This window comes from Antennarius striatus, chromosome 23 (genome assembly GCF_040054535.1).
Source record: "Antennarius striatus isolate MH-2024 chromosome 23, ASM4005453v1, whole genome shotgun sequence".
Classification (NCBI taxonomy): Eukaryota; Metazoa; Chordata; class Actinopteri; order Lophiiformes; family Antennariidae; genus Antennarius; species Antennarius striatus.
Window position 1 is genome coordinate 4,793,004 of NC_090798.1, and position 72,089 is coordinate 4,865,092.

Here is a 72,089-nt window from a genome sequence, read left to right on the forward strand (position 1 = left end):
TTATTGATGTGAAGAGGAACAGGGTGAAGATGTATGCTGCCTCCTGTCTTAATATGTTTGAATCTTTTATGATATTCAGTAAATAATGGTTTTGAATTTCCTCTGTTAGTTCAGTGTCGCTTCATACAGTGTGTGTGCTCTCTCTGAGTAAACACAGACTGCGGATGACAGGAATATGTGGCAGGAAATAGCATCATCTGTCTGACTGCAAAAAATTTAATTGTCTTACAACTGTAATGTCATTTTCACATGGAAGAAATGGGGGTTTTTTTTGGTAACTATTAGCTGAGCTCTTCATTTCAGTCCCAAAGCGGGGCTGATGTCTGACTGGAGGAAAAGCTGGAGATGCATAGCTGCTGAAGCAGATGTGACATCTCTTGTTATTCTGCTTGTGCATGCCTTATCTTCAAAGCTGTCAGTTCCTATTGGTGTCAAATAACCCACACTATAATACAATGATCCAAAAAACAGTCAATCAGAATGGGCATTTTGGATGAATGAATGTGGCTTATTCCAGGCCGATTGGCTCATAAACTGTATAATTGTTTTTAATGAGCAACACAATGCAAAGAAATTCACACAGCTATAAATCAAGGGTGCACAACACAATGCAATAGTTCTGCAATGGAGAACCATGTCGAAGCAGCCTGAATTAGTTTACGCTGAATGAAACAACATCAGTGGCAGGAATTTAGATTAGGTCCCGATAAAATATGTGATTTAATGAAATACTTGTTATCATAACTCTAAACCCTTACAGTACCACTACATACAGAGAAAAAAAAATCATTAAAAATTGGTGTGAAAGTCAAGTCACTCAATACTTTATGAGTCTTGACTTACTCAGCCCACTAGAGCAGGGGTGCCAACATTTTCTCGGTTTCTAAGCCATTTGTTATTACCTTATTCTGACTGCTGACACTGGATGGAATCAGCCAGGGTTGCATATACTGGACAGGAGCTGCTAGTAGCCATAGTGGTACAGTGTTTGGACTTGTCATGTGGGAAAAGGTTCACATAAATAGGTGGAGATGAATAATGCAGTCAAGGAGGTAGCCCACCTCCTCATGTTTCGGATACTTTTCGATCAGCTGAATGTCAGCTTGTAGGGTCCAAATCTCCACTCCAGAACAGTTCAAATGAAACAGCACAGTAATTTTTAATGCAATTTTTAGTGAATCATCCTTAATATCTGCCTAAAATAGGTACTATATAAATATGGTGAAAAGAAAAGCAAGGTCTGACAGACACTTGCCACGCTGTTCTTTGTAGCGCACACTGTCACGTTGTGCACACACCTTCTGTTGCGTCTTTAGCTCTGATGCGAGGATTTGGTAGTTCCCCAAATCATAGCGCTGCAGCTTTGAGGACAGATGTTGTTGTTTTTCGTTTGAAAGCATTAACAGAATGAATTATGTTGATGATGGTTTCGTCTTTTATTTGCAGCTCTAAATTAAGCTCATCCAACATGTTGGTCAGATTGATAAAAAAAATCCAGCATAAGCAGCTACTAAGATTGTCGTTTAGATGGTTGTACTCTGGAATGTCAGCTATAAGCAAAATGACTACTGTCTGGATAATGATATATGATCAAGTCACACTATTTTTGTGATCAACCGATCGCTATTAATATTATTAGGCACCCCTGCACTAAAGCAGCTGTTGCTGCTGCTAGTAGTTTCTGGTAATGTTTGCTCGATCATAAGCATAATTTGATTTGGACCAAAAAATTAGCTCAACTTGTGTTGTGTGATCATTGACATTTTTTATTTACACATATAGCTTGTTTTAGTTATTATCATTATTATTAACATTTTATTTTATTCCACTGTACCCTCTCAAATATTTAACAGGCTTTCAAATCATCCAATCTCAGTTTCCATAAAGAGCCAATCATTTGCTTGTCAGAAATAGTCAACATTATCTCTTGCCCAGTAGAATGTGTGACTTTCCTGGGAGATGATCATTCTGCATCTATTACGATTTTTTTTTCTATCTATTAGCTCTTTTTTTTCGTCATTAAATCCTCTAGACAAGTCGTAACTAAACTGAAATGGTCCATGGAAGGAATCAGAGATGCCTATAACCAAATGTGAGTAAGAGAGGGTGCAAGAGGGAAGCCAAAGAATGATGAAAAACACTGCGTCTAATGCAACAAAGAACAAAAACTACATTCAATAATGACAAAAGATATTTCTAAAATGTGTTTAAATGTGTGTTTGCTGCTTGTTAAGAAGCTGATCATCCGCAGGAGGTGACTGAAGTGTGACAGTTGTTTCTGCCTGTGGGAGGCAATTAGTTTCACCATGAGAAAAAAAGGTCAGCATTCATATTACATGAGAAATTAATCAGCAACACTGATATGATGTGTGTGAGCACGGAGAATGTTGCCTCATATCACCTTGTAACGTGTGACCTCCACTGCTGCTGTAGATCAATCACAGTAAAACTCTCATATAGTCCTTAAATTTGAATTAATTGGTAGAAATAGAGAGATGCAAAGGAGATTATCTGTTCTGATGACTCCGACATTCAGGTTTCAGTAATTTCTTACGTCTGTATAGAAGTATTGGCTGGGTTTCGGGTCAGCATTATACTGAATTGTATGAATCATCATTGAAGAAAGAACAATTCACAACGAACCTGAAGTTGTCTGACACCAAGTCTTACTTGTTCACCGCAGGACCCACTTCTCTTTGCTGCAACTCTGTGGGAGACCCTAGACAAATTATCATCACACAAGTCCTGCTCCAGCTAAACTAGCGCTAAAACACCTACAAGTATTGTAGTCCATCACAGAGATCACTGTATGTCATATCGATCAAAACAGAGACAGTTGTTCATCACAGTGATGTCATTAGTTTGCAGTGACATCTCATTGGTCAGAGCAAAATAAGCTGGAGTTTTAAATAAAATGGAGTCAGTCGGGTATTGGATGTCAAATTTAGGAAAAAAAAATATTGATGAAGGTCATTCAAGGGTACAAATGTCAGGGTCTAAATGTGAGCAATGGAACACAGATAAATAGAAATTGAAGTCATAAGCGTAAAAGTCAAGAGTGTACAAGCAGAGAAATGGCGATAGAGGGGAAGAGATGGTTAGTTTTGCATATGGAGGGGGGGGGGGGGTAACTGTCTGCTCTAATTTTGTGGTGAAATTACGTGTTGATGACACTTTGTAGGTCCTATATCCACTAAATCCACTAGAGACAAGACTATACAGATGAAAAAGAGTTTGAACTTAGATTAAATCTGTTTATCTGACACACTGTTGTGTTATTAGTACTGTAGAACATATTTACTAAGTTTGAACCATCAATAAATAATAATGGAATTAATAATAATGTATTTTAATTATTTATGTACTGCTGGGTTAATCTCTGTGCGTCTCTGGAGTTAAGGGTTAGACCCACATATTTTGTTCAAAACAAAATATGTGGGTCTGAACTTTTCAACTCATGTGCAGAGGGAGGAAATACCAGAAAAGAAAGACAGAGAAGAAAGACAAAAATGTGGGAAAAATGAGAGAATAAAATGTTGAGTGATGGAGAATGAAAGAGCTTGGGGTCGAATAGCTGAGGTTAGTCAGAGGCATACAACTTTTTTTTATTCCCATGCGTTTGTCCATCTGTCCATCCATCCGTCTGTCCATCTGTCTATCTGTCATCTAAGGTAAAGATCAAATATTTAATCCCAATCTCATTACATTTACTGGTAAGGTTCAAAGTTCAATGCAAGGTTCATACAAAGAGCAAGAAGAGTCGAAAACAGGCTCAGGTTCGGGTACACGGGTCATGGATTCACCCTCATTAAATATACTGTAAAGACATTGTATGTGAAAGATCATGTCGTCCTTCTCCTAATAAAACAAGCATTTGAGGGTCAACTGTTCACTTGCTCTGTTTTGCAGTTTGTGGAAACAGATCTAACTTGTTTTTACACTGAACTCCCACTCTCTCTCTCTCCCCAATCTCCATCAGCACCATCATTAACACACGGTCCATATACAGTCAGATCATCATCACACTGAAACGTTTAAATTCAGGGGATTGATTTGAGGTTATTGCATAGCTTTTTATTTAACATGATAAAAATACAAACAGAATCGGTGGTGTCAACATTCATACAACTATTAGAAACTTTGACATGTTAATCTGACTTTGGGTTGGATTGTTTTAACCCGGAGGAACATTAAGCCGAGAACTGATGATTGATCAGAACCTTTACAGCGACACTCAATGAAAGGGTAGGATGATTTTCTCCAGTCAGAAAATGTAAATTCACATCTACTTACGCATGGTTAATATTGGCTGCTGTAGTGAACTCAAGAAGATTATGACATCACATTGATGCCAAGTATTGAGTTCAAGGAAAGAATTAATTGGCCTCAAATCCATACAGGTTGATGGATTAAGGTAAAGTGACCACAACAGCAATGTTTTATCTCAATAATATTACAGACCAGGCCAATCCTGTCAGACCAAGTTGTTAAGAGATTAATTAATGCTTTCATTTCAGGTAGATGAAAATTCTGCAGTGCACCATTCACTCCAGAAAATTCCACTGGCAAGCTGCAACTTTTCCAGAACTCTGCTGCTGGCTAAAAGAATTTTTTCTAGCATTTCATACTGCAATAAACACGCTTTATATTGCTTTGACATTTCTGTTAGAACAAAAACCAATCCTATTTCCTGTTTTATTACTTTATGATTGCCAAACATGTTTCATCCACATCTATTTGCTGATTTGTTTCCCCAAACATTGCAATGTAGGATATTTATTGCTTAATATTCCCACCATTATCAACATAAAAGGGCAGAAACATTCATCATGAAGAAAGAACAGAACTTTTTATGATATAATTTTGTATTGCAGTGTGGTTCTCAGCAGTAACTGGATGAGTTTTGGAACCCACACATTTGTTCCAACTACACTGAGAACTACTTTGGAACAAATTTGAATAAAGAGTCAAAACATTTTTAACTACCCACTTCTTCCTACATAATCCATCATTATATAAAACACAACATCTACGTTCAATTACATCACAATGTCTCCAGTTTATTTTTAAAATCCAATGTGGCAGCTCAGGCTCATGAACAAAGCTTTCACAGTAGGGCGCTTCGCTGTGAATGCTGAACATTTTTCTATTCGTCTAATCCAAAACACCCACTTCTAATCTGATCTGTGTCCTTTGCCAACATCCTGTTTCAACTAGAAATTTGTCAAAGCAGTATGGACACATTTGGTCCTCAGTGACCCTGGTGAAAGTTTAATTCTTTTAACAGTGAATGTTAACCAGAAGCCAACTTATAAAAACATAAGAAACATTTTTTGGTATTCTTAAAATTCTTCAAAATTGTTTTATCCCTGCAGCGTAAGGAAACATACAGAATGTTGAAAAGGTTTACTAGAAAACCTTCAGGTAATCGTAGCTGCTGACCTCCTGAAGCGGATTCATACAAATGGATCCCCAGTGAATGTTTATAACATCTTAATGTAATAATATGGGCCAGCCCCTCAGGGAGGCATTCTAAACAACTGCTCTAGATTAGTAATGAAATTAAAAGAGACACTCAGTGACTGGTTTCATGTGGGGATGGTCTACATAAATTATAAAGCACATGTGACAAAAGAAAGGTATCACGGTGGTGCAGTGGGCAGCCCGTTGCCTTGCAGATTATCATCTCATCTGCAAAGAAATTAATTCAAATTTAAAAAAAAACTTTATCAGTCCCAAAGGGGCAATTGAAATGGATGGATTTGACTAAAGAATCAATCTAATGTTTGTGCCATTAAAATCATTTATATTGTAAGGCAAATAGGATTTCTGTAACCTTAGAGACAAACTGAAGAAATTCATGTGAGATTAGAATAAACGTACCATATGACCCTCTGGCTCTCCTGCTAGCATGATAAGTAGTTATGTACCTAATTAGGTGCCAGCAGTAGAACTTTAAGGTAATTGCTGGCACAGCTTGAGGCTGTCCTTGACCAACTGGAGCAGACTGACATCATATGTATATAATTGAATGTGCTCAAGGCAACATGACATAAATAAGCAAGTAAGCGCCCAAAGTACCAACCCATGATGCTGTTACACAGTATGTGAGCACTAATTATAGAGGGCAGCTTCACTATTGTTTTGATTAATAACGTTTTTTATTAATACTTTTTTTCGGTTGTAGTTTTATACTTGCGGTAAATGCCGTCTGTCATCTGGACACCTTGCTGTTGAGTGTGAAGGAGCTGGGATGAAGATCTGCACATACAAACTAATACAAAGTTCTGGGTGAGAAAAGATATGTTTTTACTTACATTTTAATTATTGGAGTTAACATTTAAAAATAAGAACAAGGAGGAGGAACAGCCGTCTTCCATAGAAAGTAAAAGGACATTGGCCCAACTCCAAAAAAAGCACATAATTTGGAGAATATTGAACAACAAATGACTAATGTGGGCTTTGGTTAACTTATTTGTGATGGCCCAGCTGGCATTACATTTTAATTATTTACAGTTCCCAGTTCCCAGAATTCTTGAATCCTCCTCATTAGCTTATGTGTCTCCACCATCATCTCCATATGGTGGCAACAGTCAAGTTAACGCCAGCATGAGTCCTAAACTGAACGTAAGTTCTGTTGGCAACACAGAGGTAGCTTCAATGAAAAAAAACTTCATGTTACACAAAAATATATTTAAAAAAAAATCTGTCCTGTTCTCCAAGATGTCAGATCTTGTTTTTTGTTTATTTTGCATAAGGCATGTAAAGAAATGCAAGTACAGAGAATGCAGCTCTCCCTCACTCTCTGTCTTTCTCCACCTCTCCATGAAATCAGTCAATCTGTTAAAAAAAAAAAAATTCCATTAAGTTCATCCAAACAAAAAATTGAATGGTTTCTAGTCAGTGCTCTAAATGAACGGATGTTGCTAATACATACTATCAACAACAAAAATAGATACAACAGATATCACACTTTTTTCATCATATCATGTTTTTAATGGGACCACAAAAAAAACTGGTTGGTACTGGAGTGGAAATTTATTATGGACAGCCAATCGCGAGTTTAGGACAGTATGATATACCATCATTTTTTCAAATGAGCTGGAAACCATGAAAGGATGGAAGACTCAGAATTAAAATTCTGGTGCCACACTTGTCTTGAGTTTAAGTTGTGGTTTTGAAAAAAGGTTGCGGTCACTTCATGTTCAAGGTGAGTTGCTGCCTAAAGTGGAGGAGTTGAAGTAGTTTGTATCTTGAATCTTAATCATGGATGAAGGAAGAGCGACTTGGGGCAGCATCTATTGGGATGTGGACTTGTCTAGTGAAAAGGGAGCTAAACTACAAGACAAAGCTCTCAATCTAGGTATACCCTTAGATGTCCTTACAAGTAGGCATTCCGGACATATCTCACAACCTAGAATACACCCAACGGATTATATCTCTCAGCTAGTTTGGGAGCTGAGAGGAGGAGGCTGGAGAGAGGGGGTTTGGGGCTGAACCCACTGCCCCTGTGACCCACATCCAAATAAGCAAAAGAAAATAAATGGATGGTTGGATGAAGGTGTGTTGAAAAATGTATCTTGCTTGTCATTTGTGAAACGACTCTCAATCTTTAAATGATAATAAATAAATGGCTGCTGAGAGAAACCCCTCCCTCCAGCGGGGCTGCATGCAGTGTGACCTGCAAACACAAACAAGCGTCCATCCATTCTTTTTCTTCAATCAGGATATTTCAGACATTCCCCATAACAGTTTCCAGTTCATCGTGAAGCTACAGCTGCACTCTGTTGACTTTATATATCTGCTTGTTAGAACTGAATGTGTGATTTTACAGTTGCACTTTATAACAGTGTGGTTCTTGTAGAAAAAAAAAAAAGCTGTGTCGAAATGCGAAACTAAATGAGATATCACTTGAGAGTAAGGTTTGCTAATTGATAATTATTCAAGTGGTTTTCTTTTCAGGATCAAGATCAGGAACATCTGAAGATAACTCCGACTTGTCTGTGAGCTCGACAGATTTAAAGATCAGATTGAATCTAATCTCTGCCAATGACGTGTACTGCATCTGAAAAACATTTAACCAGAAACACTCCATTGATTTAATGAACAATGCAAATAGATTATGCAGGTAAAATTATAAACACCCTGAAAGAGGTAATAAGCTTTTCTTCAACACACAGTGGAGGCTAAGTGTTTGAGAGTGCATTCATTTAGAAAGCAGATGATGAATATTTCATTTAGTCTGTTGCATTTATGAGCGTGTATTTCTGTCGTCTGTGTGACAGTGGAAGTGTGTGTTTTCAGAAAGAGTGTGTGTGGTTGCAGCATGACACATTATTTATGATTTCTTGGTTGCCCCTCCACTGACTGAACTGACTAATGAGTTTCACACTGAGCAGAACCTGAAGGGACAGACGTTAGGCCTGAAGTCTGACGGAATCACACCAGCAGAATAACACTAGCCTTAGGAAAGACGTCTGATTTCATCTATTGGGCTCACAGAAAATTCGTTAACGTGGGATAACAAATAATAATCATCCAGACCGAACTGAGATCAGATTGTAGCCGAAGCTGTGCCGATTCAGCCACTCATCATTGGTGAAATGCAAATTTTCTACTATAACTATCAGACTAATAATGCCAATGTCATTCTCAGGGCAGGATTTCATGGTCTAGGAGTCACATTATGGGGGTCAGTCCATTAGGGGATCGTCACATTTAGGTACATTGACATATCACAGAAACGAGCTGCACTGGCAGAGGTTTGTGCTCTGAGTGCTTTCTGGTCTGCAGTGTATTTTAACAGATGGTAGAGCAGACAGCACACCACAAGTGATATTGAGGTCATGGAGTATGATTGGACATAATGTATTTGCAGCAGCATGCAGCAGAGGTGGCTTCCATGTCTGACACACACTTGTGGTGATGAATAACAGGAAACAGATGGTTGACAGCTGACGGTTCAAACATGAAAAGCAGCATCCGATCCTCGATTTCACACCCCTGCTGGAGGGGAGTGAGGTGAACCATTTATCATAGATTTATATGAGGGAATCAATCTTACTGAAAACATTTGGAGCCAGCTTTAAATTTTGAAGAAGTCGGTTTCCCTCAGTATTAGAAAGCTGCAGTTACATAACGTTAGAAAGATTTTACAAAATTGATTCATTTCTGCATAACAAAAGCATTTTTACATGTGTTGTGGTTTTGTACCTCCAGATTAAAATAATTGTTTAAAAAAATTTGTTGTTATCTTATGATTTCACTGCACTGCTGGTCTTATGCTGTAAATGATTATTGTCTTGTTTTGCAACACAGTAAGTGGTGATAAAGGACTGATCCTTGGTGGTGTGTTTAACTACTTAAAAATAAAAACACAGATATTATTAACTCGCCTAACATCAGAGAAAAAGTTACCTGCTCCCAGATTATTACAAAGGTAATTTATGAATGGATACACATTGAAACTGAGAAAGAAAATGTATTGTGGCTCAATTAAAGATTTGGTGCAGACTGTATTTATAAGGTACCACTCCATATCGGCAGGTCTCTGTAATGTTGCCGTACTATTTTGACATTTTTAAATTGTGCTATGACTGCTGAAAGGACTGAATGTACCCTCTGTAAACCAAAACATGCCTGAGAGGCAGATCTGGGCATCCTGAGGACTCAAAGTTCCCTTTTAAATGCCCACTTTAAATAAATATAACCTCTTTTTTCATTCATGCTAAAAGCAGTCTGCAGTTTATGACATTAATCCATCCATATCGCAGTTGTCCATCCAGACATAATGTTATGTCGTCAAAAGATATTCTTACTGCATGAAGTAGTGCCAACAGATAAACAGATACAGGATTTCATATTTGGCATGACAATTAGCTGAGTGTCTTGTGATGTGTTCATGTGTTTGAGTCAATTTATTCTTTTGACTCATTTGTTTGTCCGTATGAATTCCAAGGATCGACTCTGGGTTTGGACTCAGCTGTGGAAACAATATCAGTGTTGCTTTGTGTCAAAACCCTTGTTGCTATTGTTGTGCATGCTTTGTTTTACACCCCTGTCAAACCATAGCCAATTATTTGCTTTTGTGTTCATGCCTTTGCATCATGAATTTTTGTGGGGAGCTGTGTGAGAATTGATGGGAAATAACAGTTTAAAGAGAAAGAAGATTCCACAAAGTGGAAAAACTGTTTGACAGTTAATACATTTCTAGCAATAATGGGCAATTTCGTCTTCCCGGAAGTGAAAAGACTTTTTCAAAGAGAAGATATTATAATGAGAAAACTAGGGGGAGACAAAGTGGATGTACTTAAGATAATTCCTAATTATTGCAGGTGATGTGTGATCATTAGTCTGTCAGATGATCCGAGGCACTTAGTGTCTTCACTGATATTGTAAGTGAGGGGCATCTGCCCTGAACAGCTTAATGGATGAGATGTGATTTCTAAGAGGTGAGGATGTTTTCTGCAAAGTAAAGCCAGATTTGGAATGGGAATCTTCTCTACTTATTGCTTATACTCTGTGTTCGGAGCCTCATTCTGCATTTGGCAGTGCAGCATGTTTGTTACTGTCAGTGAGCACCAGCATGAAGGATTACAGATGGGTTCACAGATTGTTTCGTTGGCAGACTCGTACTGTTTGAGTCATCACAAGACAATCCCATGTCAATAAGAGGAGCCTGATTGGACTGTTAGCTTCCCTTACCAGCATCCATGTTTACGCAGCAGCGAGAGGTGCTGATGCTCTCTTGTCAGTTTAGCTGAAACAAACAGGTTTTTTTTTTTAAATCTCATGAAATTCTGATGAGAATTTCGTGAGTGTGTGTGTGTGTGTGTGTGTGTGTGTGGGGGGGGGGGAGTCAACTCCCTCTGGTTTTTACATCTCTACCTCTGCTGAATGAACTTTATTCTTGGAGGTGTAGAGGCTAAGCCAAGCTTTAGGCCACTGAAGCATTTCACTACACTTGAATAAAGTGCATCAGCACGTCCTTGTAATCATAAGTCCATCACGCCACTTTATGCTTGATTACTCTGTTTTATTTCCATTAAGTTCCTCAGTTGTTTCAGCCAGCAGTTAACATCAGGCAGGTTGTGACAGTTTTCTTACAGGCACTAATTTTCAAAATGACCCCAATTATCTGCAAGCTCAATGTTTGCGAATAAACACATTGTGTGTTTCCTGCTCAGTAGTTCACAGAGATGATAAAAGGATGACATGCTGCGGATGACGAACCTACAGGAAAGAAGAAAGAACCACATGATGTCTGACATCAGAGCAAACTGTTCAGTTAGGACTGATGTTTGCTGAATTATTTTGACATGATGTGAAATCTTAATCTATGGAGTGTTAATGTTACGTTTTACAAACCGATAGCATCAGGTTAAATCCTCTTGTCATGTTCATGTGATCGGCCCTCATCCATCGTCCTAAAACCTTATTAGGCCACCTTCCACATTGTGGCTGGCACAGAAAATTACATGTTTCATGACTTTTTATTTAAGTTTGTATTACGTTTTGGATTAAAGATGAATGTCAAATTGTTTGGAATTTGAGCTCATGGGGCTTATAAATCACTTTTTCACAATTAAAAACAAATCATGTTTTTTTTGATAAATCGCACACAAAAAATAATCATGAACTTAATCACAAATAATGATTATTTACAGGATAAATAACAATTAATATTGAGATGACGGAGTAAAGATGACGTGAGAAGCTCAGAAGGTCAACAAATAAATTGACAGCGAAGTCTCAAAGCCATGAGTTCTTTTAGTGACCCAAAACTATAAGGCAGCGGATAAGTGCGACCAAAATGAGTTCCAGAAGGTTACCCAAATGCCCTCTCTTATATCAAACTTTTCTTTTTTGTTGCTGCTCAGTCAACGTAGTTTCCTGTTTCATGCCTGAATGGCCCCTCGGGCCATCCCAATGTACCATGGAGATGAAGCTCCTCTGTGGATCGAGGGAGACATTCAGGTTTTGGTCAGAGTCCTTTGGGTGCATGTGAAAACTGCTGTTGGGTGAATCACCTGCTTCATCTTTGAGGCTGTGTGCATAGGTGTGAAAATGAATCTCATCATTCAGCCTTTAATTAAACAGAACAACAAGTCTATACATAGTTTAATTAACCTGCACGTCTCTTCTTACATTACAAAACGAGTAGCTTTGTCAGAAATCTGCAGGCATGGTGGAACTATTTAGTTTAATTAGCTTGAAATGACCTTTACATATCTCAGTAGCATTTTATTTGGCGCACATGCCACACTACTTGTACTACAGCCTCATTTACATCAGAAGCACATCTTCCTGAAAGCGATGATATTTAGATTTTTTTGGGGAAAGATTCCATGTGGTATTTCATGTGACTTTCTCTCTAACAGCAAGTACACTATATCGTACTAAAACTTTACATACAGAAAATGTTACCAGTATATACTCGATTCTTTTTGAGCCTTCAAACATGGAGTTGAAATCTGTAAATTGTACTTGTTTTATTCTATTTTTTTCTTTTAATACTTAATCCAAAAGAAATGCGGGAAATATGCTGATGGTTATTCTGACGAGAAGCTACATGTATGTATATTCTTTTGCCATTTGATCTCGTCTAAACCTCCTTTAATGTCATGCTACCCTCTGGCTGTCAATCACTGCTTTAGATGTGACATACAGGGTTTGGTCCCATGCTTGACTGTGAATATGACATGTATTCTAAAGTTTTGATATGCATATTAAAATTTAGAAAATGGAAACAAAACTGAAGGGGGATTGTGTAGGAAAGGTTGCTCGTTTCATCCTTTTTTCTCTCTGAAATGATGTGGAAATGTGTTGATGGCTATTTTTCCACTGGATGCATAATTATACATATTCTTATGTTACAGAAGGTGGTGCATAATTTTAGTTTATCCCAATGCAAAAATGACCTGCGGATCTGTGTTCTTGATCTGTGTTCCATTGGATTATCCTGCATATTTGGGAAATAGAAATGAAATTAAGTGAAATTACATATTCTGTCCTGGGGCACCCACAAAGAACTTCAAAATCTTCTCTAAGGGTAAACTCTTCCTGGCATAGTTAGTAATGTGATAGCAAAACCAACAGGATTTATTTCACGTGTCAAAATCATTAGCCTTGACTCAGACTTTTGAGCTTGAAGCTAATAGTTTAGTTGCCTGAAAATATATCATGATTATGCACATCCCCATTTGATAACGAAAGTTTCAGATTAACAATCATTAATTCACGATAATATGATTAGTCCTAATCATACTGTATGCCCATAAAAATAAGTGTAAATATCTTGCAGGATTCGTATTTACATTTGTAAAAATATATCAAATGTACGGTACATAAAGGAAATTTTCATTTCTGTTTTATGCAAAACAGAAACAATCATATCTGCATTGGCACTGTGCTGCAGATGGAAAGCAAAATAAAGTTCATCCCTCGGTGCGTTTGCATGATGAATATCAAGTAGTTGGACAGAAAGTCACTGTGGAAAAGATCTCACTTGGAGCTAATTAGATCTCTTAAGAAGCTAATTAGATTTTAAATGGAACAGCTAACATGCAAATCAACTTCACCCCCAACCACATGCAGACATACGTATATAGTACATAAATACATGGGCAGACTTATGCTTACAGTGCATAATTGTAATGTTTCTGTCTGTAAGCACAAACAAAAATCACACCATCAGACCCACAATTATAAGTACCAGAATGCTTTCAAGAGAAGCCACATCAACTATGATAACAATTATCACGCTAATGCTCAACTTTCAAAAAACTTTGTTGGAATTAACTACATATTATCACAGGATAATGTCATAGTGGCAGCAGGAAATGCCATAACTTAAAAAAATGATAATAAGGGAAGAATAGATTATTCTTATTATTATTTAGAAAAAAACTTATCATGACACCCAGACATAAATAATTACTCCAGAGGCAGGTTTGTGCTTGAGAATAGTACATCCATTGTTGGACAAAAAGTAAAGGCCAACATTTTGTGTTTGGATACAGTCACTCACACAGTCAATACGTACACAAAATAATACAAGATACATCATTACAGCCATATAACAAAGACATTTACATTCATTTTTAATAAAGGTCGAGCAGCAGTGGTGTCACCTCATCATAAACCCATCACAATACTTCAAAACACCAACAATCTTTGAATACTTTCTTGAAATATCTTCAGATACTTTCTTCAATAGAAAACAAGCTGAAAACACACACAAGAAGAGTTAAAAGACGATGCTCATATAAATCTGATGCAGTCTTATTTTGCCCCCTTTCTGTGTGTACAAGTTGTCTCAACATCATTACAAGTCATGAGCTTGCGTCAGAAAGTTCCTTCAGGTTTAGAATTGCAAATTCCTAAAATGCAAAAAAGATTTTTTTGAATGTTCATTGTAGTTTTCTTCGTTGCTCAAATCAATAACTAGTTAGCCTTGTAAATCACGACTTGACATTCCACCTCTTTGCCAATTTACTGTAACTTGGTCTCGTTCCAAACAGCTCACTACAGTTGATGATTGTTGCAGACAGTTTTAGTTGAAAACTTATTTCAGGTGTCCAGGGTTCATACAAATGGTGTACTGTAAGCTACTTCTTTGAAGAAAGGTGCTTGTGATTTTTGACAGTAATTGAGTTACTATAATTGAGACATTAAGTGAATAATGAAATAAAGGTGCAGAAATATTCAGTTTGATTCATGTATTGTTGTGATAATTGTTCAGTTCACCCTCACTATTCAGCTTAAATATCTCAACGGTTATTGCTGAGAAAATAAATGTAAAATTACTATTTCCCCAATTCAAATTCAATGTTGTCTCAGTTGTATTGGTTAAAAGTACTCTATGTCAGCTTACTGCAATAATCAGATAGAAAATAAGTTGTTTTTTCTCCAAATCTATGCCAAAACTCTCATTTTACTGATTGATTCAGTCTATAATGATTAAACCTTTAATGTAGAAGCTTGTTTAGTTTGTTACTAAACATTGTTACTATGTTGCAAACATTATGCAAATCCAGACACCAGCTTCTGGTCACATTCCTGAGGAATCTTCCTTTCGTCCATTCTCTTGGACATGAAGAATGAGTTTATATGTTACAACCACCTTCTTCTAATTGCAATAGTAATATCTGTTGTATTTGAACGTTTTTGTAACTGATTTGGATATCACATGAAATGGTTACTAAATTGTAAACTAAAAAATTCTGAAACCTGGACCGCTTAAATACGCCTCAACTCCATTGGAAGGTGTAGATGATGAAGAATCAATGCATCATGGAGCTGGAAAGCTCTGGGATTCAGTGCAAACCCAACAACGTCAAGCTGATTCCGGACCTCCATTTGACCTGCCTCCAGTCAGAATAAATCACATTTGAAGTCAGCTGTAAAAACTTCCAGCTCTGACTTTGAGTCAAAATGCCGTTAAGAAAAGGAAATGGATGTTTGTAACTTTACGTGACCAAACCAAAATAACAGACATTAATTTTAATAATGACCCTTTCTCCCGAGCAGATGAAAACGTTTCTAACTTTTTGAGGCATGGGTTCACAGGAAATGCATAGAGGAGATAGAGCAACAGTTCAAATGAGGACCATAATAAACAGCTGCTAAGTTTCAGTGGGATGGAAGAAAGGGAGATTTAAATAGGAAGAGCTAGAGAACAGAGATCCTGAGGCCAAAAAATGAGAAGGAGAAGTGTTTCATCACCTGATACATGGCGTGAGTCTGTGTTTGACGACTTTTTAAATCTTAATTTGAGTGAATATTTGCTATAACATCCATTCAAGTAATGCAGCGGTGTGTTTGGAGATTGTTATTCAGCCCCATTGTGATTGTCCTAAATTATAATATTGTCAGTCTCTTTCTAAAGGTTGCAATTGGAGTGAGATAATTAAAGCTGAACACATAAATAAACAACCTCCTTGCAAACGTTTAATTATGGACCTGGGTAAGTCGTAAAATAATCTAACAAGAACTGATGGGGATGTCAACATAATGTGTTTCCTGGTGCATTGCACCAGATGATATTTCAGTCCAACAGACAACAGCCTACATGAACGCATTATTGGACATCAGCAGCAGCACAATTGCAGGTAGTCTTGGAGACCAAGTGTCTCAATCCTACGACAGCACTAGAAGTCTGACTGTTTTAAGCTAATGAGGCAATGACCCGACTTTTGATTTTTCTTACTACATCAGTTCATTTTTAACTGCTCAATTTATTGCTTCATTAATTTTTATGATCCTGTGATCGGCCCCTTCTCTCTGTCTGTCTGTCTGTCTGTCTGTCTGTCTGTCTGTCTGTCTGTCTGTCTGTCTGTTTTACTTAAAAGGGAACCTCAGAATTTCTGCTGCAGGTTCCAGGTCCCAGGAATTCTGGATCCTGGAAAACCACTACATTGAGGGTGTTGTCAGCTCAGTTTTTTATTAGGAAAAGAAGAATAGTTCTGGTTCTGCTGTAAAACTGTCAGCTTATTCTTGTCAACTACAACCTGTCTGACAATGAAAATCAGGAGTGTCATTTAAGTCGTCACGAGTCCCTACACGTACATCTGTTTAAAGTTATGGTGGACATAATTCACATCTGCAGGCTTTAAAAAAATAATGTGGAGCTGCCTAGGAGTCTTGGTTCAACTCTTCACAAGCATTAATGTGAGACACTACTAAATTCAATATTTATTTAGCCATTACAAATTAAAGTCTACATATAAAATACCATTAAACAACACTAATAAACTGATTGCTTACATAAAAAGCAAATGAGAAATGGTTTATTCCACCCAACAAACACTGCCGTCTCGGAATTTGCAGGAATAATTAAAGGTGAGGTCGCGAACCAAATACCCCATTTGCCACGTTAAACATTTGCATCTAGAAAGTAATGGCAATCAACATTTATCAGTCAGTCCAAATTATGCTAACTAAAGCTGAAATACTGTCTGTGAGAAGAGTAGTGTAGCTGAAAAATCAATTAAAAACTGGAGTAAATCCTACAAAATGCTTTAGAAAATGTGGCAGTGGCAATGTGGGGAAGATAATTATAACAAAATAAACATTTAAGAAAAATAAGACAATTTCAGATTTAATTTTTTTTTCTCTCACTTGCCTCTCACGTCTTCTGTGCATCTTTTCAAATGTGATTAGAATCTTCGTGGCGTATTGTTTTCATAACATATTACCTGGTGCTGAATAACATCTGTAATGTGATATTAATTGACGCATAACTCAAAATGTGTTCAGTCAGCCGAATGTAAAAAATTCTTGAGTGAATCACGTTATTTTTAGGACTCAGGAGTTGCCAAAATGATTAAAAAAGAAAAGGGATAAATAAAACATGACCGTGATCGTTCAAAATCTATTTCTTGCTGGGACATGCTGTCTTCTGCCTCATTACCCCACATTTCACTGTTTCCCCTCCTCTCACTGAAAGCATTCTCTCATCTCTCATTCTCTGCTCCTGATCCTCCATCTACTTAAAATATTCAAACAAACAAGCAACACCCATTTAATCTGAACGATGTATGTTGACCTCTTTCTCTCCTCTCATCTTTAGTGTTTTCACCTCCTGTCTTGTGTCTCCGACATCAGTCTCTTTGCAAATTAATCCACATTTCTTTTTTATTACAAATTAGTGTCTTGAGATCTCACAAAGCTTACATCATTCACTGTCATCCTTCACTAGTCCATCTGAGCTGTATTCAGTAAACACATGGACAATCAGCTCTTTCTTTTTGCTGTGAAGGAAAAAAAAAATTGCAAGTTCCCCCTGCACAACTTGTTGAAGCATCATTTTCACCATGTTTTAAGCCACTCTGGGATAAATGTACAAGCTAAATGCTTTACATTTACATTACATGGCAATAAACATAAAGTAAAGCCCTATTGTTGTTTTTGTTTCAACGCTTGTCTTAACATCCAAGGTTATTATAGTAAATGCTTAATCAATGTCAAGGAAACAAATCTTTTTGAAGAATTTCTCGTCAATCAAACCACTTCTTTTTATTTGGCCACACTCCTGGTTTCCTTTCTGGCACAATCTTTGTCACGTTTGTCACATACAAAGCTGAATTTTCCTTGAACAAATCCCACCATAAAAGCGTTGAGGTCTTTCATCGTGACAAGGTCATATCCCCGTCAGCTGTCAAGTAGACCTTGATTCAATCCAGCTCTTCTGACTTTTTTCTCCTAATCCCTGCTGGTAAATGAGTCCACTTCAATTTCAGGCTGCCAAAAACCCTTTAATCCCCCCCATCGCCTTCCTCTCACTCTGTCATTTCTATTTTTGCTCTCATCTTTATCTCCCATCTGTTTTTGTCTCCATTTTGAGTCCCATTTCCTCCTCGTGTCTATCATCTTCTGAGAAACTAAAATTTCCCGACAATAACTTTATTTTCCCTCTTGTCTCTTTGTCTTATCGCCTCCACCCTTTGTTCCCCTCCATCACCCGTTTCATTTCTGCCTCCATCAGGTCTTCACACGTCTGTGGCATTCAAGTGGGTGGATACCACATCCTGAGTTTCGAGCACTATCTTCTTCGCCCTCCCTCCTCCACCTTCCCCTCCAACAGGGTGAATGCTGTCCATCCGGCTGCTCCGTCCTCTTTCCCCACCCTTGCCGCATTTGAAAACAGCAAGGAAGGCGGCGCGGTAGTTGCGGTTCATCCAGCCATACAACAGCGGGTTTGCAAAGGTGGAGCACATGGCCACCACGTGAAACACGGTGTAGAGTAGTCGGTAGTCGCGCATGTCCAGGACCGTACTGTCGATGTCCGTAGCCAGCTGGAAGGCATGGAAGGGCAGCCAGCTGACGGCAAACACTACCACCATGGTCACCAGCATCTTGGTGGTTTTGCGGCGCCGGCGGTGGCGCTCAGAGCTGGCGCTGCTGCCACAGGCAACACTCTCTGCTGGGCTGACGTGGCCACGCAGTTTGGACCAAATGCGAGCGTAAGCGAAGGAGATGATGGACAGAGGCAGGAAGTACTGCAGGATCAACATGGAGATGCTGTAGATGGTGCCATCTGTGTTTTTGCCAGGCCACTTCTCTGTACACACCTGAGAGACCATAAGACAAAGGGCTTCCCGTTAGCTTTGAGGATTAGTCTGGACGTATGTTATGTTGGTTTAAGCTTAAGTTAATATTAGTCTGAATGGACATTTTTACTCCAGTTCCTCCTACAATTGGAGGTTTTTAGAGGCGGATGGGACTACTGCATTGGTAGCAGAGTGAGGCAGCGGGGGCTGCCCATTCGGGGTGCACCTGGTTGGAGCTTCCCGTCACTCTGCCTCCCACTATATTTAATTTGCTCGCTTATAGGCCCCTGTGTAGAGTGAAAAAAGATCATTTCCCCAAGGGGATCATTAAAGTGAATGTCTTCTTCTTTCTTCTTCTTCCTCTGGCTCATGTGCTCAACCAATCAACATACTAGATACTCCTCATTTCTCCTGTCCTTCAAGAGTAGATGCTTGAAGAGAGGAGACGGAGAAGCTCTAAAATCTGTTCTCATCTATGTTTTTTAATGAGAAAATGAAATATTAAAGGAGTCATATTGAATTATCTTTGCACAGCTTCGTCCAGCTGTATGAAGAATTCCACTGCCTCTCAGTTAATTTTTTGTTTTACGGGCCATAAATTAAGTTTATTGTTTTTCAGTAGCTGTTCTCACCTCAAAAAAAGAAAAAGCTACATGAAAGCTCTTTGGTGAAGAAAACGGATTAATAAGATTGACTTTAGATTACATTGATTGTGTTTATTCATCTGTCTGACTTTGGTATGATTTACGTTGTACTGAACTAATGTGGATCAACAGAGATAAAAAAAAAAGCAAAACAAAAAACAAGCAAATAGCTCCAGATTGATGAGACATAAATGATAAGACCATGTGGGAAATAAAAAAATACTTCAGCATCGATTGGATGGATAAAAAAAGAAAGAAAATGTGACAAGAAAAGAAATATACCATTTAGAACAGAAAATAAGGATGAAATATGTTGATATATCCAATATTGAATGAAAGAAGAAGTGGAGTATGAGTGGAGGTACTGAGTGTCTGCGATGAAAGCGGAGAGAGGAGGATTGGTTGGATGGACAGATGAAAGAGATGAGGAGGAGAGTGAGAGATGTGAGAGGCAGCGAGACAGGGGAGGGATGAAGCAGGAGGATGTGTGTGCATCCATGTGTGTGTGCGTGTGTAAGTGTGTGTGTGTACCTGTATACTGTGTCCAGGCTCCAGAGCGAAGGAGCCATACTCTCTGAATATAGCCAGAGGGCTGGCGAGCACGGCACTCAACACCCAGGTCAATGCTATCACCCCAAAACACACATCCTTACGCATCCTGGTCTCTAGGTGGTACACAATACACCTGAAACACACCACAACACACAAATCACTGGTACATACCTCTGCATGGCTGGATAACATATTTCTGAAAGATCAAGAGAATGCAGTAAAGGACATTTGAAAAAACTGTAAATGGACGCAGGTGCCAAATGAGTAAATTTATCTCTCACACATGTAACAAGAGAAATGATGGTGCCTTTAGAAATGTGAGAACTCTCTGTTCTCATTCAGTAAAACAAATCCCAAATTGGCTTTGCCAAATATTTTTGTTCACTGCAACAGTCAATAGTTTTATAAAAATATAACAACACTCATCAATACAAAGCACTCAGAGACTATACTTTGCCCACAAACCAGTGTCACTAAAAGCTTAATGAAGAGGAAAACGTTTACAGGCTAAATCCATGTTCTGTCAGGAGAATGGTGATGGTGATGCTTTACTACATCACACATTCGGAATTTGAATTACTTATTGAACACGAACTTTCCATTACATTGCTGTGTGTCCCATCTGAAAACCTTAGATACCATACTGTGACACAATATATACTCATCCTTTCTCTATATCTGGATTATGAACTGGATCTGAATCTAAATTTTCATGGTAGTACAATCTCGCAAATTTCCTATTTCAGTTGTAAGATGCAAAAACTTGTTTAAGCAAATTCTTTATTACGTCTTTTCCAGAATTATCTCACCCATAGCTGATTTTTCTGCTTGAAGTCTTTAAGTTAAACTGTTGGGTTTCATATTTTAATTTTCAGTAACAAATCAAGAAAACAAATAAACTTGTTTGACATGATGCAATTAAATAAATACAATAAACTTGTTTTTATTGCATTTGTGTACATGTTTTGCTGTTGTAAAAAAATGCGGAGGTGCGGGAGGTACTGATGAGTGAGATTCAAAGTCAACACGTCCGCAACTAGAACTCAATCTCAATTGTGATAATTTTGTGTGGCCACAGTGTGCACATTTGATTTTGCTCACAGTGGTCCGCAGTGCGCTCAGAAAGCCTGCGTGTTTACCCAGACACATGAAACATTTGAAGTGGCATTTCTCACAGGTATCACAATGCAGCCTAAATTAGCTTGATTTTTTTTTGTCTTGCCTTTTACCAAAGCTCATCAACACAACCGTCAAATGTTCTGAGCTTGAAAAGTTTGTTGAAATGATTTATCACCGCCTGAGCGTTTTGTACCAGATTTCCATCTTCAGTACCTGGACAGATGGAGGCAGACAATTAAACAATGAAAGCTGTAGGAACAAATATTTTTTTACAAGAGACATTCTTTAAATTGATGCTGACTTCATTGAAGAGGCATCCAGAGAACAAGAGACGACTTCCTTCCTTAGGACATGAAGTCAGCAGGGTCGTTCAAGTTGGCATAAATACGTAAATGTGTGATTTTTAACCTGACACCCTCAACCTCCGCTTCACACCTACACTCTGACTGGAGGAAAAAGCCAAATAAAGTGAAACTGCACCGCAGTGAGGTTTTTTCGCTTTGCATGACAATCATCTCTGCAATCTGTTTTCCACATTGAAACTGTATTTAGAAAAAGAAGAGCGATGTGTTGCATATGTATGAGTTGTCATTTGGAGGACAAATTGAGACAGCAGGCACCAGGTTCACGTCCCGCTCTTATAAATTCCTTGCACCAGTGTCGGCACGTCTCATAGTTCCACTGACAAAGTGTTCACAATAACTATGTTACTTTTATTGTTACTTAGATTGTCGATACTCTTAAAAACGTATTCGTAAGTAAGCAGCTAATTCTTCACAGCAAACACATGTGATTTTTGTTTCCAATGTTTTAAACTTGGGCAATTTGAACATGTTAGACTTTGACTGCGGGCCATAGTCAAAAAACACAACTTCACAGAAAAATACATTATTAGACATACAGTAAACCACATGATGGACTGTATGTCACATAAGCACATACAGCTTTCTTTCAGTTTGCATAAAACTACAGCAAATCGCAATCTGCGCATCGGTCATATTGTCTCAAGAGTACCTGTAATTTGAGTTAATACATAAAAATTGTAAAGAAAAAAAGCAAAACAAAACAAAAAAACCTTAATTAAAACATCAATGTTTTTTTTTTCCTGTAAAAAAGAGCAACTAAAATACATGAAATTAAGCAGTGAATTTTAAAGGAGGTGTCATGGAATATTCTTATGAGTTGGTTTCAGTCTATGAATAAGTATGTAAAGTAGCTAGGTTTAAAAGATATTAAAAATCTTTTATTACGGGGTCATGTGAGCTACTGGACGCTGTTTGTTACGATGTCATGATTCACCAAAATGAACCAAAGTGCATTTATCAAGTATGTTTGTTTTACAAATCGAGGCTATCCTCTACTTTGGTTGAAGGTTAATGATAAATACCCATAAATAAAAAACTGAACCAACTTGAGTCACCTGTCCTGTTTTAAGCCCAACCCACCTGTGCCGATCCAAGGCGATGACGTTGAGCGTTACCGTGGAGACGTGCACAGCGAGCCCCTGGGCGTAGGGTAGCAGAAAGCAGAGGGTGCTGCCGAACTTCCACTCTCCCTGCAGGGTGTAGACGAGGGTGAAGGGAAGGCACAGCGTGTTCACCAGGAGATCAGCTGGAGATGAATGAGACAAGAAGTTATTGATCAGGAGATTAATGTGGTTCAACAGATTTAGTGCTAATGCAGAGAAAAATGGGTAATCAACAGTTTAATATCTGTGGTTTTCCTAGCTAATGTTAGTAACAGGCATAAACTCGATGCTCTCAAAACAACAATGACATCATGTTATAACACAGGTTAGGTCAACATGTTTAAAGTTATGTCTTAGCTGTATTTAAAGTCTAAGGCACAGCAAGAACAAATTTACATTCTTTGCAGCATGCAAATCCCTGCAGCTCTCTGTGGAATCAAAGATAATTTCACAGTTGTTGGGCCGTGAATGTCCCAGCTGTTTGGTGGATGGAGGTGATGCTGCGTCTGCTCTGAGCAGAAGGAAACAAACTAAGGCAGGAGGTAAAGAAAAGCCCAATCTGACAGACATCTTATGTCTTTATTGTGCTATTTGTTTGCGTGTTACTGCAAACTGTAAACTTTAAGCTGTTGCTTTAAGTGGTAATGGCCCTTTCATTGGGTTTTAGCACTGCCTGCTATGGTACTTTATGCTGTTTACAGTACATGGAGCTGTCAGCTTCATTAAGATTGAAATATCCTCTGCTGCTCCTCTGTTTTATGATTGGGTCATATTTGTATCAGTAAAAAGTTGAGTCATCATCAGTCTTTACTGAAGTCTACAGGCTCCATCAGCACAAAACCTATGATGGTGGTAAAATATATGTGATTAGGTTCACTCACCTCTGTTATCGCATTAGATCATGTGAGGTAATTCATAAAGGAAAGTCATTTTCATTTGTAAACAAAAGAAATAAAATGTGTCAGAGTCTGAGGACAAATAATCTTAACCAATGTGGAATTTTAGAAATTCGAAAATAACAACAGATACAGTTTAATTACGTGGCTAATGTTAGTGCAAGGATTAAAGAAAAAAAAAAAACTGGCAAAGGAACCTCATCCGTAACTAAATTAAATTTCCTAAAAAAAAAATAAAAAAAACAAGACAGAAGACTAATCTTAAAATTCTCCCACTCGGTAGAGAGACGTGTATAAATTCTGTTATAATATATTGGATGTTTTCCAATATATGATCTGGAAACAAAAAATGATTAATTGCTTATTTTCTGGCGGCTGTCCTGACTGTGATACTTCAGAATAAAATGTTTGTATATAAGGGATCAGGAATGAGAGCTGATGTAGCAGCTGATTGTGCTGTGTCATCTGAGGACAAAGAATCAAAACCACCGGTGAGATTCAAATCATCCTCCAATCCCAAAGAGAAGCCATCTGCTCTGAAAGCCACCGACAGACAGCAGGTCACGTGGTCAGCAGGCCTGCATGCATGTCACTATGTGTGAGTGTTGACGTCTGCTGAGCATTAGTCAACATCTGCAGCAAAATGCCAGCATCATAATTTATGTAGATCTCGGTCTTTGGGGATAAAAATCCCGATTTTGCTGCATTTGCTCAGATTTAATTATTACCTGAACAAGGAGGTCATGGTTTATCATTGGTTTGTACATGGAATCAGTCACAATGTCACAATTGGATTTTGATGGATTATATATGAGGTTACTATTATTATTCTGACTGCATCACCTGCTGCTACTGGTTGACATGGTGGCCCAATGGTATGACTATATTCATGATATTCTCCATTAGACTTCTAGAGACGCATCTGTCAGGTACAAGAGGTGCTGACCCCGTCTACCTGTGAACCGTCCCAGTCACGTCAGTTTGGGATGTTCAGCGGGAGATAAGGGCATCGTGCCAAATCACGTTAGACACAAATTAAACCAGTGCAGGTTTCTGTGTTTCCTCAGGGTAGAGAAAAAAGGACAAAACTTGCAGTGGCAGGGGGAAAAAGGAAGGATGAGGAAGACAACGGTCAGAAATACATTAAGACCATCCATTCATTAATTTTCTTGACTGCTTCATCTGCGGAAGCAGAACCCAAACCTGGACCCACCTTGTTGTGCGGCGACAGCTATACCCACTGCACCAGAAAATCCTAATTTTCTAACAAATGACGCACATATAAAATACATTTTCCGATCAACCCTAGCTGTTACTTCAATGAAATGTTTAAGAAGTGGTTAGTAGAATCTAATTTCTTTGTTTAACATATTATAAACCATTTTCTACATTTTGTGGACATTTAATTTTGTCCTGCTTTACAGCAGTTGTTCAAAATCCCTCTTGGTGTTCTGACATCAGCAGCATTTACATCTTATTATCTGCTCTGTGTGCCAGATGGAGGTATGTTAATGCATCCTGGATTCAACTAAAGGCCTCCTTTGTCCAATCACTTTATCTGACTATGTGGAGGTCATTGAGAAAAGGTCCTTCAAGCTTTTGTCTCCTTTGGATTTGAATAATTCAAGGACTTTGTTCGGATGTGAGCAGGTGAAGAAGTCTGCTGCTCATAAAAAAAAGAAGCAAGATGATGCATTGAATGATGGGGGCGTTTTTGTGATGGCTTTTTTGAGTCAGATAAGTACATAAAAAACCAGCACTTAAAAATTTAAGCATGAACTGGATAGTTCTTTTGACGCATAACCTTGAAGCTGTCTTTTTATCTTCATATGAGTTAATAGCTCTATTTGACCAGTGCCTAACCACCCAACAAGGTTCATGACAAGGTTGTAGGTTTTAATTTAATCCTGCTGAAAAACCACCAATGCTCAGAGAAGCATCACATCATTATAACATCAGGCTATAAACATTAAAATGTTCCTCTTTATATTGCTTTTCTTGCTTTTAAGCATTGCTTAATTTTGGACTTTAGTTGAGGTGTTTGCACCTCAGTCCCGTTTCTCATACTGATTAGTTTTACTGACTATTTGTGTGGCTGCATTTTGACCACCTGCGGGGTTGTCCTTGAAAATATCCAGATGGAAAAGGCAAGAAACATAAAATGACCCCAAAAACTGATGACAAACCTTCAAAATAATCGAGGATACAACCATCTGAGCATGAGACAGTAGCTTTTCAACATAAATAAAGGAACACAAAGCCCAGGACATTATCAGGCAGTGACAAATGAAGCTCCACAGTGACAAATGAATGCATAACACACAATCTAAAGGACATCTGGAAGCAACTGAATTTTGGGATGTGAAAACGCCACCAAGCTAAAGTCAACTGTTATCCGCTCAGACGACACCCCCCTCGGTAGAAAATGACCACTGTAAAATGTCACATGGGCACAAAGCTATCACGCAGAAGGTGAGAAACGATGTTGACCATCAGAAGTCATTGACTTAAAATGTCGTCTCTTTTGTTTCTCCAATGAAGTCACTAAAGTGAATCATTTGTTCGTGAAGGTTATTTTCTGCTCCGCCTCCTCTTCATTCCCAGCAGTTTCGTGCGTTAAATGCCGCCGCGGTGATTTTAACCTTTAATGCTGCCGGGACAGACGGTGCTCTGATTCACTGAGTCACGATTCTCACACTTGATTCATTCATCAGTGTTCCCTCACTGCTTTACACCTCTCTCTCTGTTAATAGAGGTGCGCTGACAGCGCAAATGTTTTATATCACTGTTTGTTCATCTATGGAAAATCTCTCAGATGAATAGAGTAATTTTGTCGAGGTGATGCTGTGACATCTTTCCAAACACCATTATGTCTTTATAGATCATGTCATCTATATTCACTTATATTTATAGTTAGTGCAAAGCCTTCAAAATGATCATGCAGGTGTTGCTCCAGTTTTGCTTCATCAATTCTTAACAATGGATGCTAAGATAGTCTGCATGCAAAAGTTTCAAGCAAGAGTTCCTGCTAAAGTTAGCTCAGATCGACAATATACAGTTTAAAGAAACATTTTAATTTTTAAGTCGGTGACAACGCTGGGCTAAAAATGTAGAGCTGTCTATGTTTCAAACTCACACCTCACGCCCATCACCAGAGAAACAGGGAGTTGCTGAGATACTTCATAGCATAGTGTGCGTGCGTGCGTGCGTGCGTGCGTGTGTGTGTGTGTGTGTGTGTGTAAGTTTGTTAATGATAGCCAGCAGTAACTTACACTTTGCAATTTTCTTCCCAGAAAAATCAACACTTCAGGCAACTGTTAGTTCATAACTCACACACACACACACATGCACGCACGCACGCACGCACACACACACACACACACACACACACACGCACGCACGCACACACACGCACACGCACACACACACACGCTCACACATTCACATTCCACTCTTAGGTAGAGATAATGAAAGACCAGCAGCTTTAACCAGTGGTTCACAAATCAAGGATTTTAAATGTGTGTCTGGGATGTTGACGATCTGGGAAACAAGATAGATTACACTCCCTCTGCTGAAAAACTTCTGAATCATTTGAAACCTGGACGCCACCACACGAAATATTACATTTGACTTACAGCAACCTCTAAGATGCTGAGAAGAAAGTTTTACATGCTTCCCATGCGGCTCAGAGTGCATGGAACAGATTTGTTTTGCAGTTGGCCACAACATTATCAGCACCGACAGGTGGTGTGCTGACGGTGGTGATTATAATGGACATGTTGGCATCAGAACTGCAGCACAGAGCTATGGAATGGTTTTAGGGACACAATCCTGATGTTGTAGGTGTTGAGCCTACCCCAGCAGATGGTGGGCCTGAGGCGGGGCTTGCTCTGGAAGTGTGATTTAGAGTAACCTATCCAACAATATTACATGTTTTCGGTGGTGGGAGGAAGCCAAACAACCTGCAGAGAACCCACACAAAGGGTAAGTAAACTCAACACAGACAAGTCCCGGTTGGATTTAAAGCCACTAACTCAGTCATTAGTCATCTATTCTTCCATTTTGTTGCATGCAATCAACTGAAGTAGTTGTTATGAAAAGTACAGGACTTTTCGCATCATAAGGTGCACTGGAATATAAGGCGCACTCTCAATGAATGGTCTCTCCCAAAACTTTTTCCATATATAAGGCGCACTGGATTATAAAGTGCATCTGATTATAAAGGCACACCTTCAATGAATGGCCTATTTTAAAACTGTTTTCACCAGAATAGGGTGCACCACATTATAAGACCCATAGAATAGAAACTACTGTAGTGGCTGTGGTTGCATTATGCATCCACTAGATTGAGCTACGCTAAAGGGATTGCATTCACAACTCTGAAGCTTTTTTTCAAATTTCAAGAACCAAGTCACTGCTAGCCAAAGGTGCCTGGCATGCTACAATTTATTTGCAAATGCGGTTGACACCTGAAAAGGTAGGTAACTGTGGGGGGAGGGAGCGCAGCTTATACTCATGTATTCTGTCTGGGCCGCTGACCAGATAGGCAACAGCGAGGGGGTTGAGGTTACAGCTGAGAGCTGAGATCTTATCTGAGAACTCATCTTCAATGAATGACCTATTTTAAAACTTTTTCATATATAAATTACACTGGATTATAAGGCGCACTGTCGATTTTTGAGAAAATTAAAGGCTTTTAGATGTGCCTTATAAAGTGGAAAATACTGTATCATAATGATGAGCAAAGGTGGAACAATCTGCAGTTTTTCATGAATGCAGTAGATTATCATTTCAAATAACATCGAAAACCTCTTTTGATTCACCCTTTCTCTCTATCCTACATTAAGGCGTTATTTGGCTCAGAGAATTGGAAACACAATTTCTGTGGCATGTGGACAGTATGTAGAATCTTTAATTATTCATCCATTCATTTATTCATTCATTCAGTTATTCATTTACGTTCGTGTGTATGTATGTATTTATTTATTTGTTTATTTATTGGAATGTTATTCTGTATACTCTAGCCCCCCCCCCCCCACACACACACACACACACAGGGGTTCTGTAAGCACCTTAGCAGTGCTCAGTTGGTGAACTGGCATACTCTTCGATAATACTGATCTTGAACTGACCACCCTCCTGTCTCCAAGTCGAGACCGAGTGGACTGAGCTGGAGATTGTCAACACAACAACTGCATCTCAGATTGTCATATCTTCATGACGAAGATGAGTAAATGTCAGACAGATTCAAGACAGATACTGCTGTATTTGGAGATGAAGAGATTAAATGAAACCCCATCTAACAGCTCAGCCCACAAAAACTAAATTAAAGACTCTGACATCATGTGAACCTGGTGACAGGCTTGTGTGTTAATATGGGCGAACATACCGACAGCCAGGTTGGCAATGAAGAAGTTTGTGACGGTGCGAAGTGTCTTGAAGCGGTAGATGACGTAAATGACCAGAGAATTACCCACAACGCCCAGTACAATGATGGTGCTGTAGGCCAAGATCAACACCACCTGCAAACAGAATTACAGATGGTTTTTACAGCAGCAGCTCCACACACAGAGGATTAACGTGACAATTCCGTTGGTTAAGAAATGGGTCTGGATTAAAAGAGGAATGGAGGAGACTTTGAGGCATGTATTCCAGATTATTTTTAATTTTTTTTCTGATCACTGAATCTGATAATTTTGTGATATAGGGTATATTTTGACATCTAATTTTTTTAAGTATCCAATAGACTAGTAATTTATTGTGGATTTTAATTATTATCATAATTTTACAAAGTAGAGTGAGATAGTCATATAGTTATTCCATTTTATATAGGTAGATACAAATTATGTTCACCAAATGTTCTATTTGATTGTTGATTTTCATCTTAACTATAAAAAAAATAATCAACTTCATTAAATAGTTGTAGGTGCCACTGGACCTAGCTTTGGGAAATCTACTGATTTTAGTTCTTAGTTTTGTGACAGATTTAATGTCATTTTCACTAAATTCACTGCAGCAGTTATTAGACATAGGTCTTCAACAGGTTTTGCATCAAAGTAGTGGACATTATTATCATGCATGTATTACACATACCTGTTAGATATGTGATTTTGTGGAAGCATTTGCACAGAGCTAAGTGGGACTCACCACAGAGCTTTGGGGAATACTACAGTTTAGAGGGATTGTCAATTTTTTTATTCTTTTATCACCACTTTCAATTTGTAGCATGTAAGTTGTGGAAAAATGTCAAATACAGATTTCATTTTTACAATAATCCATCAATAAAAATAATTATTAAGATGTATATTTGGAAGGTTTTGACAGACCCATGTAATAACTGCTACCATGTTGTATATTTCCAAATTTCAAACCAACATCTCTTAAATATTTTTACATAAATTTTGATATTTTAATTCCTTTAAACAACCCAGACACGTTCAAGGGCTCACACTGAAGGAAACAACAAACGTTGAAATCTTTACCTGAACACTCAGTAGTTTAATTGGATCCTCTTGGAAATTCACTCCCTCAAACAACAAGGTGGGCAAAACGGGTTGGTTCGCTCTGCCATCTGGATCATAGTCATGGTAGGCGAGGTTGCCAAGTTCATCGTCAGGCGGGAGGAGGAGGCGAAGCTCGTCCTGCGTGGCGTTGACTGCACTGATGGCTTCCATGTCCAATCATATGTGTTTGGCCAGCAGCAACATTTTTCAGACTATAGGTGGAGAAACATGAACGGTGAGAAAAACATTGTTGAATTCACGTTTTATTCTTTATTCTATGTGCAAATGTATCTGGCGGTTTTGGCTGGGCAGATATAATTCCATGTGTTAAACATGCTGTATTCTGTCAGAAGTGTTAGAAAAATGTTTGATGCTGAGAAAACAGCAGATTACGCATTTTAAGTCGGCTAAACCGAGGCATTGTGTGATGCGATGATAGTTACAACTATTGTATCTCCAGTTTGGTCTGCAGCCAGTTTGTGTTACCATGATGTTGTGAATAATAATGCAGATTATCCACCCATCGAGTTACAGATCTGCTACCCACTGCACCACCATGCCGTCCAGCTGACAAGTTCAACATTAATAAATAATGTTGAAACATGTGTAGTAATTCCAGCTAACTGTTCCCTTAAACTGACAACCCTGTATCAAATCAGAGGTCATCAGAGCTCATCTGGCTCCGATCCTCATCAGCCCTTAATTTGTGCAAAAGAATTGTCTACACTTCTGTGGCAGCACAGTAAACAACATCCCAGAATCCATCCTGATAAAGTCCAGATAGCTATTATTTACAGTTATAGCTATTAGATGGTTATTAGTTATGTAGTTATGCATACATAATTTTCAAAAATTGAATTTATAAATAGTGTAGGCATGAGGGCAGCAGATGCTGTCACATTTGTGATCAGAATTAACCAAACTTTTAAAGGTTGGGGTTTTTTTCCTTTTAAACTGCAATATTAATGTTGATGGTAGCACTTTACAGCATAGTTGTTGCAATTTCTAAAAAATATAAGGGTGGCTCACATGAGAATTCAGCAGCATAAAGAAAAAAAATATTGACCTGCAAAATTAAATTTTCTGTGCTACTGGCAACTTTTTTAGTAAATTTTTCAAGAACTGACTGCATTGCGAAAATACTGTACTCATGGCGCCCTCCAGCAGCACAGTACAAGCTGCGGCAGCAGATGGTGGCTGTACTCAGCAGCTCCCAGAGGTCTCACATCCTCAGGCTTCAAATATTCATACAGAATGTAAAAGAACCGACCAAGAGTCTGGACGGCGTCAGACCATGTAGGTGGAGGTGGGGGAAGTTTTTTTCTGAGCAGTTATTGCTGCAATGTGTTGACCTCCTGAACCACAGCCACTTCCTGCGTGTTTATTTTTCCTGTATAAAACTCTAACTACATAGGTTTGGTAGACATGACATGGAGAAACACATACAAAACTTTCCAGTGAATTCAATTCAATTAAAAAAAACTTGGATTAAGACGAAAAAAAAGTTTTTTAGGTGTTCAGACTCACATATACTCAAATAAATATTTTCCACCCCAAAATGGGAAAAAATGGAAATTTTTTTCCCATTTTTGTTGCTGACTTGGGCATTCTGGGTTCTCTCTCAGATGGGTTGTATTATTATTATTATTGTTATTATCATTATTATTATTATTATTATTATTATTATTATTATTATTATCTTTAGTATTATTATTATTATTAGTAGTAGTAGTAGTAGTAGTAGTAGTAGTAGTAGTAGTATTAGTATTATTATTAGTATTATTATTAGTATTATTATTATTATTACTATTCATTCATTCATTTTCTAATCACCGCTGTATCCGCCAACAATTTATGAGCACACGCATTGGCTGGAATATTTATCAAATTAATGATATAAACAAGATAAATTTATCTTGTTTATAGAAGTTAATTAACTTATCATTCCAGCCCTAATCCTCATTTATGAGTGCCCTCTACTTTTTGATTTGCACCCTGAAACAGAGTTAGGAGGGTAGTTGAAATTGACTGTATGTATAATGACACATCATTCATCGATCAGTAGATAGGTTAGGATACGGTTAGGATAATTATTTGGCAAAATTATACAACAGTCAGGTCCTTTTTTGACAGTAGGGGTTTTTTCTTTTTCTGCTAAAATCTGATCAGATGCCTGATTTTGTCAAGTTTCCTTAGAAAACATGAACCTAGCCGGCTGGATTAGACATAATGACGGCACAAAATACACAAAGTGCATGCAAAACATATCCTATGCGGAGCTATGAAAAGGAGGTGTAAGTGGTGTAAGTGCTCGGGCTTGGGGGGAGGGGCTGTTCCATTTAGCATAACAGACTCAGCACAAGAGTGGAGCGACTCCTTTCCAAGTCCAAAATGCAGTTTTGAAAACATTATGGTCTAAAAGGGCAGAATGCAACACCTCTTTCAGGACCATGCTGACATGTAAACAACACCTGTGACTGTGTTTCACAGGTGGGAGAATGTGATACCAGCTGTGTCTAGGTTTATCTCACACAACTGTGGCCATACTGTTTCACAGCTCTGTGTATGTAGCCCTCAGGGTCGATTTCACCATTTCCCACTTCGATAATGGCACAAGAGAACTAAGACGAAAACTCACACAAACACAACAGAGCGATAACACGATCAATTCAGACACAAGTGCAATCTCCGTGTTGCACACTCCACTGAACCTGCTGCTTGAGGGTGTTAAGTTCTTGCCCATCGAAACACTCACAAAGCAGCGAGATGCCTCATAGAACAATTTTACAAACCTCTATACCTCTAAATATACAGACCGACTAAAAGCATGAAATCTCTGACAATTGAAATATCTTCAAAACCCCATTCGAATCAGATCTCAAGGGACCTGTGAGCGAGTGCGATGACAACAGAGGTCGTAGGGGTTAATTTTAGAAATGCTGTTGTTTATGTTCACACTAGTGCTGCTCCTGCAAATTGCAGGAAGAATTTAAAATTCAAAAAAAGAGCTGATGCTGGGAAAAAAATGGCATCAAAGCACAAACGGGAAAAAATAAGTTCAAACCAGGAACTCTATCTCTGGCTGCTGCAATGAATTTACTTCCTAAATTAGGCAGGATCAGTTGTAAAATGCTGACCTGCTCCACGTAATTACTGCTGACCTAAAAATAAACACATCACTTACTGGGTAAAGAGAAGGGACTGAAAGAATAGTTCCACATCAACATATTCTACCTTTGTTATAAGACACAGAAACAATTCAATTGGAATGAAACACTTTTTCTGTCATCCCATCTCAACCTCCAGGCTTCACGGTATGAACCATGGCATTTCTGGGTGTTTTTTTTTCTTTGTGGTTGCAGGCAATTGTCCTGTTTCATCAGTTTGACAGGTGACCCCAATGTCAACTTTTAACTTGAGCCTGGCACTGGCTGCTGTTTCTAAAGAAGTCAGTCAGAAAAAAAAGACGTTTTAGCTTCTTTAACCTTCTCAGGGCATGTCAGACATTTCAATTCACTTCATTCTTTCAGCAGAAACAGACAAATATGGTCAACGTGTTTATAAGAAAGATGAAAGAAAGTAAGTCCACTTTATTAATCCCCAACGGGGAAATTACTTTTTACACTCTATACATATACATATACACATATATACATACATACACTTACTTACTTACTTACTTACTTACTTACTTACTTACTTACTTACTTACTTACTTACTTACTTACTTACTTACTTATTTATTTATTTATTTATGTGTTAGACACAAAAATGAGTACAGGCCCCTGAAACAAAACCACAACACACAAGTGGCCTGTAAGCATGCAAAGAAGTTGACCAAATGTCAAGAAGTTGACCAAACAACACCTTATCTCACACTATTTTTCCACATTTCTTCTTCTTGTTTTCTTTTGACACATTATTCTTCAACTAGAATATTGTCTAATTCATTTTCTAAAGACTTTGGTTATCTAGCTTTGCTTCTCTACCGCCACCAGGAGGTTTACATTTAAGATTTTAAATTTCTTACCAGATTTTGGGTTGATTGCCATTAAAGTAGATTATTTTACTCACATATGAACCGCTTAACTTTATGATCCCAAGACCTTTCATTTAGCACCATCATCAGGTCAAAATTACAGCATTAGCTCCTGATTAAGCCCCACACAGTCATAGCACTGAATTGTGAAATGGCTTCATTGACATGCAGTGGTCAACGCAACAGGTCAAAGTGATTAGATAAACGAAATCACTATTAGATAACATGAAGAGACCCACCATTGTAACACATAGGACAATGTAATCACTCCAGAGCTACCACAAGTGGTAAACCCTTCAATGTTGTTGCGGCTCTGAGAACAGACGACTGCAAAAAAGAAGCCAAGGTTAGCAGTGTTCTCTAGCGTCCTTCACTCTCAGTTCTCACTGAAAATCACAAATCCTGCTCTCATCTTTTCGACAGAAGTGGGAGTTCAGAGCCAGAGCCAAAGGTAGCAAGCTCAAGGAGTCCAAAGAGGCTTTTTTAACTCCTGATGATCCCGCAGTAACTGATTCAGCCTTCAGTCGTTCTGCATTTCTAATGTCTCCCACTGTGGTACGCCGGGAGTCTAATATGAAAACACTTGGAAAGCTGGAGACAAACAATGACAAGTTCTCATTCCAGTGAGTAATTAACAGGCCAACTAATTCACTATTTAATTAGCTTTCTAATTCACTGCTGTAATGACTGTGGCCTCTGTATTTGAAGAAGGAAGTACATCCACACAGTCAACCCAGTTTACTGAGCTGACTGAGCTTCACTCTCACATATCCGATATCTTTATTAAAAGCCACAATTAATCATAAGCGTCTGTATATATGTGAGGTCAACAAGGACGGTTTATTATGATGGAGCAATAAGCTTAACTTTTAATAATTTAGACTGTAATATACTGTGAGGGTTGTGAATCAGGATTTAAGCTTTACTGACTTGGCAAAGTCAATGACAAAGAAATTATTGATAGTCATACATTGAATGAGGGCCGCTTGATATTTAGTAATGACTCAATAACAAGACAGATTTTTTTTAAAAAGTGTTATTCAGGCAAAAGCAATGTTGAGATGACATGAGACATTTAAATGAAGCTTGTTTAATTTTTCCATGCCTTGTAAAAACCTGCCCACCACAGAATTTGAAAATAAGTTGGACATCACTTGACACTTTATTCAAATGAAGGAAGTGTGTTTAGAATTCACACACTCGTGGTGTTAGTATCCGTGCTAGATATAAATATGTATTTGCAGGGGGCAACCTTTATATAGCCACTATATGCTAAGAGCCAAACAGATGTGTAAGACTGACCTGCCCTCTTGGAATTTTTTGTCTAAAATGTAACCTTAAATTCACCCCTTGTTGTGCTGTTCATAACAAGCTCTCTGGGAGTTAAGGAAGTGCCAGCCTACAGCGCATCATCTAACAGGCCTGATTCATCTTCAGCCTGGTGGTAAAGGAATTGGAGCAAGGAGAAAAGAGTCACAGATAACAGCTCTGTTACCCGGGAGCACATAGCGCCTTTAAACAGAAGTCACACTACATGAGGGGACAGCAGCTATTTACTTTTACTGACAAGGGGCAAATGAAACGTCCGAATCCAATCGAAGATCCAGGTCAAAATCATCCCTACGGTCAGTTTGTTTAACCGTTTGATACCCAGGGGGAAACTGGTCTGTTTCAAGTTGATGCCCTTGTGTAAAATTATCCTGTAAATCCTCAGAGCTTGACAGCCCACATTTCCCCCTGGACCAACCAGGAATCCAGCAGTTTGTCCAAGGTCATGAGGGTGAGGGATGATGATAAATGATATGTTTTGAATGGGAATGAATTCACAGCAACAGAGGAAAAGCACCACCTCCGAGATTTAAAGATGATGTAATGAGTTCACATCTTTGTGCAGCAGACAACAGCTTAGACGGTCTCTCCACTGAAAAGGGTCGTCTTGATGGGAAAGGAAAGGGGGTGTCATCACTTTGACTGTTTGAAGTTTGACATCTCTAATAATGGTGTTTTAGCTGGTTTCTTTTAAATGACATGACAATAAGACTAAACATGAAATACAGTATATGGCAGGTTAAGGAGGTATTGTTGTGTTGTAAATGTGAGAAAAATATAACATTTAACAAATGGAAGAATGAAATAAAACCCCATGATTGAAAACAATATAAAAAATTGGATAAAAATGAATTAAGTCTCAATATCTTACAATGTGTTTCTACATGTTTGAAGATAAGTTGCACATTAGCCTGTTGAACTAAGGTTAGGGTTCATTGTGAATGTGAAGCCACATTGTGATGATGTTCCAAGACTTCCTGGAGTGTGAATCCTATTTAAATCTGCAGTCAATTTTATGATAATGAAATACGATTTTTTCACCTTGAGGAAGACCTCTGTCAACTGTGGGTTGTATATTCGTCTGCGTGTCTCAATGGAACAATGGAGGTACATGGTGTTAAATCAATTTTTGCTGATCTGTCGTGACCAGCATGAGCTATAGAGGATATTAAGTGTTGTAAATTAAATCAGAGTAGTGAGCAGGAGACCTTGAAGGTGGCATGTTTAGAGTCTTTAAATTGCATTTCTGTTGGAATAATGCATTAGACACGAAGAGCAAAGATGAAAAATATTTAGGCTGAAAAAATATCAGCTTGATATTCATTTCACTTAACGGACTCAACAGTGCTGAAACTCTTTCAGTCAAAGTTTTCAGACAAACTTGAGTAAAGACAATAAAATAGTGATATTTTTATAGACAAGTTCATATTCTGGGGTCAGATGAGCTTCCAAGAAGTTAACCAACAGGATTCATCATTTTTTTAAACAATTAATAGCCACAAAAATGCTGGGCTTTGTGCTAGAGCATAATAATCCATTGTGCACAACTGCCAATGAAAACCAAAGAATGTGCCTTAGGGCGAGCCAAATATCGCTGGGAAAAGTCACAAAATATTCAAAAGACAGCAGAAAAATATGTCAATAAACATAGTGGTTCCAAGGATGTTGAGTATATTTATCGTTCCTTAAAAAAAATGTTAGCATGTGGGATGTTTTTGTATATTGAGAGTCAAAAAGGTGAACTCATCTTTGGTTTGATTGGTGTTCAATATTTATTTTGAAATTACCAAATTAACCCATGCAATTAGGAATAAAGTTTTCATGAAAGTTGACAGACCTTCCAATTTTTTCACTTGTTTTAGGAACTTATTATTGAGGAACTTGTTTTAGATGAGTGATTGAGCTATTCCACCACACCTGATCTACACTAACACCAATATCAAAAATACAAAAAAGGATGTTCTTGTCACCATCTGAGCAAAAGTTTTTAAAAAAATAAGCAAGGAATACGACATGAATTACATCCATGTAACATCCATTTGGTAGCAATGTACAAACATGAAACATCTGTGTGCTGTAGATACAAGTTCAATAGACTTCAGACCTATAGAGTCTCTTTTTGGGAGAACCTCCATGGAGAATTTAGTGTTCATTTAGGTGTAAAACCAGTTTTGATGATTAATACAGGAAAAAAAGACAACTGCTTCCACGTTGCTCTGTTTTAGGGTTTAGGATTCTTACTCAACACTCACAGGAAAAGGATTAGAGTCAGATCCATGATTACAGACAGATAGCAAAGCTGCTGCTGGAGACTTTAGCTCCTCTTTCATCTGTTTTGCCTCATACACATGTATGAGACAAAACAGACCAAAGTGAAAAATGATCCTGGTTGAAAATAAAGACATCTTGAACAACTTTTTATTAAACATCTAATCTGTAGTACTTTATCTAAATTGCATACTTTCAGGAGAGACTTTGAAACCATTGGTTGCAGATGGAAAGTCACATCACATGAGATTAATGGATGCATCACAATGTTACCAATGGTTTCAGTTTCTCATTGAGGCTTTGAAGTCTGTGTGGGGAATAAAAATGATTTTTTTTTAGAACAGCTGAGTGTGATGCGCCCAGACCTGTCTTCAGCTCTGTTACTGTCTCTGGAACCAGGACAAAAATAGAGGCGCTGCAAGTGGCAGGGAAGTGGGGAAAAAAGGCTGATAAATAAATCAGTGCATGCAGAGACAAATGGAGAGACGCTACATAGCGGATGTGTGCACGAGTGGATGACAGTAAATACAGCATTTCACTAACAGTGGATATAATTGTATCAGTGACTGCTGTCGGTACAGTTTTGGTTTTGTCAGGAACTGTTCTTTTACAAGAGGACAAATAGGATCTTCAAATCTTCGGAAGTGAAGTTTTTTAAATGGCGTAGCCCTCTGAGGTCTTGAAATAACCCTTTTATAATTCATCAGGATTGAGAATGAATTACTTTAAAACTTTATGAAAGAAACATGTTGATTTAATAAATCAAATATTTGATTTATGTACCAATCCACACACTTGGAGGCAGATAAGTGTATTGTGTCTTTGCAGAGTCTTCTAGGTCACTGTGTGTTAAATATGATTTTATAAGAGTGGAAGTAAGGAAGAGGAATCCACAGATTCCAATAAAGATACTGAAGGACACATAACATGACCCTGAGGTTTAAACGGCAGCTTTACACTGACATGAAGGGAGAATGGGCACTCTATTCTAGTGTAGTAAATCTGTACAAATAAAGGGTAAGAAGTAAAGGAGCTGGATTACTGCTGTTGAGCGGGATAAAAAAATCTACACAAACACTCACTCTGTATATTTACAGAGAAAGATCAAATTCAAAAACTGAGAATGGAGGTAAAGAAGAAGGACAAAGATGGATAACAGCGGAGCAAGAGGGAAAATCAAACAGATCCATCTACACATTGTGTCAACTGAAACATAAAGACATGCTCTGCAAGTATAATCTCCACATTGCTCCTAATGAGGAGGCAGTTTATCCAGACCAAATTAACCGTTCATTAGAAAACTTTGAACCTTAGTCCTCCCTTCTGATTAAGCATCCCCTGTCTTCACAAAGAGCATAATAAATAAAGGAAATGATGTTGACTTGACACATGAGGGATAGATTGCACGACTGAAAAAGCAGCTCTCCATCAAATTAGGACACCCTGATTTCTTTGGAAAAGGGAGTTTCTGTGATAACCACCAACTAATCCTGCCATAATCTGACCTTGTTGTGATGCTGCCACCGAGGGAAGACAGCAGAGAGGGGATGAAGGATTCCAAGACACACAGGAGAAAGAAAGACAGACAGAAAGAGAGAAGGATAACGATTTAACTAATAGCAGGAGAAACTATCTCCGTATCAGCCTCTCTCCAGATCTGACTGTCTCCCCTACAGGCCACCTGTCTCCATCTGTGACTGGGATTTATGAAAGGTAATAAAAGATGGAGTGATATTAATCGAAGGAGGTGGGTGTGATCTCGGTTGCAGGATGTAAATGTCAGCCCTATCTGCCAAGGGGAATCCTTCAAACTTAGCTGTGATAAATTATAAATGTGAGGCGGCAAATAGGTAAATAATAAGAATAACTATAAATATATATTTATTATAAATATATAATAAATATTATAGTGTGTGTATTCACTACTACAAGGCATCACTGCCTTTTCAGGCCCCATCAAACAATCAAATCTTGATTAGACATCAGACTCAGTTTAACTTGAATCCAAAGTTATCTGGAATATTTTGAAGAAATATGGAGTAATATTCCAGTGATATTACCAGTTCTGGGAATGTAAATATTTGGTGAAGCCTATTCAAGCATCAGCTGGATCAATTTTTAAAATCATGGTCTTCATAGCTGGATGTTTTAATTCTGATTGATCAAAAATATCCTGTTTTACAAGAAGAAGAAGTGGCCCAGATCTGTGGGCAGGTCCACCACTTCTCTTGTAATTTTTTACACAACACAATATTTTGGAATTGAAGATGAGTGATCACAGAATCTACAACTCTTATTGGTGGGAGGAATTAAATGTAAATGTTTTTATTTTATTTTTTTATTTTATATACTGATTATGATCCTCGCAGGGAAATTAGTGGCATATGGTAGACTCAGTGTTCCCTATTCCGATCACAGCCTGACGACTGTTTCCAGCTGTTCTGGTTTCAGACAATGGTGTTGATGGTTTGAGATCTGAGTGTTTTCTGGTCGACACATGTGTCAGTCAACCTCTGACATGAGCAACAGCAACAGTGATGACATCAAAAACAGAAAGCTGTCGTAACTTTAGAAGTCAAAGAATGTACCAATACCAAAGACAGTGTGTGTGTGTGTGTGTGTGTGTGTGTGTGTGTGTGTGTGTGTGTGTGTGTGTGTGTGTGTGTGTGTGTGTGTGTGTGTGTGTGTGTGTGTGTGTGTGTGTGTGTGCTTGTCTTCCAGTAAGTACCGTAATGAGTCTCGTTATGTGGTCTTATAAAACACTGTTGGGAAACCATGGGCCATATGGTTAATAGAGCACTGATAACTGTGTGTGTGTGTGTGTGTGTGTGTGTCTGTGTGTGTGTGTGTGTGTGTGTGTGTGTGTGTGTGTGTGTGTGTGTGTGTGTGTGTGTGCGCGCGCGCACGTATGTGTGTCTGGTATTTTATGGTTGAATGTTCTATTACATTTGAAGACCCCATAGTATCACGTGAGGTTTATTTCCAACATAGAGAAAAATGGAGGAACGGAAGGAGGCACTGATGAAGACAGGAAGAGATGGAGAGAACATGAAACGGTAGAGCAATAGATGGAAAGACAGATCTGGAGATGGAGAGATAAATAAAGGAAAGGGTTGGAGGGTCCGTGTGTATCCCGTGTCATGCTCGGAGCGTACCCCGCCTCTAGCTGGTAAGTCCACTGGGATAGGCTCCAGCAAACCAGTGACAGCGAAAGCAGAAGAAGTAGATAAGAAGATGAATGAATGAATGAATGAATGAATGAATGAATGAATGAATGAATGAATGAGTTGGGGGGTGGAGATGTACAGAAGTAGGGATAAGTAAAGGGGATGTGAAGAAGAAGAACTGCAAAAGATGTGGATGTGAAAATGAAAAGATGATAAGTAAAATATGGAGCGAGTGAGGTGGCGAGGTAGAAATGGAGAGAGCAAGAGATGAAGGATAAGATATGGAAAGAGTGAAATTTAGAGGTGTGCAGATGTAGAGAGAATAAGGATGAAGAAAGCAAGAAAGTGAAGGTGACAGATTCATAAATAGAGCGTGGCAGAGCTGGGGATGTTTACCGCACCCCCCCCCCCCCTCAACTCTTACAGACCGGTGATTTTCTCACTCCAGCGAGCACAAGGAAAACCATGTTGTCATAAATGGGGAACAACATGCAGACATGAAGCTGCACATCACATAATATATGAAAAGCGCTCTATAGAACGGCAATTGTGTAGGAAAAGAAACAGACCTCATCAAACTACGTATTCCAGTCTGAGAGATGTATTCATTACCTCGACACGCCTCAGACATCCTCACATTAAACATTCCGTTTGGTCCTGCTAGAGTACACGCGTGCGATAATGCATGAAGTATGCATGCAGCACAGGAAGTATTGAGATCACAGATGTAAATAATGCAAACAGATTCAAAACCAAGTTGAATGTTTTTAGCCATGTCACAGACGTTTGTTCTTCCTTTTTCATGTTGAAATCTCAACAACTACTGGATCATTTTTTGGTGGAATTGATCGCAATTTTCCAGAAGATGAACGCAGCTAAATCAACAGGGAAGACTTTCTACGAAACACAAGAAGAGGGTACTAAAATTTGTTTTTTTTTTTCTCAAGGAGCAAACGAGGCATATCTGTCACCTCTCATGAAGGATAAGTCAAAAAATTCTTACAGCTGCCCTTAATTTCATGGTAGATAAACAAAAGCATCACACTGCATTAGTGGGTGTACAAAATTTGCCATTCAGCACCTTTCAAATATGGCTTCCATGATTTTTTTTCCTGTCATGCTTCCCGTTAAATCCCAGCAGGATTTGTGTCTCTTCCCAGGGAAGTCGTACTGCCCCCAGAGGGTCCCGACTAGAATGGAAACCTCTAACAAGATTCTCTGCCAGGGCAGTAAAAAGACAGGAATAAAAAGAAGGATGAGAAAAAGATGAGGGGGAGGTCCACATGGCTACAGACCAATAGGGATTAGGGAAGGATAACAGAAACAAGAAGGCAGCATTCAAGACTTGAATGAAGGAATGCTGGAAGAATGAGACATTTCCCAGCTCCATTTTTTTTTCCTGTTCTACTTTTCCTTCATCACCTGCTGTCATCATGTTCTGCTTGTCTATCTTATAGAATCCCCATATTTCTTATTCTTACATCCTAATATTTCTTGTGCTTCGTCCTGCCATTTCCTCGATTTCCATTTATGTCTCTATTGCATTCCCAACTTCCACTTCCCTTTCTATATTTCTTCCTTTACTTTCCTACCTCTACAGAAACCCCAATCACACTCATTTCATTCCTGACAGTTGCTTCATTTTTTTACTACTTATTTCATTCTTCTATCCTCATGTCCTCCCACAACCAAACTTCATTCCCATTTCCACATTCCTACTGCCTCATTATGCCCCCTTCCTTTCCTATGTTAGTATTTACAACATATCCACTCTCTTCCTTTTCTACCTCCATTTCTTCTGTATTTTTGCAACTTTTTCTCAACCACTTTCCTTCCTTCTTCTCATCCACTCAGTTTCTACTTCCATCTTAAAGCCATTTCCCTACATACCTCATCTAACCAACTTCCTCTCCTCTGCACCCCCCCCCCTCTTTCCCTACCTTCTCCAATATCCTTCTATATTCTCCTTTGCTTTCCTCCTATCCTCGTCATTTTCCTTTACTTAAACACCTCCTCCTTTGCTTCATTCTCTACCTTTTTTTCTCCTTTTGTTCTACTTCCACTGGCCTCATTTTGTTTTCAGCGATGTCAATAATATCTCTAAATGAAGGAAAGGAGACAATTCCAGCATCCTAATGAAGGACAACCATTCCCTTCTCTCTCCATCCCTTGTTTGCTTTCCTTGCTTCCTTTTTGCTCTTTGATGCATGGCTTCTGAAACCTTGGGATTGGTGGTCTGTCCTCAGAATAACAGACAACTGAAATGGAACGTCTTGAGGTAGAATAATGCATGTTGAAGCACAGCCATAGGTGACAAGCACCCTCCCTGTGAGTATTTAAATGAGCAGATTATACTTGACTGTCACTTTAAATGTCCAAAAGCCAAGCATCTATATTTCATTCTCATTAGACAATAGTGTGATAAAGGAAACAGGGGGCTAGGGAGGTGTTTCTACATCCTGCAACTTGATGTATATGTGTGTGTGTGTGTGTGTGTGTGCGTGTGTGTGCACGTGCCTGCTAGTGTGTGTTAGGGCTGCTATCCAACTACAAACGCCCTCAGCAGGAGGCACTGGAAGCGAGGCATCAGCGCAGCAGGACAGCTTCAGGCTTTTGTGATTACATAAAATGGTACACACTGCTTTGATGCTCCTGCACGTTGAAACACTGGCAGTCCGTTCACACATTGCTGGCATCTGATTGGCCAGATTCAAGGTCCGGTGCCAAAATTTGTTTTTAGCAAAAAGAAAATATTGAGCTAAGTGATCATTATCACACATTTTTTCTCAGATCATGCACACACAGGCTGGCAGATTATCCCATGTGATTTTTTTTTTTTTTTTTTCAAATGAAAGTTTCCAACTTTCTGATAAAAAACGATGTAAAGTACTGGCCAACTTGCAAAACTTTACATCAGAGAGATGTTTGCTGATTCGGAAGAAGTGTGTTGTTCTCATATTGCATTTATACACATTCCATTAAACTTCATAGCAGTCATCATTTTAGCATAATGTTTTAAATATTTGGTGATAGTAGATACAGAAATCACTTCTACTTAAGATATAAACTGCAATTCTTCTGTTAACCTCAGACTTAAACTGACTTTAAGAACTAAAACTGTCTCGTCTCAAAAAAAAATTTGGCCAAATTACCATTTAACATAATCCCTCACTTGTTTTCATTTTGTCAGAGAATATTTGGTAACTACAGACAAGTTCATAATGTGACTTTTACCAAACCTACAGTACGTCAAAAAATTACTTTCATGTTGGAGGTTTCTGAATCATAGGAACAATGACACAGTTTTTGGATGAACTCTAAAATCATCCGATGTGTAATCCTCCGACGCTTTGAGTCACAGATTGATTTTCTCTCTGTAAAGTGTATCATTCAAGATGAAGATATTAAAATTTGTCCAGATTCATAATTCATGGGAAATAGGTCACCAGCTGTCAGGGAAACATTTGGTTTCTGATGTGACGGTTTAAAAGAGAAAGAATAAATTCATAATACTGTCTGCTTCATCTTTGCTCTCCAGTCACACAAACATAAACCATAATGTTTTGGTTTTAAACGTTTCTCCGCCAGCAACTTATACCAACATTGTTATAATTAACTCTGCTGCCCGTTCATGGTCACAGTAAGCGTTGTGTGAGTCAAAGGGATGTGGAGCAAACCATCAGCTGAGAATGGTTTAATATTTAAACAATGTCTCGTCCTTCCTTTTATCAGCTCGAGGATAATAACAGTGTACGTGTGTGTGTGGGTGTGTATGCATGTGTGTGTCTTGCTCTTGTCTCTCACTCATTAAACAACATAGAACTATTCACGGCAAATGTGGAACTACAGTAAAGAATGCCATATTCTGCTATAATGGTCTGCTTGATTAATTATGTGATGACACTAAATGAAAGTGTTATAGAGGAATCTGTATCCTTCATCTTCTTCATCCTTACTCTCGAGAACTCATACATGTCACAGCAACCTGTGACATGTATGTTAATTCTCATATGTATGCGAAGTTTTATTTCTTACATTTCAAAATACAATCACTGACAGATTTTCTGCCAAAAAGTGATGTCAGAAAAATAATTTCACAGATTTATTCCACATTCATGAATTATTAATCCATGAAAATACCCACGTGAGTTGAGGTGTATTTTTCCCAATATTTGAAGATCTGGAACTTTTTAGGTAGTTTTGAGGGGGGTGGGGAGCTTCACACACTGATACGACGAATTCCATCAACTGAGCGCGTAGTTTAGATTTTGAAATCACATTCTGGTATTAAATGCCTGAAAACTTATAAAGCTGAATCTAAAAGGAGAATGAAATACAATCAAGACACCAGCGCTTTAAAATAGTAAAACACACATTATAAATAATATATAAATAATATAAAAACTACCTGCACCGTGCGCAGATGTTGTGTATCTCTGTTTAGACGCGCGTACGCCACACGCATGGACATACTAGTCCTGACCATAACACGAACGCATTTTCTTCTGCGTGTTTGCCGCACGTTTGTGAGCGTGTCTGCAGTCTCTTGAATCCACGCGTGCAGCTGTGCGTGGATATGGAAGAGTGTCCTCCTGCCGGAACTAGTGGGTGACTAAAACACTGACCTGTCACAGACGATCCTCGGGAGCGATGGTGGACATTTAAATAACGACCATGTTGTCTGAGGATGGAGGAAAGGTCACCGGTTTTAATCCTCGTCCCACGGATCTTCGTGCGCCCAGACGATGCTGTTCCCGCGCCTCTCTGTCCGTCACTTAAACCTACTCAGAATATCACTTCAGTTTTTCCCGGCCATTGGGGAACACATTTCAGAGTTCCGCCCTCAGAGGAGCGCTGACATCGATCTTTCTGCGCTGAGGTCTTGCGGTCACTTTGGTTCCATGGAACTCGCCGGTCAAGTGTTACGCGGGACTACCTGACGCTGAAATGAATATGATCCGCTCTCACCATTAAAAAAAAAGAAAGAGATCACCTCCAATGATCATCTCCTGTTCGCGCTGTCCCTGCGCTCTGGACGCGGGAGTGAAGAGCTTTACGCACAGCGCGTAAAAGGCGAGTGGAGGGTCTAGGGAAGGGGAGTTTATTTTCTCCAGTCGAAGGGGTGGAGGCGAGATGAGGAAGGGATGTGTGTGTGTGTGTGTGTGTGTGTGTGTGTGTGTGTGTGTGTGTGTGTGTGTGTGTGTGTGTGTGTGTGTGTGTGTGTGTGTGTGTGTGAAAGACTGGATGAAGCAGTGGATCGTTGGAGGAAGAAGAAGTGAAGTTCATTCCAAGTCCAAGTTGTTTGGAGATTGGGAGCAATGGTAGGGAGTTGGAGTAGAAAAAAAGGGAGATAAAGGAGGAACTAAACATTGATTAAAAGAAAAAAAAGGAAAAAGACAGTGAAAAAGAGGGGAGCAAGTGAAAAAAGGAGAACAGAAAAGGAGAAGATAAAAGAGAGGAGGACATTGTATACCATGGCCCAACAAACTCCATCCAGAAGGCTTGGAGCAATCCTACAAACAAACACACACACACACACACACACACACACACACACACACACACACACACACACACACACACACACACACACACACACGTAAATAAAACCGCGGTGGTGGTGGTGATAATGTTAAATAGAACGTTATGAGTTTTATGGTGTACCTTAAGCCCCATAAAACTATTCCAACCATCCGTCCTGCCTGGTTAATTACAGAGTTTGTGTACAAAGTAGAAGATTTCCCCATTCCCCAGAAGCACCCTGTCACAATCTGCTTCATAACTGAGAGAAAGAGACAGAAACGGAGAGATTTTGATTGATTTTTGAGTTTTAAAATCACGTTTATTCATAAAAGTTTAAATAAAAGATACGGTATTTTCTGCGCTAGAAGGCGCACCTAAAAGCCTAAAATTTTCTCATAAACCCGTAGTGCGCCTTATAATCCGGTGTGTCTTATGTATGGATTAATATTCATATTAATATTGGTTAAAAACATGATCGCTGAAAAAAAGCCGGCAGTCTGGCCGCCAGTCATGCCACACTCCGCAGCAGCACAGCAGGACACACAGTAGCAAATAGCTGCACCTCACCTCCAACTGGACTACCGATCGATCGAAACAATATTTAATTAATAAATGAAGACGGACATCAGAGCTTAAATAACTGCTTCGAACTTCAGATCAGGAAATGATCCGCTCTGTTCGCACTGACTGCACTCGTAATGAATTTAACCAGTTTTTAATGTCAGGTTTTTTAATATGCGTGTTGACTTCTTTCTAAGATGGCAAAGTGATCAAGTGATCATGTTTCCTTGATGAGGCTCAGAATGGCTTATTGACATAACAATAGGGGCCATTCAAAGGTAGTCAGGAAGTCATGAATCCAAACATGACTGTCTGAGCAGCGCGGCTCTATCTAGTGGACGGATTGCGCAACTACAGCCACTGCAGTTTATCAAATACATTTTTTTTTTATTGTGTGCGCCTTATAATCCGGTGGGCCTTATATATGAAATAAATATAAAACAAACATTATTGAGGGTGTGCCTTATAGTCCAGTGCACCTTATAGTGCGGAAAATACTGTAGCCACATTAACACAAAATCCAAAATAGATTCTCGCAAACAGGAATTCACATTTCAAAAACAAATTATATGAAATGTAGGAACATAAGCAAAATACACGTGAATTAAACCAACCACTGACTGAACAAAAGTTCCTTAGTCGACATGGAACATATGACACCTTAGACACACCATAGGTTCATAAAAGTGTCAAAATCATTCATAACTCTGAAATAGTTAAAATCAATTCTGATTCTTGCTTGACACATGCTTATTAGCGTGGCTTCTGCAGAGAGACAGAGAGAGAGGAACTCTCAGACCACCTCCCTCTCTTGGTGCCCTCTCCTGGTAGGGGAGATGTAGGTGCAGTTAGATGCACCTACATCTAACTACACCTCCAGCTAGATGTAGGTGCAGTTATCCAGGTCAGGGTTCTCCAAAGCTGGGTTCTCAAAAGCTTCCCTGGACTTTAAGAAAGTTTCTTAAAGACATTTCGCCTCTCATCCAAGACGCTTCTTCAGTTCTTCAGAACTGTTTCCCTTCAGTTCTTCAGAACTGAAGAAGCCTCTTGGATGAGAGGCGAAATGTCTTTAAGAAACTTTCTTAAAGTTTCTTGAGTATTTTACCAGTTTTGGATAGATGCAGTTACTATATTTTCCCCTTCCTACCTGAGGAGTCAACCAATCATAATCTGTAATGACCTGGACCAAAAACTGAAAGAATTATTCAATAAAATTGTTTAGCAGGAAATAATGATCCATCATGAACATTGAAACTGTTTCCCTTCTATGTATTTGATTTTACTACTGTTTTAGTGAATAATTATCAGGAACTTTCAGGGACCAGCTGAAAAGACCGCAATCGATGTTAAAATTAAAGTCGGCTGATTCCAAGTGACATTGACAATGCCACGTGTTGAGAATTACTGTGTTGTCTACATTATTAAATAACAGGAAGGAATGAGTGAATATATTAGTGAATATAGAGTCAAACCTAGCCCTTTGACCACCTCTGGAAAATGATCTGCAACAGCGACTTTATCAGTCCTTTTTTCCCTCCATTGACAAATGCATTAAATTACTAGTTCAACATGACTGTGCCCAACACGTTTGGAGACCAGCAGCTCGCCAATTACTGGCTATTACAACCATGATTGGGCAGTTTCTTTGTTCAGCACTAAATGTGAACAAACAGAATTGGAGTGGCACTTTTCCAGCAAATTTCAGTAATTTACTTTCTCAGCAGAAGGACAAAATACTAGGACAACTAGAGAAACCTGGATTACATCAAGCAATCTTCAGGGAGCGTTAATGTCACTCACACCCACAGTCTGTGTTTGCAACAGTCCAGGCTTGAATAGCCTGCATGCAGTGATAAGCATGCTGGAGTTGTGCTGCAAACAATTTGAGGATGCGGTCAGCAGTGAGTTAAGTATCACCATTATAATTTTAAAAAAAAGTGATCCATGGAGAAAAATGGACTTTCAGGGCAGTTGCAATGATGGAGTGTTGACTATCAGTGAAAATTAAGCTGTAATCATAGCGATTAAAGTGAAGAGGGCTAATTGTCTGCATCCACAAGATATGATAAATTATGGGCTGTCATCAACTCTCATCCATACTGATTTCTTACTAGAATTGACTGAGGTTCACTTTATCAGCTGGTCACATCCGAGCACATCTGTACCGTCGGTTCATACGTGCTGCTGTTATGCATTCTTTTAGGGAGTCTTCATTATTTCATTGGTATCAGCAGAGTCATCAGCCACCATCACCACCAGTATTTGGGCTCCACAGGGGATTGCTGATCTCTTTGAGCAGTACACTACAACAGACTGACAGCCTACTTTCTACATGTCATATTGTACAATAAACACTTATCTTTACTTCAGTCGCTCCCATTTGAAGTCTGTCTATGGTAGATTGGAGACAACAAAATGCAAAAATATCCGTGGAAGCAAGCATAACAGGTATAAATACTATGGAGAGGTTCTCTCTGAAAAAAAAAAAAAGTCTCTGAGTTTATCAATACATCATTTCACTGAACAGCAATTTGAGAAATATGTTCCCTTCAGATAAAAGTAGATTCTGTATATCCTTGATAAATAAAGAAAGGAGAATTACCTGTAAGTAACAGCGGACAAAGCAAAGCCTCTGAACAACTTCTGACATTGAGCTAGTCCTTAGGGTAAACTGCTTTTTATTGATTCAAGGATATTCAAGCAAAATAATTCACAATGTATAACAAAAAGAGAAAATGATGGACAGGTTTAATTCGTAATCTTTTGTCTTCACAATGTTACTGTAGTTACCGTAATTAAAGGTTAAGGACATATCAAGCTATTGATATAGAAAAATACACCAGGCAAGACTGATGATATTATTCACACTATTATTTAAAAACATAGCTATGAAATAGAATTGTTATGATAACTGATGATGGTCAAGAAGATGAATGAATGACGACTGGAATTAATTAATAACTTGTCTCCTTTTTTTATATTTCCATCCATCTGAATGTGCGTCAAGGATCTGTGTGTTGTTGTTCTCTAATTGATAATTTAGCAGCATCATGGGTCGACCTCATTAAAAGATCTATCAGGAGCATCAGCCTCTCTGCTGTTTGTCAGATGAGCCAATTACCCATGCTCCTGTGCAACAAGCAGAGACACAAAAGCACATTTAAAACTGATGTTCATTCTAATCAAAGTCTTCTGTCCTGAGTACGGTTGAAAGCTTGAGCGGACCAGTTTACTAATGGAACTGATGTCCCTGTGGCCTGCTGCTCCTTATTTTTAGCTGTGTACAGGTACACCTTTTAAGGAGATAAAATCTAGTCACAATGCTTCTGAAAATCAATTCACAATAACACAACCAAAGCGTGTCTGGTGAACAGACTGTAAGTCCAGTCAATTCTTTTTTGTTTTATTTTAGTTGGTAAAGCTTGACCTGATCTGTGGTTGATGTATTTATGAATAATTAAAAAAAAATAGTAAGATTAATTAAATGTGTGCTCAACTTATGAATGAATGGACATTAAATGCACTAGTTAAGGGCTGTGCTTTCATACAACAAGTGAGCTAAGAGCTGAGAACTGTAAAGCCTGTCAAGTATATCTTAAGATATTTCTTCATCACGCTTACAACTATAATTTCTCAGTTGAAACTCAAGCGCATTGAAAGCACACAATTTGCGCACCACTTAATGAACATCGAGGGAGAAAGAAGAGATGAGAGGGTGAGTGAAGACTTCATTCAGAGGCTAAACTTAACACATTGGGCCTGTGGTTGCTCATTAGCATAAGGCTAATATAGGGTAAACTGAGATCAAACACTCAGCCTTCCACAAATATTGAAGGACTCTGTGTTTTAAATAATTACTGAAGTGAGTGTCCCATTAGAAGATGTATTCTTATTTAATATTAGCTATAAAGGTTAAACAAAAGGTCAAGCTCTTACGTTGAGTCAAATTGACAACAATTCAAATTCTTCACTAAAGACTGAGAGAATATTATTTCCCATGTTTTTCATAAAACTTTCACACAGCGACACCGTCACACTCTCTCACAGACTATCACCACACACACACAGCAAACTTCAGCTGCTTCTATATTTGTCACCACACAGCTCTCCTCCTCATCAGCATTTGAAGCTTTGCTGTAATGAACCTGTCAGTCTGAGAATCTGGGATTAAAACACAGCTCAGATGATCATGGCAGCTTCCTGACAGAGCGGGGGGGGGGCGGGGGGGTAAGAAACAAATGGCAGAGGAGAATGCCTTTAAACAGCTACAACGTGCAATTATTTTTCTGCAAAACATCCTGTCTGGAGGTGCAAAGTTATTTGTTATTTGTCTGTTCTTTGCAAGAGTTTAAGTTTTCCTTACATTTTCAGCATTAAAATGGAATCCTATGTATTCTACTAGAGGTTTAAGAGACTTACAAATGCAGAGTAAGAAGGGTATGAAAAAGTGTGCTGTCAGATTGTGAGACATGAGCACCAAACCTATATAAATCATGAAAATAACCTAAAGATGTTACATGAATACCAAAAACAGAGATGGCAGCTGCAAAGTAATTCAGATAAATTCTCAAATAAGTGACCTAGTCATACTTTAGGAAACAACTCTTTGTGTGCAGGCTGGGAAATTTTAAAAAATAATACTGGAAAGGTTTAATTATGTTAGATGACTCAATTACAGCCTGGGACTATTGTTTAAAATTCTTGTTTCATAGCATATGGTCAGAGTCGTGTTGAGATTACTTTTTGGAAAGGTATTTTCAGAACTACTGGATTGTCTTGCTCATTCAGAAGTTTGGAGGTCGCTTGTTTGACTTTGTGTGTTCTTGAGCCGTGTCATAGTGTTGGACCAGGGATAATATCAGAATGATGTATTACTCAGAAGATAAACAATATATTGACTGCCTGAGACTTTATTATTTCTCTGACGAGTCTATCATCTGGTTTATGCCAAATTTAATCAACAGATTGCTACTAAATTGATGAGAGGACAAGAATGAGCCAGGAAACAACCTTTGAAATATTACTGAAGATAAACGACAACTGTTCAATATTTTCTGCCACTTACAAAACCAATATATTTCTTATACCTCTCCTGACTTCATAATTTTAATGTATCCATTTCTCTAATTTATTTAGCAAAACATCTGAGGAGTGATTTTATCAAATGTAACATGAATAAATGTCGTGTAGACGTCATGTCATTTACTGTATACTGAAGCCACAAAAGATAAAGATAAATGTTCCCTTTTTAGCGTTAGTGAAAGCTCAGTGGCTGCATGTCTTAAATTGATGTGGAATCACATTTGATGTGTCTGAGATCCCAGTGACACATTTTCACTCTCAAATACAGGAAATGATGTGTAGAGTAACATGAAATGCATCAATGAATCCTGATCCTCCTACATGCTAATGCCTTATGGCTACAGGTCTACAAAAAGTGGTGACGCCGGCACCAGGATATATCTGTGAGAGAAGATGATGTCGTCTACACATTACATGTCACATACTGGAGATTAGCTCATCAGTAGTGAAGCTTTCTCCTCCACAGATCTTATGTAAAGTGTCCTTAATATTACAGTTAATAATACCGCTATCTTGTCAAGTTTTATGGCAAATGCGTTGAAAGCCTTTTCCTCGCTTATAGTTTACAGGGATTCTGATCACACACTGCCCTGTGGGTGTCCATGTCTGGAGAGAAAATAGAATGTTTAACGTCTAATTTTGGCTAAAACCTTAAATCATAATGTTCTTTGATGGTTTCCAACAAGTCCAGATTTGTGATTCTCCAATCAGTTGCTAGAAAAGGTGTCCCCTGCCCGGTTAGGATTACCAATGGCAGCTAACCCAATCTGCTTGATCGGAGGAGGGGAAAATGGTGCCATACATAAAAACAATCAATGATTATAAACACTTGTGTGGCTCCTATGTCACGACACCTTCCATCAAAAGAAATCAAACATTCCTCATGAGAAAATGTTCAATATTTTCCAGGACCTGGATGGAGGATTCATCTAATCATGTTATAAACCCTTCAGCACAGAGACCACTGCTCCGTACTGTTCTATATTCGACTGAAAAAGACAAGAAGGAACACTGGGAACCCAAAATCCACTGCAAAAGGTTGCAAAGCTATAAACAAGGACCTTCATTCTCATTGGTGCTATAATGCATCTTGATCTTTTTTTAAAGTCATTAAATCAAATGTAGACTTGTAAAATGTTCCTTGAAAAGTTCCTTCAAGGAACTATCTACAAGTCTAGTTTATCTGATTTAACACTTTGGATAACCATGACCTGGAGGAATGAATGACAACCTGCACATTCATTTCAGCTTTTTCAGATAAGTAGCAAACCCGATGGTCAATTCCACCGTCATCCTTCTACAGGAGCATTGGCCTCCACGTCCAATGTGGATTGTTCAGGTTAGTGATGCTTCTGAAGTATTTCCCTACTCTGTTCTTCCAGTCATTTAGGTAGAGCTATGTAAGGAGTCGGGCCCAGACCCAGTGGGGCTACCAACATTAGTTAAATTAAAATAAAGTTAGCCAAATTATTCTCTCTTCTGAGCTCATAGAAGTATACAGTAACATCATGCAAAATGAGCAAATCATCACAAGTGACAGACTGTATTGGGAGCAGGTTATGTGAGACTTTTGTGTTACAATCACTGTATCTAAATCCAGCACTTCCTCTTTTGCCAACTCAATTGTAACTCGAATGTCAGGATAAAAGCATTAGCGGAGACTCATGTTCTGTAATACTCGTAACTCCAGCAGCAAATCATCTGATGTCATCAAACCTTTTAAAGCGTTATTGTATTGATCTTTTTTTTTATTCCGCGACAGCTGCTAAAGTTGCTACCAGTGATATTACTGCCTCTCAAAGTTTCTTCCATGAGAGTGTCAATCTTCTCTTAGTCAGGAGGGATCAGCTTAGCGCTTCTGGCTTCAGGCTTCAGTCTTCAGGCTTTCGCATTAATATTGATTTTACCCTTTTATGATTTGCTCTCCAGATGCTGCAGGTCCTCAACAGCTTTACTTATTTCTATCCTAATTAAAAAACAAATTTCACCCAAGGATAAACTTTTTAACAAAATAAAAGTCTCAGTTTATTATTTGTTTTTCTCTTGAAATTAGAAGTAGACAGTAAAGTACAATCGCACATATCCACTTTTCATTTCCTGTGTCCAAACGCAGTACAAAGTTCCATGGTAACCATAGTTCAGATGATGTTGAGCATTCAGTTGAACTGTTATTTCCATTTATTATTTCCAACTATATTTAAAACATGACATTATAAACAACAGTGAATGACACTGAAACGATTCCTTTGCGTTTTTGTTTTTTTTTTTCAATTTGTCATTCGACGTTGAGGAAAAACAAATAAGGAAGATGCATTTATGTATGTCATGGTTAATGTGATGGTTGTTCATGATTGTTTAAACAATAATGACCACAACACAACAGCAGGCAGGATATTAGAATGAGCATGTAATGCAAAAATAGGGGGGGGGGGTGCATTTATGCAGTCAATATGCTGAAAATAAATGAGTGCTTGTCTATTCAATGTTAAACTGTTTAGCAAAAATTAAAGACCTTGTCCTACATGTCAGTCTCTGTTATACATGCAATTAATGAAGCACACCAATTATGCCTTCATGATCGGTTTAAGGTTTAAGATACCAAATAAACACCACTCTCACATGTCTATGCTAAGATTTATAGGCATAGAGAGATATTGTCTATGCTTAGAGAGAGTTGTGACAAATAAGGAAAGGAATTTAATCACAAATGAACACATACTTTTGCACACTGGTCTATAAACTCATTCTTAATACTTATACTGTGTTCACTCCACAAATTCCTAGAACCTGATTAAACTTATATTTTATGAAAACTAATCAAATGAGATATTCAACAAAAGTGCTTTCTGTACTGTGATTTTAATTGATTTCAATTGTAATCAACTCTAAGACCGGCTGCAGTTCCCTAATGAACCATCTCTGGTTATCCTCAAGATACATGAGCTAGATCTACATGCTATATGCCTCTGTAGCGTGATGACCTTTATCTTTTAATCCTGTTATCTTTGAGTTTGAAGTGTAGAGCTGTGAAGAGAGACAGTCTTTGACTCTAGCCATTTAAAAAAAAAAATATTTTGCAGTACTGAGACTTTTGTGAAATTTGGTTGGATCCCAGCAGGTCATAGAATCATCAAAAAAGTCACCATTGGCAGTAGCAGCAGGGAAGAGGAGGGATGACAGAACCAGCAGCGCTAGGAATACTTTGAAATGGAAATCCTGTTTCCTTTTCCTTTTTCTGTCATGCCAATGTTCTACTTCCTGCATGACACAACAGCGACAGTAGACATATCTAGAATTCAAAAATGTGACAAAAACAAAGATTGTAACAATTCAGTAGTTTACATAATATACAAGAACATATCCAGGATGATAAATATGCATTAATACATCATCCAAGATATACAGTATGTACTACTAACCACAGTTTTCTACAGCTTTCTACACCCGTCCCAAAGAAGAAGTCGATCAGAAGCCTGAACAACTACAGCCCTGTGGCTACAGACCTGTGTACAGTTATCCTCTCTGTTGGACATCTACAACACCAGATGTCTGCTTAGGGCCATGAGCATCACCAGTGACAGTTCACACCCCGCCCATAGCTTGTTCTTTCTGCTGCCCTCTGGGAAGAGGTATCGGTCCATCAAGACCCGGACCTCCAGACTGACCAACACGTTTTATTGAAGTGCAATCCGAGTACGGAAACACAGCACTCTGACAGTAACTGATGACATGTTGTTGGAAGTCTGTTCCAGTTAGGAACCTCTGCAATGCCCTGGTCACAATAGCTGCCACTGAGCCCTCTGCCCCACAGGACATCATACAATTTGACGGCTCATTGTAAATATATTCTCATATTTGCTTGTTCTTACACCTGTGTTTTGTTTTTGTTTTTTTGTATTTATATTTACCTAATACTTGACACTAAGTCCTTTGCACATAGAGTTGTCAAAGAATTTTGTTGTACATTTGTGTATAATGACATTAAAATGCACTCTATTCTATTCTATTCTATTCTATTCTATTCTATTCTATTCTATTCTATTCTATTCTATTCTATTCTATTCTATTCTAACATTTTTCTTTATTCACTTGTGTAGTTTGATGCTTGAATGATGGAGTTATAACCTGACAAATTAAAAGGATTTATGTTATAACAGAGCAACAAGCAAGCATGTTTGTGTTGTTTCTACCTTAAATAAGTAATAAATTTAGAGTTATTTAACATTAAGGATTTGTTACATTTATTTTACATTAGATTGAGTTACATTTAGTCACATTTATAAGTTATATCTGGCCCTTTGAAGACAGCCATGATGCTGATGTGGCCCTTGGTAAAAAAGAGTTTGGCATCCCTGGTTTAGGTGAAGAGACAAATCAGTTATATACCCTTTTAAAAGATTTTCCCTAATTATTAAAAATTTATGCTGAAACTAATTTTAATTTTTCCTGTGGAAGCCAGGTGAGGCCTTGGTGGAGGTGTTCCATTCTAGGTCTGTCTTTGTTTGTTCCATTCTAGAGGAATGGACTGAGCAAAATAATCAGACGTGTCGGATTGGCGAAGCAATTCATGAGCTCTACTGAGCACTGTACTAACACACAGACAGTGGAGCCTGCAAAAGTAGTTCATGTAGACAACTGGAGCACATACTGCAACAGACATACACACATGACATGCTCCATTGCCATCAGATTTCATCAAAAATAGGCAGTCTATATAGGGTGGAACATTTTCCCATGTCACCCTCTGCCTGTTGCTGCTCCATGTGCCCTTGTTGCTGCATTCTCAGGTTTTTGTGCCGTTATTTTTATATGATGGTATTCACTATCCACAGCATCCACATCATTCATGCTTACCTAGAACCAGAATCTTCCCAGGGTTTCTGCAATTGTAAATAGTGAATGGACTGTACATAATAAGTGCATACAATAGAATATTATTCTAATGTAATGGTCTACTCAAAACGCTTTACAACTTTATCCAGCATACAGCGGTTGTGACAGACACTACCTGATCGTTAGGAGCAGCAATCTTTCACACCATCACTTACAGACCAGTGGAACAGCCACTTGGCGCATTTTGAGGTTCAGCATCATAACAAAAGAGACTTTGACACGTAGGCTGCAGGGTTGGGGGGTCGTACCACCTGATGGCAACCACTCTGAGCTACAGCCGCCCATTAAATTGTTTAGTCGACTTAGTATTAAGCGTATGGTCCAGGCCTGCTGTTTTAGAAGGTGCCTTGAGATAACTTTTGCTATGATTTGATGCTGTGCTAATGAACTTGGTTTGGCTTTAGCTACATCAAATTCAAATTCAAAAAACTTTTTTTGTCCCCAACGGGCAATAAAGCAGGATAGGTGTAAAACATACAGTTTTAACATTAAAAAAAAAACATAAATAATAATTAAATAATAATTAAATGTTAATTTAAATACAATGTTTCTGTTAAATAATAATTCAAAACCTAGTTAGTACAAAACCTAGTTAGTTTAGAACCTAACTTGTTCAAAACCTAATTTTTGTTATTACTTTGCGATACAATATTACAGTATCCATCAATTAGTGTGTTTGGTCATCAAAACCAGGTGCATATGAAGCATAATGGTACAACATTTTTTTTCCTATTCTGGTCCCAAACCAGATGGGACACATAATTTGCCCATGGTTTTTGGGTCCACGCCTAGTCCATAATTTTACAAAATCTTCCTCAAAGGCCAAACAACAGTAAATTCAATTCCCTGAGTCAGATGATGAAAATCTGGTGCCTAATAAACCTGAGTTAAATGTCAGTTATGTGTCAAAATATGAACTTCTCTCAAGTTCACCAAATATAACCAGCAAACTGTCACAGATTAGTAATAGCACTACAATGCCTCAGAAGGAACCCATGCGTCACTTTTGACATTAAACATTTATTTATTATTGTGAAAACTTTGTTTAAGTCCATATTAGACCTCATTTTTCATTATCAATGGCATGCAGGTTAATTTCTGTACTTCAAACCTTATATCTGCAGTCATTAATCACAATGACAGCTCCAAATAACACAACTGCACTATGAAGACAATAATACATTAGCTACCATAGAGTAGAACTCAAAACAACTCCCATAAAACTTTAAACAGTTACTTGTTGGGAAACATGTCTTTGATCAATTCGATATACTTACGCTTAAAAAATATGTTCTTCGTTCTTCTAATCAGCAAAAGTTCATGGTTTGGATTTCTGTGCATCAAGATTTCTTGAATATAGCATTTAATGTACAATGGTACATTTCTTATCAGTGTGACAACTTTTATATTTTGCTATCAGATATAAGAGAAGGGTTACAGATAATGGAACATAATCATTATCATTATCTCCTTGAAGCTCAGAGCCAGTCATGTCCTCAAACACGAGAGACTAATCAAATGTTGACTTGTTTGACTCTAATTTAAATAGATTAACATACATTAGGAGTTGTTGCCGCAGCAGCAGTTGCGGTTTTCTGTCGGACAGTTGGAAAAGAACATCATTAATAATAGGGTTAGAACGCCCACTGTAATTGCATGTTTGATCAACTTATGTTGGAATGTCTAGCCACCTCCTATGATTAAAAGACAAAAGTAAATGTTAGCGGATACAATTTGCAGACACTTGGAGATGGGATTGAAATTCTGCCATTTTCAGATGCTTTGTTTATCACAGTTGGAAAACAAGGCATAGTGTTTGAGAAATCAAGAAATCTACTTCTGCCGTGTGGGAGCCTGCAGACTGCTGAGCAAAATATCTCAGAAATTCATCTTGAATTAAAATTCTGTTCATGCATTCTTTTTTCTTCCTAAAGCTGGCTTTTCTATTTAAGTCCCACAACTTCAGCTAAATAAAAGGACGACTGCTGTAATTTTTTCTCAAGGTAGCAGAGGCATTCTGCGAAATCAGTTTCTAAGAGGAGTAAACATGCCATGTGAAGAAAAAAGATTCAATTTTCTTCTGCTCTGAATAACTTATGGTTTATCCCAGGTTCACGATGAATATATGAAATTATACACTGGGTAGCTGATTTCCATTGGGACCGTTAAAATTTGTTTTCCATTTTTTATGCTATTCTACAATTTAGGTTGAGAGCATGTATATATGGTATATTTATTTTTCATTGCTTCTGATGTTCCACCCTTTTCTAAATAAGCTCATCTCTCCAACCTCCATTGCCTATCTGATTTACATAATTCATTGTCATATATAGTAATATCTCCCTCACCGTTGAAGACAGATAAATCTGTCAGTCAATTCTTTGTTTTATGCCTTCCTTTATTTGCTTTTTTCCCTCAAGCATGGTAGGAACATTAGGTAATATTAGGTATTCTTCCATTCATTTATCACCACTATCTCACTACCATTGTCTGATAGTGAAATTACCAGTATCCTGAACACACAAAACCCAGATCTCACATGATGAACTCAACACATCCACACGTGTGTGTTTGAAATGTAGTGTGCAACATTTGTAGAAAAAGTGGAAAATGTTGCATTGCTTTACAACTGATGTCACATAAATCTTGTGTGTGTGTGAGTGTGTGTGTGTGTGTGTGTGTGTGTGTGTGTGTGTGTGCACGCGCGTGCGTGCATGCATGTGTGTGTGGGTGGGTGTGTGTATGCATGTATTTGTGTGGAGGTATTCATTCACTTTTAATTATTTCAACTGTGGAAGGTTTTTTTCTTCATCCAGGTCTGTTGATTTGTTTGTTTATTGCCGGTTGATTCTGCAGAGACTACCAGGTGGATTTCCAAAAATGTTGGTGAAAGATGGAAGCCTGTTTCAGCCATTTCAAAATGTTATAAGAAAGTGAAATAATAGTAATCAAGTGCCTCAAAATAATGGGAACATGGAGATACCATGAAACAATCTCAAAAGTTCTAAGTATATTTTAATTATTTCGATTGGAATGAAAATCACACGAAATGAAATACACTTTAATAATCCCGTTAGGGAAATTGTTTTTTATTTTTTCACTTATGTTAGTATATCCTGAAACATGCGCATAAATATGTGGAAACACACACGCACGCACGCACGCACACACACACACACACACACACACACACACACACACACACACACACACACACACACACACACACACACACACAGGGGCCTGTAGGCATACAAAGTATAGGAGGGAGATTGACAGACAGCTCCATCATGGTGCATCCCGGATGAGCAGCCTTTGGGCGGTGCCTTGCTTTTCCTAAGCACCTTGACAGTGCTCTGGAGGTGAACTGAAACCTCCCACTGCCAGCTCACACTCCAGATGTTTTGGCCAACATGGGTCTTTGGCCCACATGGCCCTGATTTTCACATAAATACCAGGAGTAGGTTAGAGCTAGAAGGCTGGTAATCTTAGGGCCAAACTAGTAGCTGGTTAATTCTAGGCGGTGGCTAATGCTAATAAATGGTTGATTCTGGGAGGAGATAGACGCTAGGAATAGGTTAGTGTTAAGAATCAATTAACCTGATGCTAGGAGTATGCTAATGATAGGAGAAGTTTCCCAAGACCAAGGAAATGGAGCATGTTAATTTGGGTGGCAATGATCCCAGTAGTTTCAGTTCAATTTGGCAGGATCCTGCTCCCAAATAAATAAAGACACAGCTCAGTGGAGGATTTTATTTATTCTGTGACTGAAATAATATTCTGCATTCAAACACACACAGTCATGTTATACTGTAAAATGGAGGTTGTGTATATTTATATGTCTCTGGTAATCTTAATAATAATAGAGCCATAATAGCTCTCACTGGAGCGTGTTTCCCCTCAGGCTAAATTGTCCAACCTCCTATTTTATATTTCGTCATTTACTTCCGTCTTTCTCTCTTTCTCATACAGGCTGATGGACCTGAGAAATTCAAAGCCTCTGTCATCACTTTCAGGCCAGTAAATGGTCGTTTTGATGCGTGGGCAGCTGCTCAAACACAAAAGCCGTATTTTCCTAATCACTGAGAAGCTGACTGTTCCTCTGCAAGTCAGGTTGGCAATTGTGTCTTTGGCAGCAGTGTATCTCAATCTCCTGGCTGCTGAGTGCTTGTGGGAAGCACGTAATGTAAGTGGATTAACAAGGACAGAGTGAATCTCGAATGATGTTCGTGTGACGGCGAACAGACTTGACAGCATTTAGCATTATTGTTTAAAATTTTGGTCACAAGAAAACACTGCAACCATGATGTAAATACAATGACAATAGAGAGTAAAAGAGCCCATCGGTGCCGTCTCAGTCAAACACAATCCATGCTGGGGAAGATTTTCACCCTATGTCCATTTGTTGAAGTGGAATTTCCATTGGAGTTGGTTGTAAAATGTGTAAATGTAAATCAGGATCCATGTTCAACCTTTGTGTAAAATCTTTCTTCATTACTGCAATGTGTGAATTTTCTATACTTTCCACAAAATTTACTTTACTTTAATAAGAACTTTATTTACAAGTAAAACTTTCAAGTTTTTTCTCTCATTCCTATCTAGTCGCTTTTCTGCCCAGTTCATTGAAGTGCATCAAGCAGTTTTGGTATAATTCATTAAAAACAAATGTAAAAAAGAGAAAAATAATTTTCTCAATGCATCAGCTCATGCATCAAATCCAACATTCCACAAGGTTTAGTGAGAATCCATCAAATATTCATACGCTCCTGTCGAAAATCAAGCAAAACAACATATTAACATCACGTATTTATGGTTTTCGATGTCTCTGACTGTATGGATCCATGTATGTTGGATCGAATACGTAATTGCAGTAGGTTTTCATTTATTAGAATAAATACGCTTTCATCGTGATGTTCTAGAAAAGGAGAATCCAGATTTCACATCCGTATCTGAGTCCTCCTAAAAATATAACTCACTCTTTCTTGGACCAAGATAAAACTTTTCCAAAAACATCATTGAAATTTGTTGACAATGATGTAAGATCTACTGGAGACAATCACTGGACATGGATGATGACATGTCCTGATGATGAAATTAAAAATGGATATAGACTCTATGGCCTTGTTCAGACTGGATTTTTAGCCCATCTAGAACGATATCGGATATTTCATTTGTAGTCTGAACGGTCCCATGCCACATGATATCCGATATTTGCGGGACAGATTGAAACCACATTTGGGAGGTAGTTTCGTATTAGATATAGACAGATGTGTCTCAGTCTGAACTTCGTGTGTGTTTAAATTATTCTCCACATCTACCAGACAGTGATATTACCAATACGCTCAGGTAACAAAACTTCATGTTCGGCGTCGTTGTTATTGTTGCCGCCATCACAATTATATGACCTCAGACATTACACGAACTGAACGACACCTCTGCCCTGACTTCAGTGTTATGGCAAACTGTCAGACTGGCCGATAATGTGGCCCAGTCTGAACAGAGCAAGATCGCATTTGAACACTTGCTAAAAACAGTGTGAACAGTCAACCCCAAAAAATCGGATATGGAAGGATATCTGATATGCCTGCAGTCTGAACGAAGCTTAAGTCGATCTCTGTTGAGGAAAACATTTTATACTGATAAAAAAGCTTGTTTGAATTGTAGTTTAGCTCCTTTGTGTTTAGGAATGCATATGAATACTCATTTATTTTTGAATATTTTGTGCTAAACAGAGTAAAACAAAAAACAGAGAAAACAATAAAATGAAGAACAGTGAAATGATTAACTGGCTAGGATTTATCCTGAAAATGTCAACTTTTAGCAGAGCAGATAAGATTTCCTCCTTTACTTCTAATCTTTTAAAGCTGACAGAAACTGCTGTGGCTAAAACTTTTGTCTATGGGAGGAGATTGTCATCTATGGGCTTAATTTTCAGTTCCTCCTTCCTTAAGCTGGACACAAACTCATCAAGTGATTGATGAACATGGAACTGCTGTGGAAGCAGATTTTGAAACCTTGTAGGATTCAGCTATTTTAATTCTCATTCTCACAAACCTTTTACAGTAAATCTTTTCCTTCATGCACGAGTGCAACCATATGACACTGTGCAGGATTTCCGTCAATGCTCCAGTATATCACTCAGCTGCTTATCAAGCGCATTTAAAGATTAATCATTGCATGCATGGGCAACTCTGCAGCTTCCACCTTTAGAAGATGCAATGATCATGTACTTCTCAGGGCTCGTGTCCATTAATCAAGTGAAAATACATTACATATTTCTGAACAGTTGACAATGAGGTGATTTCCATAATGAATACCTGGTGTATTTGCTCATGTTCTATATGACAGATGGGGAACATATTTCTCTGAAGCACACACAACTCTTGCTGGTAATATAAAGACCAGTAAATGCAATGGAATATCTGTTCCACTGATGAGATGGAAAAAACCTTTTGATAAAACAGATTCTTTTCATTCTTCTTGCGAGTGAGACTCTTCGTTAGAAATGCAGATGACATGTAAATGTATGGCTGAATGCATAACTTAAACGCAGTTTAGTTAGATCCAGTCATGGATGATGTTGTCGACTCTGTTTGGGGGATTCTTGTCAAGCATATATAGGATAAGATTTAAGAATGTTTCCAAGTGAAAACTCGATGAATTTGAGGGGCTTAAAAATAGTTCAGTCATATCATTTTATCCTAGGAGGGTTGCATTTGTTTGGAATGTTTTTTCACCTTAAAATTACAGGCCCATTTACAGAACATGGTACAACAAGGTGGAGTCATTATTGAAGTCTGACATATGGCTGCTTTGCTATTAGAGACTTCCTGTTCTGTATGGGATTTATTGTAATTGCTTCTGCTGCTGGGACCTGGTCACAGTTATTAGTGAGGCTCTCATAAAGACTATTTCTATGCAGGACTAGACCTCTAGTTCCGTTCTATATCATCATGTCACCCATACCTCTTGGTGATGCAGTATTAATGTCCAGCTGTCTGGGACTGTTGATATCAGGAGTCGCACCAGGCTTAGCCTGACATTAGGTGCTATCATTTCATATTTACCTCGTTTAAGTCTGTTGACGATTTTGTCAGGAGGATTACTTCTGTAAATGGAGTGGGCTGGGTGTGGGTCCAGGATTAAAGATTACACTCACTGTAAGAAAACATTGCAGAAAAAAAATTCCCCAGAAAAGTCTGTTGAAGATGAGCGTGCATGTGACGTGAACCCAAACCATTAGGACGGATAACTGATGTTGGTGTTGACAAACATCCAACAGAACATGAATCATGAAACATTTCATATTTAGAAATGGACTTATTAAACTTCCATCCATCCATCTATCCATCCATCCATCCACTTTCTTGAAGATGAGAGGATTGTGATCGTCTTTCTATAAATTGAGCATTGACACACACACACACATACATACTTACAGTGCCTTGCGAAAGTATTGGCACCCCCAAGCCTTTTTGACATTTTGCCACATTTCAGGCTTGAAGCTTAAAAATAAAAAACTGAAAATATTTTTCAAGAATCAACAACATGTGAGACACGATCGTGAAGTGGAAGCAAAGTAGGATGTGCAAATGTGAGACCAAATGACACACAGGTGAACTCTGTTTGTCCTTGTTAGTCATTTAGGTCAACACCGGATCATTCAGAAGTCATCAGGGAACTTCTGGAGTCAGTTAGCTGAGCTGAGAGAACAGGGGGCCAATACTTTTGCACATCCTACTTTTTGTTTTTTTTATTTGTCAGCACAATATAAAATGTTGAATAAATTTGGTTCCACTTCACGATTGTGTTTCACATGTTGTTGATTCTTGAAAAATATTTTCAGTTTGTTATCTATAAGTTTGAAGCCTGAAATGTGGCAAAATGTCAAAAAGTTCTTGGGGGGGTGGTGGGGCAATACTTTGGCAAGTCACTGTACATATATTAGTTACCTCGTGGAACTAAACAGCTACTATTGGCCCCAATTTTACCACGCTCTAGAACTAACCTACTCCCAACATTTACATGAAAATCAAAATAATGAAAATATACTTGTAGTGTCACTATCTTGTAGTGTCAAGGTGTCTCAAAAATATTAAATAAGTTCTCATTATTTTAAGAGACTGAAATATTAATATTTTAATTTTTATAACACTTTGAAATGGCAGAAATAGGCTTCCATCTTTCACCGACATTTGTGGAAACCCACCTGGTAGTTTCTGCAGAATCAACCAGTAATAAACAAGTAACACACACACACGCACACACGCACACACGCACACACGCACACACGCACACACACACACACACACACACACACACACACACACACACACACACACACACACACACACACACACACCCACACACACACACACACAAGGTAATGGGAAATGATCACACCAGTGGAAACACACTAGGGAAAGAGAATGTATACCTGAAACCAGAGTTAGATTTCAAAATAAAGCAGGAAGCCATGAATCAACACAGACACAATACAAAAACTACATAACCATATTATTTGGTCATGACAAGAAGAAGTTGGCTTGTTTAAAGCATGCGGACTTGTGGGGGCTTTAATTTCCATTTGAAAGTGTTGTGTGTCCTACTTGTTAATGTTGGCATACTTGATTCTGTTATATAACATCCTCTATGGAGCTGAGAGAAAGCAAATTACAATCTGGCCTGAAGCTTTGGAGAAAACAAGTACAACATTTGTACTTTGTTTCTGAGAATGTTTTTACATGACTGGTGCCTTTTACACCGCATGTTCATTTTAGTGCAGTGACTATTCTTAAGACATGTTGTGATAGCATTGTATTTCATTTTAATTGTCATGAGTGTTATCATAACAAGGCTGTTTAGTCACACTTGTACAGTCAGTCAGCTCAAAGGATGTGAATCAATGATGATTTCTGTCTGTCTGTCAGTGTAATGTGTCTTGTGGTATGTCCTGTGGTGTCAGTGCTTCTTTTTCTCCTGGTGTTTATCCAGTATCTATTCATTATGTAATGTCTGAGCAGTGGATATGTGCAATCTCCTCCTGGATTAATAAAGTATATATCCATCTGTATCTATCTATTTAACTTTTAAATAAAATGGATTTGTCGTCAAAACATCTCTGGAACACATCAATGTTGTTGGCGATATTTATTTCAACAAAACTAAATACTCAATTCAGTGTGGAAAAGACTCCAGCATTATAAGCACTGATACTGGCTCAGGAACAGGATCAACTGATGCATAAAGGAGATCTTCAACCTGCTGCATTTAAATTTAGGTACTCCAAATCCCCACAAATACCAGTGGGATTGACAAAGGAAATAAATCTTGTCTTGGTATATTAGGCAGCACCTGATCATTTCTCATCAAGGAAATGTATTTGAATAGAGTCAAATTTGGTTCATTGTCTATGAAGAAATAAGGATCTGTGTCAGAATTCAGGAACCACATCTGACCAGGAATACTTCAGCCATCTACAAGCGATGCAAAACTGTCTGAACATTGTGTTCAAATGTTTGAGTTTTACTCCACACAAGTTAACACACAGGAGATGAAAGTGTATAATCCTGTTGGATCCACCAACCAGGTCCCTCAGGGGAATTCTACAGGCTCTGCATTCTGCCTGGTGCACAGTTCAGTGTTTCAGATGAGTGCATGCACACCTGACACTTAAGGTGACTGGAACATGACCCTCAATGTTTCATGTCATTACGTGTCTTATAGTCAGATCATGGAGCTCTTGTAATTTTGTATAATTGGAGATTGCTCACCCATGTATGCAGCCGCAATGAGGGTAAGAGTAGTTCTTGGTTAAATCTCTGGACCCTCAAGACATCTTCAACAGTGAGCATAAATCTAACGTGCCTCAGGAATGCTCACTGACCCACATTTACTTATCTGCGTCCCACAGCTTATCTGTAAGAACACTGCACTGTGACAGATTCAATGTGTATCAAAAATACAGTATATGGCTCACTGCAGGAGGAGCTCTGTGTTTTGTGCCATTGGTCCACAAAGACAAGACAGACCAGAACGTAGTCTATGAATAGGTGTGTCATAGGTGAGATTAAAGAAGGTTCCAGTTATTTTTATTCACCGACCAATTATTCAAAGTAACAGAAAGGATCACAGTATTGATCAAGCACTGCAGCATTAGTAGAAGCCTCTGCTTCACAAAATTAGATTCCTTCAATAATAACTTTCATGGGGCTGGAGAGTCTACTAGAATAGTTTGAGGCAGGATACCACAGGGTGTAGCTATATTATGGCATAAAAAGTTTGACTCATTGATCAATGGGGTCAGGCTAGATGATGTCTGGTGTCCTGCAATACATTTTAATAATAATGAAAAGGAATTCATTATTCTGAATGGGTATACACATTATGAGTGTAAGCAGAATGAAAATACATATTTAAAAAGGCTTGCCTTCCTTAATTGCTTTGTAAAACATAATTATTCTTCCAGTGTTTGTCGTTGGGAATATGAATGCCGATATTGCAGACAGTAACTCATGCATGGTTCAATTCTGTTGGTAAAATAATTTTATCTTGACAAGCAAAGAACTGTTATCCACTGACAGTTAAACCTACATCAGTGAAGCCTAACATTGGCTGGACCATTGCATTAATACAGCTGATGCACATGTTTTATTTTGTTTCTTTCTTTGTTTGTTTTTTGGAAATATGAGCATTCTGTATGGAACAACAGCTTAATATTTACTTTTTGCATTGACAATAAATGTTAAAAATCTACCCGTACTGTAGACTGAGACGAAAGGAGGCAATACAGAAAAGCTGGACTGCTCAGATCTGACATAGGAGAACATGCTGGACTACTATTCTAGGGTGGATAAATCTTTAGAAAATGTTACATTGTCGAAAGATGCAATCTTTTGTAGTGATTCAATTGTAAGAATGTGGATCATAAGAATGATCTCTGCTCCATGTATAAGGATATTATTGGTGTTAATGTAATGTCTTGTTTATATATATCTAGACCTTGAGTATGGATAAAAGACAGGAGGATAAGCACAAAAAAAAAGCATACCTCCACCGACCAAAATGATCAGAGTAGTTTCCTGTAACAACCACACAGCACATAATTTAATGTCAATAATGTAATCTATCTCATTACAGATAATCTCACATTATTCTGTGACATTAGAAGTCTATTCAAAGTTCAATATCAATGTCAATATCAATTTATCTTTTTGCAGATACTTAAATCCATTAAAGGGTTCTGAATCTACGTCCCCTCAGCTACAAATTGGTTTTAGTGTCATGTTTCCAACCCGCTGTGACCCAGATCATACAAACATATACATCCATGTACAGATTTCATCCTCCAGCTCTGGGTTTGGATCCAGATGTGTATATTTGTGGAACATTGGAGTTGTCCATGCATATGTATTTTTATTTTCCTATTATTATTTTTATTATATATTATATGATTTATACTATTAATTCAATGCTAATGCCAAAGGCAGCCCAGTTGGTTCCTGCTTTTTTCCTCAACTGTTAGTCGTTGTTGTTTAATTTTTAAAAAATGCAGTCAGTAAAGGACCCTCATGCTCGTTCTCTTTTTCTATTTGTGCCTTCATTCCTCTTATATCCTAATGTTCATGTTTAATTTATTCACCTCTGCTTCACCTTATAGCTAATTAATGTATTTTAACATGCAGCAGGTAAACGTCTGCAGCCATTGCTTTTGATGTTGAGGACTTCCTGTTCCAGCAACACCTAATAAGCAGCAGAGAAGAACCTCCACCTGAGCCCCTGACAGGTCCTCCGTGTCTCCCTGGAGAGAAAATGCTTCTATCCTAAAGATCATTATCACTCCATGGTGAAAAATTATTTTTCCCACTTCTTTGACAACTGCTAGTGAGGCGTTACTAAGCGAAGTTTATAGGAATAAGTCTTCAGTACTGCTAATTACAGACCTACATCCGACCTAAAATCTCTGAACAGAGTTCAGGAAGTTAAAGCTCTGTCTCTCATTATGAACTTAAAAGTTTCATAGCAGTTTCACACTGGTGCCAATCATCATGCTTTTTTCTCTGTGCTCAGTAATTGGCGGTAATTTTTGACCTAGATTTCTTGTAGTGGCAGACACAAAGTCTAATGTCAATGTCAGTGTTTTTTTCTAGCGATTTAATGAAACATGAGATGCAGCTTCATTGACCATTTCACAGCCCAGGTATGCTAGTGATGCTTTTCAAAAGCACCAAAGCCTGACACATTTATTGAGATGGCTGCTTCACCCATTTACTGTAACCACTCAATGCAAAGCAATTTAAAGTGTAATTACTAAGTGTGTAGAAAAACCAGTGATAGTAGAAAACCTATTCGTCTGTTGAACCTCAATTTGGACAATTTAAGCAATCTAAATGTACTTAGACTGTTTACTTTTGCTACACTGGGAACTGGGAAAATGTAAGTAAAATATTTTAAAAGCTCAATCAGTTGTGTATTTCTTTTGGAAATTTCTTGTGAAAGTAAATTGTCCTGATTTCCCCAACTGGAAGTTATCATCATGGCATCATTATCATCATTCTCGGTACTAACATCAAATCAACACCAAAATTACTACGAATACAGAAGGTACTATCACATTAGTCATGTGGGCAGATGAATTTAACAATTAAAAACACAAGAGAAAGAAAACATGTTGTTGCCTTGGAAAGGATTTGCACTCTACTTTAAGAGCTGCTCTTCTGCCCCCTCCACCCCACTCCCACTGTGGAATCACTATCAGCCAACAATCTGTCACTGACTTTCAAATGTCAGCTGAATTATTTTTATCTAATCTATAAAAATGTGTCTCACTGTGAGACATGTTTATTCAATTCTAAAGGCCATTTCTAATTTTTTAAATACAATGAGATTGCATTCATAACAAGCAGTGACCTTTTACTCTCATAAACACTTTTGACTTGTAAACACCCTTTTTCTTCAAATTGACTTTGTAGGATTTTTTTTTTCAACATAAAGTGAAAGATTTGTTTGTTGTGCACATAAAATGCCCTCATAATATATGATGAGCACACATTCGTTAAATCAGTGTCAGCGAGCTCTTATCCTTCGTCTTAACAATCCATTGAACTGTCCTGCTAGACTTTAAGATGCAGACCAAATAACATGCATGAGACATATTAATCAATAATAATAAAAGTAAATTTAAAAAGAATTATACTTTAATAAAAGACATCCGACTTTAATTTGACCTTCATATGACAAAATTTACAGATGTGAGAGAACATGTATGAACTGGGACAGTTTTGGCCTCCAGGAGTTGTGTCCAGATCCTTCAACAGACTTGTAAATCTTGCTGTAACATGAGGTGACACCAGTGGATGGTCGAAACGACATGTCTCACAATGTTGTCTTGATAGATGTGTTTATTCAAATTACCATCATTTAAAAGCCCCATGTGTTTCCTCTCTTGTGGCACTATGTTTGGGTTTAAACTGCTCACTTTATAGTGGCCTTTCCTTTGACCTGTGCAATAATCAAATCATGTTCCTTATTACTTTGTATTTTCTCCTTTTTTATCCAGATGTGTCATTCTTGTTCTTTATCTCCACTTTATCACTCCTCTGTTATCAGAGGTCTATGTTGTTTGCTGCTGAAATGGAGAGATAAGCAGGAACAACATCCAGCCACAAGCACTCATTTCCCAGCCAAATGACATGCACATACAATAAACACACACACAAATTCACAGTTAAACACAATTAAGTCTAAACCTTTGATGGCTTTTTGTCAGAGACAGGAAATCTCTCTGCTGTGTGATTGGTTCTTGGGAGGCCAGCTTTAAAAAAAACATATAATAAATCTGGGTATGTCTGCCTCATTAAAATGAGCACTAAGCACAGAACGATGCAAACATACTGACATTAGTGTTCAGAACAATTCTCAAAGGCATTATGCAACAGGTTTCAGTATTTACCTGTCTAGCAATATTTAACTTGAACCCAATTCTAGTCATAATCCTGAAAGTGGCTGACAAAGAAAAGATGACATAAATTAGAAATGTCCTGATTTTACCTGAAGGCCCTTTCGAATGATGACATTTGCCTTTTCTTCATCATCAATCTTGGCATTCTGTGAGATGATCCCACCAAAGTAGCACGACTTTTCTGCAACCTTCAGCAATTCATTGCACTTTTGTCTTCTTGATACTGATGTTCGTAGTGAATATCAGGCCTGGCAAAGTCCCTGACAATAATCTATGGGTCTTATCATAGTTGGCAATGAGGGTCCAGTCGTCAGTGCGGAGGAGGATCTGCATAAAATGTGGTCTAATCTGTGTCGCCAGGCTGGATTGAGAACACCGTCAGCACTGTTTCACTTGAAGTCTCCTGTGGGTGACTTTTAGTTGAACGAACCAGTTTGAGTTTTACATCTTTACAATGAGGATATAAATGTTTTGGCAAATTATTAACAAACATTGCAGTTTAGGGCTTTACTCAGCTTTTGTAAATTTTAAATACAATACGTGTATGGTTCTAATGAAACTTATGTTAAAATAGTCAGTGGAATCTATGGAATTTATGGATGTAATCTAAGGAAAAGGGACTGTTGGACCTCCCATCAACAGATGGCATAGTTTTAGAAGTTATAAAAAGTAAAGAATAAGTTGGTGGAAAGCTGAATGACAATTTAGTCAACTTGTCTGGTTGGTTTTCACCAGCAGAGCTGTGCAGTAGTGCAGACTAAATGTTCAGAGTAAACAATACATTTACCTGATTTTATATATTTTTATGGACGGCTGTATTTTTAATTTGCCAAGTCGGTGTACAATACCTATGTTGGCCTGTCTATTTTTTTTTCATTTAAAGTTACCATATAAATAAATGTTTAGATCATTCATCTTTAGTTAACTCCCTTCCAGTTGACCAATGTATTTAGTTCATAATGACATATTTGTCATGCTCTGAACCAAAACCTTCATTCTTCTCTCCTCAAAACACTTGTGCAAAATGAATACA

The 72,089-nt window shown here is 38.2% G+C and overlaps 1 protein-coding gene across 1 annotated transcript; it reads right to left on the reverse strand.

Annotated features, from left to right (window-relative positions):
- Window positions 1–13,963: 13,963 nt before the first annotated feature.
- npy2rl (neuropeptide Y receptor Y2, like) lies at window positions 13,964–46,083 on the reverse strand. Its single transcript, XM_068308113.1, has 6 exons — window positions 45,663–46,083; window positions 30,214–30,446; window positions 29,121–29,253; window positions 22,813–22,978; window positions 20,228–20,381; window positions 13,964–19,073 (listed from the first exon to the last, which is right to left on the reverse strand). Exons 2-6 carry the CDS (start codon window positions 30,403–30,405, stop codon window positions 18,492–18,494), a joined length of 1,227 nt encoding a protein of 408 aa, XP_068164214.1. The 5' UTR covers window positions 30,406–30,446; window positions 45,663–46,083; the 3' UTR covers window positions 13,964–18,491.
- Window positions 46,084–72,089: the final 26,006 nt, after the last annotated feature.

Coding starts and splice junctions, on each gene's coding strand:
- npy2rl (XM_068308113.1), bottom strand. CDS start 30,405: ATGGAAGCCATCAGTGCAGTCAACGCCACGCAGGACGAGCTTCGCCTC. Junction 29,254..30,213: donor TTAAACTACTGAGTGTTCAG/GTAAAGATTTCA, acceptor TTCTGTTTGCAG/GTGGTGTTGATCTTGGCCTA. Junction 19,074..20,227: donor AGCCTGGACACAGTATACAG/GTACACACACAC, acceptor ATGGTCTCTCAG/GTGTGTACAGAGAAGTGGCC.